This window comes from Zalophus californianus, chromosome 8 (assembly GCF_009762305.2).
Source record: "Zalophus californianus isolate mZalCal1 chromosome 8, mZalCal1.pri.v2, whole genome shotgun sequence".
Lineage (NCBI taxonomy): Eukaryota > Metazoa > Chordata > Mammalia > Carnivora > Otariidae > Zalophus > Zalophus californianus.
Window position 1 is genome coordinate 33958975 of NC_045602.1, and position 72089 is coordinate 34031063.

Below are 72089 nucleotides of genomic sequence, written 5' to 3' on the forward strand. Positions count from 1 at the left end.
AAAAAACAATTCTAAAATTTGTATGGAACCAGAAAAGACCCTGAATAGCCAAAGTAATGTTGAAAAAGAAAACCAAAGCTGGAGGCATCACAATTCCGGACTTAGAGCTGTATTGCAAAGCTGTAATCATTAAGACAGTATGGTACTGGCATAAAAACAGACACAGACCAATGGAACAGAATACAGAACCCAGAAATGGACCCTCAACTATATGGTCAACTAATCTTTTTTTTTTTTAACAGATTTTATTTATGTATTTATTAAAGAGAGAGAGAGAGGGAGGGAGAGAGAGCACAAGCAAGAGGAGTGACAGAGAGAGAGGGAGAAGCAGGCTTGCTGCTGAGTAGGGAGCAATGAGGGGCTCGATCCCAGGACCCTGGTATCATGACCTTAGCTGAAGGCAGACACTTAAGTGACTGAGCCATCCAGGCACCCCAATGGTCAACTAATCTTTGACAAAGTAGAAAACAATATCCAATGGGAAAAAGTCTCTTCAACAAATGGTGTTGGGAAAATTGGACAGCCACATGCAGAAGAATGAAACTGACCACTTTCTTACACCATACACAAAAATAGACTCAAAATGGATGAAAGACCTAAATGTGGGATAGAAATCCATCAAAATCCTAGAGAACACAGGCAGCAACCTCTTTGACCTCGGCTAGACACATCTCCAAAGGCAAGGGAAACAAAAGCAAGAACGAACTATTGAGACTTCATCAGGATAAAAAGCTTTGGCACAGCAAAGAAAACAATCAACAAACTAAAAGTCAACCTATGGAATGGGAGAAGATATTCACAAATGACATATCTGATAAAGAGCTAGTATCCAAAGTCTATAAGGAACTTATCAAACTCAACACCCAAAACCAAAACATCCAGTCAAGTAATGGGCAAACAACATGAACAAACATTTCTCCAAAGAAGACATACAAATGGCTAACAGACACATGAAAAAATGCTCAACATCACTAGGCATCAGGGAAATACAAATCAAAAGTACAATGAGATACCACCTCACACCAGTCAGAATGGCTAAAATTAACAACTCAGGAAATGACAGATGTTGGTGAGGATGTGGAGAAAGGGGAACCCTCTTACACTGTTGGAGGGAATGCAAACTGGTGCAGCCACTCTGGAAAACAGTATGGAGGTTCCACAAAAAGTCAAAAATTGAACTACCCTATGACCCAACAATTGCACTACTAGGTATTTATCCAAAAATACCAAAACGGTGTTTCGAAGGGGCAACTGCACCCCAATGTTTATAGCAGCAATGTCCACAATAGCCAAAATATGGAAAGATCCCAGATGTCTACCAACAGATGAATGGATAAAGAAGATGTGGTGTGTATATATATTGTACATATATAAATATACAATAGAATATTACTCAGCCATAAAAAGAATGAAACCTCGCCATTTGCAATGACTGGATGGAACTAGAGGGTAATTATGCGAAGCGAAATAAATCAGTCAGAAAGACAAATACCGTATGATTTCACTCATATGTGCAATTTAAGAAACAAAACAGATGAACATAGGGGAAGGGAAGGAAAAAAAAATAAGATAAAAATGGAGACAAACGATAAGAGACTCTTAACTATAGGGAACAAACTGAAGGTTGCTGGAGGGGAGGTGTGTAGAAGATGGGGTAATTAGGTGATGGGTGTTAAGGAGGGCACTTGATGTAATGAGCACTGGGTGTTACATGCAACTGATGAATCATTAAATTCTACCCCTGAAACTAATAATGCACTATATGTTAACTAAATTGAATTTAAATAAAAAATTTAAAAAATAAAAAAATAGAGGGATTGTAGAAAAGAAGTTGTTATCTGATAATATTCCATTGAGTCCTGTGTTTTCAATATTATAGACTGATGTAAAACCAGTAATAATAATCACAAGAATATAGCAAAGTTATTTGAATGGTCCATAATGCAATTCATGATTTTTTATTTTCCCTCTAACTAAAATTCCAATGTATGTTTTCAGACTCAGAACATTTCTTTTCTTTTGATATCTATTATCCACTTCCGTTCTCAAGTTTCCATTCTGTTTCTAAAAATATTCTAATGTAAAGCAAGGGTTCTCTTTTTCCTACCCAGCTGAGAACATTTTGAACCATGTTGCAGGAAAATAGGAATCTAAACAGTTTTTAAGCTACAGCATTAAATATCGGCATTTCCCTCTTTTTTATGAAAGAGCAGGTAGTGATACAACAAGTCATGGGAAACTAATAATAGAATGGTAGCTGGACTAGTTTAGACACGTTCCTCTTTAGTTGTGCTTTCAAGTTAATGATGAAAGAGCAGTAATATTATGCAGTAATGGCATTCCCCCCTATTGTTTTTCAAAACTGCACTCATTAAACCACAGTCTTCTTATTCTCCTTTAATAATCAGCTATATAGTTAGGAGCAATTTAAAAGCACTCCCATATTTTATAGTAACTAAGAATCCCTGCTATCTATAATTACAGTCAGTACTTGGACAAAGGGGGAAAGACTAATTTTCTTAATGTTTTCATGCATGGAAAAACAATCAAGTTTTCCTTTTTATTTGTAATTGCATTGACTGGCCCTAGCTGGGTTTACTTTTCCAAATTATAAGCAAGCCAGGCTATTGAAATGTTGAAGTTTTTAAACATCTAGCTGTTATTTTATTTTCTATAGTTCTAATGGCAGTGATAAGAATCTTTCCAAGTCACATTTATCTTTTGCTCTTACTCCCTCAAGGGTTAGATTGACTCTATTCACTGACCTTCAATCTTGATTAAGTTTTGGCTGGAAACTAATAAAGCTGAAAACTCGAAAATGGAATAGTCCATTATTGATGGAATCTTGCCTTAAGAAGCAGTGGGGAAAGCAATAATAAATGTTCTTTTAGTAAAGATTGTGCTAGGCTAAAATGGGTCTGATTCTATCAAGTTACTAAAATACAGGGAAGTTGAACACAATGTTCTCAGAGTGAACAAGAATGGAAAGGACGAAGGAGGCGAGGTCTCAAAAAATTTTGCTTTCAGACCTTGTAAGTTAATTTCATTGAATGATATACAGCTATTCTAAACTTGGCACTGGTATCAAATTTTTATCATGTCTAACGTGTGACAGTGCAGAATTTTGACACTTTTATACTATAACCTCAAATAGAAGAAGATACCATATTCTGGTATGTAATAAAATAATTTTTTTCATACACATTAGTTAATGCATAAGAAATTTTTGAGGGAACTCTTCACTAGTAATATTCATTTTCTTATATTTTATGCTCATATTGTATTGACTTTTCCATCTTCTATAAAATATTAAGAGTCTGGTTCAAATCTCCACTATAATTGTACAGTTTATTATTCTTCTCATAGATTTGTTATTTTTTGCTTTCTAAATTTTGTGGCTATGTTATTGGGTGTATACAAATTTTAAATGGCCATATCTTCCTGGTACATCTTTATCATTTGGAATTCCTCTTCTTACCTCTAATTCTTTTTTTCTGCATTGAAGCCTAGTTCAGCTGATGTTAACATAGCTCACAATCTTTCTTTTGAATACAGTTTGTAAAGTATTTTTCTCTCAACTTACTTCTTTTAATTTTGTATCAGTATATTTACATCTGCCTTTTGTAAACAACTCATAGTTAGATTTTTAAAAGTTTAAGTGCAGTCTGAAAATATTTATATTTTAAATGGAACATTTAGTACAGAATATTTGTGTTTACATGGATTTATATCTACCAGTTTATTTTATGCTATTTAGCTTCCCTCTCCTGTCTTTTTTACTCTAATTTTTGGTTTGTGTCAGATTGTGTAAATATTTTTATCATTGTATTTTCCCCCATAATAACTGGCTTTTATTAGTAATTTTTATATAGGAGGAAACTAAGTCATAGGAAAGATCACCCAATAGGAAAGGTGACCCAAGATTTGAAAACCAGTTGAGTTCCTTCAGGGACCATGCTTTTATCTATCATGCTACTGATCCAGAAATCAAGATGAGATTATCATTAATCCCACCATATCTGACACAGTGCTAAATCCATCAAGTTAGTATCTTTAAACTGAATTCATTTACTTAAATTCTCTCCTTTTGTTTCTATGTTGTGATTTGAAACTCCAGCCTTCCCATTCAGCATTAGGCTAGTAAGGCAGGGAAGCATAAGTCCAAGGATAGATTATATATAGTCAACTCTGTGACTTCCAGATGATCCTTGCAGATCCACATTTTCAAGAAATATGTTTGGAAAGCCACGGTAATGAATTAAACTATCTTTCAAATGGTCTACAACCTTAACAACAATATAAAGATTAAGCATCACTAATTCCCAATGAATTTATGTTTGGCTCTGTGAATAAAACGAAGCAGATGAGGGATCAGAAAATTGTTTGCATATTGCCATATGTCTTTGAATTAAGATATTTTAAAAGACAATTTCAAGGGTTCTTTCAATTTTCCAGTTTTATTAAAATTAAATTATTAAATTCCCAATTTAGTGGCTTAGTTTGGATGTATTTGTTTATAGTGATAAGAGGGGGATTAGAGGTTAGCAAAGCAGATGGTCAGGTAGACTCCTATTTGATTGCCATAAATAATTGATAATAAAAAATCATGAAATGTATATTTTATAACACTTCTGAATTAAAACAGACCACTTGATTATAATGCAGTATCAGGATAATTTGGTCAAATTACCTTTCTAATATTTATAGTTCATATTTCATGGGGCTTTTCTCTTTGGTAAAAGTAATTTTTCTTAACTTTTCAAGTTATTATTTATGAAGAGCAATACAAGTTGCTTTAGGGAGTTTAGTTTTCCAAACAGAATTGTAAACAGAGCACTAAGGAAACTATTTAGAATCAAAGAATGACATGTTCACAGTAACTTGCACATAAAATCAAATATAGTTTAGACAATCTAAAAAGTTTAGACAATCTTGTAAGTGTTTGTGTGTGTGTAGCTGTTACTGTTGTTTCCCATTTTTCCTCAATGGGGAAACTTTAAATTGAATTAGATTCAATCATATGATGGTTTTGATTGCTTTTTATTTGTTTTTGTTTGTTTTTTTCTTAAATTAGTAAATGCAGTAGACTTAACATAGACCAAATAAAAGTACTGAAAGGAAAGCCTTCCAAAGCAAATTCACTCAAACAATTCTCTCTGGGCAAAACATTTGCAATATGACAAAACTTTTCAGCTCTTTGGATTCCTTCCTGGGAGTTATGTATATTAGAAACTCAGATTGGTTTGTATTTTTTACTCAACAAGTACCAACATTATTCCATTGGTTCAATTTCATCAGAACACATTTTTCTGATAGAACTGGCTTTGTGGTTCTCATTTTAAAATCTGGGAGTAACGCCAATGCTATTAAATGAGCTCTCAAGAAGATGAAAGGGAGAAGGGACACGGCAGGGCCTACAAACACATACTAAAAAGTGATTTTCATATCAAATCTTATATATCAAAGTGAGAAATAATTTATTATTTAAGGTGTTTCTACTTTTCAAAAAATTTTGACATGCCATTTTTGGTGTTGCTAAAATTTAATTTATAAAGCATGAAAGAATATTAACCTCATCACTTTATAATCACATATAATTTTTGGCCAAATATAGTATGATGCACACTGATCACTCATTCTTTTTGTCAGACCAAGTTCTTGCTGCCATTTACTTATTTTTCAAAAGCAAGTCCTCCCTCAAATTAGAGCCGGTCCACTACAGAGAATACTTAAAATTCCAAAAGGTAAAGGTTTGTCTTTCTGTTCTTAATATCAGCATGCAGCAGTGCTGATAATACTGACTCCATCGTTGGCCCTCACCTTGTTCCTGTTTCCTCCGTGACCTCTCCTGGGACTACCTGTTCCAGGCTCTTTGGAAATTAATATACATGCCTTAGAAATGGGGGTAGGTTTGTTTTGGCCTTCCATGAATCTGTTATGACATAGTCTTTCCTCTTCCTGATGCACAGGTTGTGCCACAAGATCTATGTGAAGGGTAGATGTCTATTAGGTGCATGAAAGCCCTTTGAAGTGTGTGTGAACCCTCTGATCTCACTACAATGCCCTCCTGCACGTCCCTTCGCTCTATGAAATCTGTGGAGTAAGGTCCAGATTTTGCAGAGAATTGCTATGCAGCTGCTGTGGATCAACCATTCTCCACCCCATCCCCCCCATTAGAAAGTTATCCTGAATAAAACTCCATGTAAACTGTTATGGAGTGGCCTACTTCGTCTTCTGGTCTCGAAGTGCCTTCGCAGTTTGGGAGGTACTCTACTCTCTCTCCTCCACCTTCTAACACAACAACAGTGCCTAGAAGACTGTGTATAACCTAGTAGGTGATCTATGATTCAGAAATATTAGTTTAACTGAATTTAAAGAACCACAGATATTAAGTTAGCTTTAAAAAAAATGGGCTCAAATTGGTACTAATTTGTGACAGTATGAGTGGTTATATCTAAATTTTAACCTAGGATTCTATATTTCTAGCATAGACTGCTCAGGGTGGGTCACACAACTCTCCTCTGTGATGCCAGGGTACTCTGGATGCCTTGCTTTCACAGCCTGCTTCACACCACAATTCTATTGCTTACTCTCTATCTTACAGGTATAGGCTACAACCTCCTTGGTTGCAGAGACTGTGTCCCATTTACGTTGTGTCCTTAGTACCTTTTATAGTTATTGCAACATAGCAGAAAGTCAGTATTTGTTAAATGAATGAATTGTATGTTTTTAAGACATACTGGGAAGTTAATAAGTTTCTGTGAAGGGCATTGACACATTCAGTTGAGTCTCTGCACTTGCCACATCAATAATCTTGTGCAAAGGGACATACTGTTCCAAACAATAAACCTGAACTCCTATAAGGACAATTATATAAGATAATATGCTCAAAGTAAATATTTATTACAATATTTGGACCATAGTGGTGGTAAATGAGAGGAACACAAGCATATGTGCAATATAGGCACAATATATTATGCACTTTGTACATGAATGATATGTAAATGAATGTGTGTAAATTAATCAGAAAACCAAGTAGCTCTTTTGCCATTATCATATTCACCCACAAAGTGGTTATGATGATACTGACATAACTAAGTACAAGTAGAAGTTATCAAAATAATATTGATTTAAAACTTTACAAAAACACACCTCACGAAGTATAAAATATGTATCTTATGATTTCAAAAAGCTAGTAATTACTTAGAGATATACCACCTGACTTAAGCTTGTAGTTGATGCAAAAGAGAAAGTATGTCATGCTCTGAAAGTGTTTATAATCTTAGAAATCTTACCTAAAACCAATAAACAAGAGTTAAGCATTAAATGGCGATTATAAACATTAAAGGCATTCTGACAGAAAGGATATGAACGTAGTTTGGAGGATCAATGAAGAACACAGAGTTTGATTTAAGTAGAAAAGAAAGGCTGGAATTCAGATATTCCAAAATAAGTTAGATGGGATTCCTCACTGGGGAGAAGGGTTGAGCTCAGACTACTGGTCTGAGAATAGATACGTCACATGCTAAAGACAAAAAGTTGTGGCTATCTGAAGTTTCAAATGATATTGTATAGCTGGCAGTGGGAGGGGGTAGAAGTGGGAAATTTTATGAAGTCTGGATAGGATACAGAATCACAGGGATATTCTAAGATCTTGAAGAACCTGAGGAAACTACTGTGTCTTAGAATGGCTGGTCTGGAAATGGTCTTCAGGATATTTGTGGAGATGATGAAGCTGTTTCAGAGAGATGAGATATTGCTATGGTCACCTTGTGTTTCAGGATTGAAGCCCAGGGCCAGAATGAAGGGATGAATAAGAATCAAATTGGACTAAAGTTTTAACAGAATAAATAAAAACACTTAACATGAATATCCAAGATGAAAAAACAGGTAAGAAAGGTGACTTCAATGTTCTGAACTGGAAAATTGATGAAATGGCTGTTATTCTGGAGGCAAACAATTCTTTCAGTTTAGTCTTTTTTTTCCTCCCTTTTTTCTAAAGTAGGCTCCATAAGGAGCCCAAGATGGGGCTTGAACTTACAACCCTGAGATCAAGACCTGAGCAGAGATCAGGAATCAAATGCCCAACCAACTGAGCCACCCAGGCACCTCTCAGTTTAGTCTCTTTTTATTTCAGCTTAAATACAATGGATTATTATTTTTTATTATTTGCACACTTCATTTCCCAATCAGAAAGAAAAGCAGAGAGGAGCCCAGATCAGAAGGCTGACTTCATTTTTCAAATACTTTAATTGATCCAGATTCAAGATTTTTTTTTTTTTTTTTTTGAGAGAGAGAGATAGGGAGCAAGAGTGAGTCAGGGAGGGGGGGGTACAGAGAGAGAGAGAGAGAGAGAGAGAGAGAATTTTAAGCAGGCTTCATGCCCAGCATAGAGCCTGACGTGGGGCTCGATCTCACTGCCCTGAGATCATGACCTGAGCCGAAATCGAGAGTTGGTCGCTTAACCAACTGAGCCACCCAGGCACCTCAGATTCAAGATTTTTAATACATAATTTCCAGTTCCACAAGGAAATTTATTAAGGTAAAGAACAATAAAATTACCATATTTAATGAGTAACTCGCATGGATAATCAAATTAATTATATATATTTTCTCAGAGTTTGAGTTCTACCTCAAATGATAATGGTCAGATGAGAAGAATTTGATAAGCTTCTCAGATGACTGAAACAAAGACAGCAAATGGTTATTCATAAATATTGAGCTATTCACACCAAAACAGACAATGAAATATTCTGGATAGGACTGAAAATCAACTCCAGAGAGGGTGGGGCTTATGGGTAAAAGAGAAAGAACTGTGGGATGCAAATTTGACTCAAGCTTTTTTAAAATAGCTTTAAAATTGATTTTAACATTGATATTAAAGTAAAATACCAGCATTAGTAAGATAAAATAGATTATAAAGAATATGGATCCTGGAATCAGACTGTCTGATTTTGAGTCCTGTAACTCAGTAGGTCTGTGACGCTGGGCAACCTACATAGCTTCTCCAACCTGTTTTCCCTTGTATGAAATGAGCATAATAATTTTACTTTCAGGATATACATGTCATAAATATGAAGGAATTTCCTCCATATAATGCTCTTGATACAAAAGGACTAACACATAGTACATGCTCAATTTTGAAACATTTTTAAAAGAGGGAAGAGAATTCGCCTTTTCAAATTTCTCCATTACATAGAATGATTAACTCTTTCTTTGATAATTTAAATTTCTTGTTTTCTATTTTGTTTTACTTTATATTTTTTAACAACTTGATCAGGATATGATTGACATACAATAAACACCATATATTCAAAATGTATAACATGATCAGTGTTGAAATATGTATATACCTGTAAAATCATTTCCATAATCAAGATATTCAATATATCCATCAACTCCAAGAATTTCTTTGCCCATTTGTAATGCATTCCTCCTTCCTTAGGTCTTCCCCTACAATCCCTAGGCACTGTTGATTTTCTGTCACTACAGATTAATTTGCATTTCATAGAATTTTTAATAATCATGCAATATGTGTATTTATCACGTACTACATTTAAAAAATATATAATGCTTCATGCATAGTACAATAAACATAACATCATGCTACATTTTCTCCACTATTAACCCTTTTCTTGTTGTAGTCAAGTATTTCTAAATATATTCTAAACCCTACAATATAATTTTTGTTTTAAATTGTCAATTATATCTTAAAGGTATTTTAAAAGATAAAAAATTTCTTTTACAAGTAGCTACATTTTTAAAATTTTCATTATTGAAGTGTGGTTGACATGCAATGTTATATTAGTTTCAGGTGTAAAATATAGAGATTTGACAATTCTATATTATTACTCAATGCTCACCATGGTAAGTGTAGTCACCACCTGTCACTGTACATTATCACAATATTATTGACTATATTCTCTATTCTGTACTTTTCATTCCTGAGAGTTATTTATTTTATAACTAAGTTTGTACCTCTTAATCCCCTTCATCTATTTCACCTATTCCCCCATCCCTTTCCCTCTGGCAACCACTGGTTTGTTCTCTTTTTGGCTTTTTGTTTCTTCTGTTTTTTAGATTTCACATATGAATGAAATCATATGGTATTTGTCTTTCTCTATCTGACTTATTTCACTTAGCATTATACCTTACAGGTTCATCCATGTTGTCACAAATGGCAAGATCTCATTCTCTTTATGGCTCAGTAATATCCCATTTTATATATATCACATCTTTTTTATCCATTCATCTACTGATGGACACTGAAGCTGCTTCCATATCTTGGCTATTATAAATAATGCTGCAATAAACATAGGTGTGCATATATCTTTTCCCAAATTAGTGTTTTTGGTTTCTTTGGATAAATATCCAGTAGTGGAATTACTGGGTTGTCTGGTATTTCTTTCTTTCTTTTTTTTTTAGATGTTTTATTTATTTATTTTTTAAAGATTTTATTTTTTATTTATTTGAGAGAGAGAGAGAGTGCAAGTGGGGAGGGGAGGAGGGGGAATCTGAAGCAAACTCTGCACTAAGTGCAGAGCCCAGTGTGGAGCTCGATCCCATGACCGCAAGATCATGATCTGAGCCAAAACCAAGAGTTGGATGCCCAACTGACTGAGCCACCCAGGTGCCCCTGGATTGTCTGGTATTTTTATTTTTAGTTTTTAAGAACCTCCATACTGTTTTCCACAGTGGTTGAACCAAACTGCATTACCACAATGAAGGGGGGAGCATGAGGGTTCCTTTTTCTCCACATCCTCACCAACACTTGTTATTTCTTATCTTTTCGATACTAGCCATTCTGACAGGTGTGAAGTGATAACTCATTGTGGTTTTGATTTGCATTTCCTTGATGATTAGTGACCTTGTGTTATCTTTTTATGTGTCTGCTGGCCATCTGTATGTCTTCTTTGGAAAAATGTCTATTCAGGTCCTCTGCCCATTTCCTAATCAGATTATTTGGTGGGGGCAGGGTTTGGTGTTGAGTTGTATAAGCTCTTTATCTATTTTGGATATTAACCCTTTATCAGATATATCATCTGCAAATATCTTCTCCCATTCAGTATGTTGCCTTTTTGTGTTTTTTTATTGTTTCCTTTGCTGTGCAAAAGCCTTTATTTTGGTGTAGTTTAATAGTTCATTTTTTCTTGTTTCCCTTGTCTGAAGAGACATATCTGTAAATATGTTGCTAAGGCTGATGTCCAAAAGAATACTTCCTATGTTTTCTTTTATGAGTTTTATGTTTTGGATCTCACACTTAGGTCCTTAATCCATTTTGAGTTTATTTTTGGGTATGATGTAAGAAAGTGGACCAGTTACAAGTACCCATATACTTACCATTTCCATTATTCTTCATTTCTTTGTATAACTCCGTATTTCTACCTGGCATCATTTTCCCTCTTCCTAAAAGACTAAAATTTCCTGTGTAGCAGGCCTACTACTACATAGTGGATAAATTCTTTTAGCTTTTACATGTCTGAAAAAAATTTTACACTGTATTTTTAAAAGATACTGTATTAGGGATCCTGGGTGGCACAGTCAGTTAAGCGCCTGACTTTTCGTTTCAGCTCAGGGTTGTGATCTCAGGTCAGGAGATTGGGCCCCGTGTCCAGCAGCACTTTGAGCATAGAGTCTCTCTCCCTCTCTCTCTCTGCCCCTCCTGTTTATGCCCTCTAAATAAATCTTTTAAAAAAGATAGATATGTTTGCTTGGTGCAGATTCCAAGAGACTTTCCTCTTATATTTAAATATGTCACTTCACTGTTATCAGGCTTGTAATGTTTTCAAAATAAGTCTGTTGTCATTGTTTTCTTTATTCCTCTGTACATATTAAATCTTTCTTCTCTGGTTGTTTGTAACACTTTCTGTTTATCATTAGTTTAAGCCATTTGATTATAATGTGCTTTAGTGGTTTTTATTCATGTTTCTTATACTTCATATTTTTTAATTTTCTTGATCTGTGAATTTTCAGTTTTCATTAAGTTTGGAAAACTTTTAGCCTTATTTCTTCAAATATTTATTTTGCTCTCTCCTTCAGAAAATTCACTCACATATTTGGCCACTTGAAGTTGTCTCAACACCTTACTGGTGCTCTATTTATTATTGTTGTTATTATTATTATTATTAATCACTGTGACTATTATTTAGTTTTTGTGTTTTATTTGGCATAAATATATATTTTCTGCTATGTCGTCAAGTTTACTAGTCCCTTTTTCTGCAGTGTCTAATTGTGTATTGATCCAACCACTGTGTTTTTCATATTAAACATTAGATTTCTTAATATTTATAAATTCAATTTTGGTCTTTATCCTATGTTGCAGCTGTCCCCTTAACGGAGTCTTGCTCTTCTCTACCTTCTTGAACATGTCTAATATAGCTATAATAACTCATTTAATGTCCTTGCATACTATGTTATCTATTTCTTATCTGTTTACATTGATTTTTTTTTTCAACATGTCCTGTATTTTCTTGCTTAATCACATGCTTGGTAATTTTTGTTTGGTTGTCAGGTATTGTTAATTTTATTTTGTTTGATGCTGGATACTTCTAATCTTTTTAAATATATTTTTAGAGATGTTATTTACTTATTTGAGAGAGAGAGGGAGAGAGAGCATGGGGGGGAGGGTCAGAGGGAGAGAGACAAGCAGACTCCCCACTGAGCTGGGAGCCAGACACAGGGCTCAATCCCAGGACCCTGAAATCATGACCTGAGCTGAAGGCAGATGCTTAACTGACTGAGCCATCCAGGCACCTACCCCCCTTTTAAATATTCTTTATCTTTGTTCTGAAATGCAGTTAAATTATGTAGAAATTGTTTTATCCTTTGGAGATTTGTTTTTAAGCTTTATTAGGTAGAGCCATAGCAACTTCTCATCTATGCCTAATTTTTTGATCTGGTACAAAGGCACTACTATTCCTTTGGGTTTTCTAATATGTTTTTTAATATGGATATATTTACCAAAACTTGATTAAAAATTTTAAACATACAGAAAAACTAGAAGATGTTTATAGTGAGTAACTATATATCTACCACCTATATTCTATAATTGCCATTTATAACATATAGTTATAAACTATAACATACAGATATATGTATCCCTTTATCCACCTCTCAATCCACCTGAAGTTTACTTTATCTATATTTATCTAGCCACTCCTGCTTTCCTTTGATTAGCTTTTTTATTGTATATCCTTTTCCACCCTTTTAATATCAACCTAGATATACTGTTATATTTGAAGTGAGTTTCTTACAGACAGCACACTATTTAGTCATATTTTTTAATACATCTACTAATCTATGTCCCTTAATTTGTGAATTTACCATTTATATTAAATTTAATTTTTGATATATTAAGTCTGACATTCTATTTTTGGTTTTCTGTCTGTTCTGTTTTTTGTTTTTTTGTTTTCTTTTCCCAGCATTCCTGGAATGAGTTCATTGGAAATTTTTTAAATTTCCAATTTGCTTTTTCTGTAGTATATTTGTGTGCATCTCTTTGTATAATGTTTAGTTTTTGCTCTAGTTAGTCCATTATATATACATAATTTATCTCAATCTATTGGTGTCAACATTTTACCAGTTCAAGTAAAGTGTAAAAACTCCATGTCCTATTACCTTCCTTTGTATATAATCGTCTTAAATATTTCATTTACATATATTGAGAACCACATTAAAGAGTGTTATAAATTTTGCTTCAGTTGTACTCCATAGTTTAGAAAACTCAAGAAAACAAGGAAATTGTATTTTTCCATTGTATTTTTCTATATGTTTGCTCTTTTGATTGTTCTTTCTCACTTTCTGATATTTCAGGACTCTTTTTAACCTACGTGCTTTAGGTTTAGATAAGTTCCTTTAGCCATTCTTTTAAAATAGATAGGATGGTGACATATTCTTTTAGTTTTTCTTCATTTGAGAATATCTTGATCTCCTCTTCATTCCCGAAGGCTGTTCCCTATGGATGAAGAATTTTGATTTGACAGTTCTCTTCTTTCACTACTTGAAAAATGTGGTGCTACTTCATTCTGGCCTCCATGGTTTATTATGAAAACTCTGCTATCATTGTAAAATGTCATGTCTCACTCACTGCTTTATCCCTAGTTTTCCTAAGTTTGACTATGATGTATTTTGGCATTTTTTAAAATACTGTTTGGGATTTGCTCAGTTTCTTGAATCTGTGGTTTAAATCTTTTGACAAGTTTGGGAAATTTTCAGTTATTATTTTTTTAATACCTCTTCATCCCAACCCTCTTTCTCCTCTCCTTCTGGAATTCTGATGATGCAAATGCTAGATCTTTCGTTATGGTTCCACACGTCCCTGAGGTTTTATTTTGTTTTTCCCTCAGTCACTTTTCTGTCCATTGTTCAGATTAATATCTACTGTCCTAAATTCAACTTCACTGATTGTTTCCTTTGTTCCCTCCATTCTGATGTTGAGCATATCCATTGAGGATTGCTTCATTGTTATTGTATTTTTATGTCTAAAATTTCCATTTGGTTCTTCTTTGTGTATTCTATTTCTTTTCTGAGAATTTCTATATCTTTGCTAAAATTCTATTTTTTCTTCATTTGTTTAAAGTATATTCATAATTGCTCACTGAATCAATTTTATAATGGTTGTTTTAAAATCCTTTTCCAATAATTCTAACAGCTATAGGATTTCTTTGATTGCTTTCTCTCATTCAAGTTCAATTATTTTTGGGTTTTGGTATGAGGGGTGATTTTTAAATAAAACCTGGGCATTTCAAGTATTATTTTATGAGACTCTGGGTCTTATTTAGGTATTTGTTTTGGTGTCCTTTCTCTGATGCCACTCCAGTAAGTGAAGAGGATGCCTCCTCACTTCTGCCAGATGGAACAATGGATGGAAATACAGCTTCCCTACTCCATTGACACCCTGGAGCCTATACCCACATGGCCTATACTGACACTGTAAGGAGGAGGCCTTATTCCTGGGTGGTCATGAAAGTTCTGAATCTTCAAAAGACTTCCTCTCATACTACCCCAGCAGGAAGGAGGCATGACGCCTCATTACCACCATGGGAGGTGGAAGTCCAAGCTCCCCATATGGTCTCCACTAACACCATGGAAGAAGGGCCTTGTTCATCACCTGGTGGAAGGTAAATGCCCCAGTCCCTACTGAGTCTTCTCTAACACCACTCTAGTAGAGTGTTGGAGCACCTTGTCATAGCCTGACAATGCTAGAAATCTAGGTTCTTTGCTCAGCCTTTCCTTCTAGGAGTGTAAATGGGGCCACAGTTTTTCTATGGTGTTTATTTGGAGGGGACAGCTATTACCTATTAGTAGACTGCCCCTTTCCTGCTCTTCTAGTTAGAGAGAATAGACTTTTGTTAGGGCTTTGTTTTGTCTGTGCCCATTGGTATTTCTAGGTTGCTGACTTCGCCAACACTCAGCCCAGGACTGATGAGGCAAAAAGAAAGCCTAGGGAACCTAACACATGTCATTCCTTAGATCCTGAGATCTCTAGCTAGTCTGTCTCTTCTTCCCTCACCTGCTTGAAATATGGCTATGAAATTAATGTACAAGGAAGCCAATATGGCTTAATATAGGATGAGAGGCCAAGCTGAGAACTTACATGTCCCAAATATGTAAGTGAGGCCATCTTGGATCTTCTAAACTAACTAATCCTCCAGCTGAATGTAGCTGCATGAACCCAGGTGAATCCGGCAAGGAATCATTCAGTCAACTGAATTATTAGAAATATAACAACTAATGTTAAAAGCCACTAAGTTTTAGGAAGTTTTTTTCTGGAAAGAACTGATACACTGGTCATACTAGAATAACATTCATAAAATTGTGGTCCCTGGTATTCAGAAATTCTACAAGTTTGGGAGGTAGAAAATTGTGGTACCACCAGGTTTATTTGGATATTCTTTATGTTTTTACAGAAATGACAGGACATCGAGGAGAAGCATCATATTTTTAAATGTTATGCGTTTTAATTTTTAGCAAAACTTCATTGCAGTATCTGTTTTGCACAAATATACTGCCTTTCCCATTTGCACAGTAATTCCCATTATCCCATTTGCACAAATATACTGCCTTTCCAAGAACAAGAAGAAAATGAAAGGTCACCAGAAAGAATGTTTTTCTTAGGGTACACTCCTAAGGATAACCTGGGGTCATTTGTGAAGGAGCCAAAAAGGAAAGCCCCATGCTGGGAAATGGACTCTTAGACGCTGTGGGGTTTTCATGCAGGTGAGCATCTTGATCCAAGTATGCTTTGTGCTTGTTTTATCTTTTTTCTTACTTGGAGAAAAAGGAAGAATTTGTTCATCTCTGTGGAGAGTTGGGGGGTATTATCTGTTACAAGCCCTGGAGTTTCATTAGTTCTTACCACAGGAATTGTTACTAAATGAGCTATAGGAATTAATGGCCCTCCAAACGGTCAGAAATTTCATCCCTTTACTAACAGTTAGTAATATAACATAAAGCAATGGCAAATGCCAGTGAAGTGAAGACCATATTGTACAGACTACTAAGTTTTGCTGGCATCTAGGAATGTTATGAATTACTGTAGTAATAGAAGCCAATGTGGCATATGGCACATGGCATATTTTTAAATGTTACACATTTTAATTTTGGGCAAAAGTTCATTGCGGTGCCTGTTTCTTCATTCTCTTTTTTTCCCCCTTGAAAACAGACCCTCTCTCAGTAGTTGAAGAATGCCAATTGTAAGATGTCAATACAATGTTACATTAATTGGCACCCTTTAAAAAATATCTCAATTTAGTTAACAGAGCTAGAGTAGACATTAAAAAGTTATAAAATAGTAGAAGGCTGTGAGTATTTTGTTATATAAATATACATACCAAACACACACATACAGAAACATACATGTGGATATTTCAATGTATTGTATGTGTGTTCCTAGGGATAGAACAATGGCTATTATTTCAGTTATCTTTGGATGCATAAAAACCATGATAAAACTTAATCACTTAAGACAAAAAAAGTTATTTCCTAGGATTCTATGGGTTATCTGAGTGGTTTATCTGATTTGTGCCAGCTTGTCTGATATTTATGGTTATTAGGAGTCTCAGCTAGGGCTGGATGACTTAGGATAGCCTCACTCACACATCTGTTGTTGGCAAACTGGTTAATCTGGGGAGTCTCAGCTGTGATGGCTCATTTCTGCTCCATATGATCTCTTATCCTCCAGTAGGCTGTCATGAACTTCTTCACATTGTGGTCTCTGGATCCAAAAGAGCAGCAAGAAAGGATAAGTCCAATTCTGAAGAATATGTGAGCCTCTGCTTGCATCACTTTTGTCAATGTGCTATTATCAGAGCAAATTACATGGCCAAAGCCTGGTTCAAGAAGTGGGGCAATGGATTCCACCTCTTGAATATGGAGGAGTTGCCAAATATTCTGACAATTTTGCTGGGGACTTTGAGAGCCTATTCATTTTTTTATAGATCTATAATGCTAATCCTACTCTCCTTGCATATGAATACAGACATATCATGATAATAACATTTTGTTTGTTTGTTTCCATTCTGGAAAGGGATTATGCCTTATTCATCTTTGTTGTCTTGGCACAAGTTCCATCCAGTGTTTGGGATAACTTGATTGTTACTTTATGGGTATCTGATGAATAAATAAATATGTAAACAAATGAAGATATGTATGCACAGAAATAATATTTAACTGTAATTAAATGATGATAAGAGTATAATAAAAGATGTAACATATCTCAGATACTTGAGGTCAAATTTGTAACATTTACATTACTTTCAAAAGTACCAAACAAACTTATGATAATCTATCTTAAGAGTCAGCAAACATGTGGCCAGCTGTCTGTTTTTGTTTTTGTTTTTTTTTAAAGATTTTATTTATTTATTTGAGAGAGAGAGAGAGAATGAGAGATAGAAAGCACGAGAGGGAAGAGGGTCAGAGGGAGAAGCTGACTCCCCGCTGAGCAGGAAGCCCGATGTGGGACTCGATCCCGGGACTCCAGGATCATGACCTGAGCCGAAGGCAGTCGCTTAACCTGTTTTTGTTTTTTAATAACCAATGAGATTTTATTTATTTATTTATTTGAAGCATTTTTTAAAAAAAATTAAATTCACTTAGGCAACTTATAGGCTGCCTGTTTTTTTTTTTGTTTGTTTGTTTTAAAGATTTTATTTATTTATTTGACACACAGAGAGAGATAGCGAGAGAGAGAGAGGGAGAGAGCACAAGCAGGGGGAGCGGATATTTGGATCTTTTTATAAAGAAAGTTTTATTGGGACTTTATGAACAGCCACATCCATTCAGATAGGTAGTCCCTATGCCTGCTTTTGTACTACAATGGCAGATTTGAGTAGCTGGTGACAGAGACTCTGTGGTCAGCCATGCAAAAAAAAAGATTTAATAACTGACCTTTGAAGAAAACATTTGCTGACTATTGTAGTATTTGAATATTTGAAACAATGAATTGGTATAGCATTTTCATTGTTATATTTAGTAGAATATCATAGACTATATATATATGTATATATATATATCATTTACATTGACTGTATCATGGGTTAATAAGCATTGTGCTAAGAGCTTTATATACAAATTATAAAATCCAATATTTACAATAACTGTGATTTAGGTATTTTTAAAACACTATTTTTAGCTAGTAAATAGTATAACTAGGAATCCAAATCAGTTCTGTACGTTTCTAAATCTGTGCTCTTAATCTTTATGCTATATTGATAGCTGGTATGTAAAGAATAACAATGTGGAGAACAAAGCTCATTAAATGACTCCCCACAAAAGGAGTCAAGTTTGGATAGGTAAGTGACAATGTGCTAGCATCTTTTCATTCTACAAAAGATATTTTCTGGATACCCAGAAGTGAGATGGTTGGATCATATGGTATTTCTATTTTTAATTTCTTGAGGAATCTCCATTCTCTTTTCCACAGTGGCTATACCAGTTTACAGCCCCACTAACAAGGGTTCTCTTTTCTCCACATCCTAGCCAGCATTTAGTATCTTTTGTATTTTTCATAATGGACATCCTAACAGGTATGAGGTGGTATCTCACTGGCCTGGGTATACACATCCTAAGGAAACAAAACCATCATCTTGAAGACATAACTCCCATGCTTATTGCAGCACTATCTAGAAGAACAAAGATGGAACTAACCTAAGTGTCCACTGGATACTTATGGAAATGTCACACACACACACACACACACACACACACACACACACACACCCTGTGCTATACTATTCAGTCTTAAAAAAGAAGGAAACTGTCATGTGTGACAATGTGGATGAATGTGGAGGTCATTATGCTAAGTGAAATAAGCCAGACAAAAAAAGACAAGTACTTCAGGTTATCACTTATATGTAGAATCTTAAACAAACAAACAAAAGAAAGTTGAACTCATAGAAACAGAAAGTAGGATAGGTGGTTGTCATGAGGTGGGAGAAATAGAGAGGCTGGTAAGGGTACAAACTTTCAGTTGTAAGATGAATAGATCTGAGGATCTAATGTATACTATGTATACAGATGTGTATACTACGGTGACTATACTTGATAACACTGTACTGTATAATTAAAATTTGCTAAGACAGTATAACTTAAGAGTTCTCTCTCTCTCTCTCTCTCTCACACACACACACACACACACACACACACACACACAGAGGTAAGTTGTGAGGTGATGGATGTGTTAAACTTGGGGGAATCCTTTCCCAATGTATGTATCCATCAAATCATCACATACACTTCAAGTATCTTACAATTTCATCTGTCAACTAAACCTCAATAAAGCTGAAAAAGAAGAGAGAGACACATCCTTTTCAACTGAGCGTGGATTTCTAAAGAAATATAAATGAAGTGATGAAAATGGAAGAGGACAGTTATGAAATCAAACCAAGACCTTCTGTGGATATAGAGGTATTACATCCTTACAACAAACCAAAACACTGTGATCAACTGTATTGACCCAAGCAAATATTGAGTGCCCAATTTTCAGTGTTGGCAAAAGTTTTCCTATATGCCTTTCCTGAGTGTCCTGGCATTTTGAGTGAGGAAGGAAGGATGTCTGGGAGGAGTTCTTGCTTATCCAATGAAAGTAACAGATGCATAAGGATTGATCCTCCCCAGAGCAATTTTTATTAAGTTTTAGTAATTGAATCCCCCTTCCTCTAACTGACCATGCCACTTGAAGAAATGAAAAGTTAATTGTCCTAAAAACAGAATGAAAGAAAAAGAGAAGAGAGATCGATTGAATAGACAGAAAACCAGGAAAGTAGGGATAAGTAAATAGATAATTAGAGTGTCAAAATGGCATTAAATAGTCCATGCAACCTTATAATATTCCTGCGTTGATTTTATAGCTACTTAGAAATAAGTGTAGGATAGTTGAAAACACATAAAAGTGAAATGTTTATAAAGGCTGGATTTTCCCTTGTGGACAATCATTTCATTAAAATAAGAGGAAACCAAAAAATTAATTGATTTAATTATAGCTTTGGACAGTAAATTATCATATTACATATCCCACCTATAGCATACATAGTTGTTAACTGAAAATCATGGATTTTGGGGGCACCTGGGTGGCCAAGTCAGTTAAGCACAGACTCTTGATTTCAGCTTAAGTCATGATCTCAGGGTCATGAGACTGAGCCCCACACTGGGTTCTACGCTCAGCACTGAGTCTGCTTAAGACTCTCTCAACCTCTCCCTCTGCTCCTCCCCGAGCTTGTGCTCTCTCTCTCTTCCTAAAATAAATAAATAAAATCTTTTTTTAAAAAAAAGAAAACCATGGATTTTTTTATATGGATATATGGCAGGCAAACTTACTTGACTCTGTCTTGCTTAGTGTGACTTTTTTACAGTATGTATCCATTGGCTCAAGTAAGATAAAAGAATAAAAAGCTGCAATATTTTATAAATATAAGATGTGTATATTATCTATTTTATTCCATTTTTATATTATAATCCAACTAGTAAATAAAATAACAGTGTAATTTATTTAATGTTTATTAGGTGTCAGGCATAGTGTTAAATGTTTTAAGAGCATTAACTTAGTAAACCATAAAACAAAAATACTATTCCTGCTTTATAGTTAAGAAGTAAGAGCTTAGAGAGAAAAATGACCTATGCTGGCTCACACAGCTCTTAGAAGTAAGGAAATTAGCCCAGCTCTTTTTGAGTCCAAGTTCATTCCAGATATATATTTAACATCTTTGATTTAAAAAGAATATTATTTTATTTTGTCCTAAAATCACATCTTAGATACAAAAAGATGAGTTCTATAACACTAGGCACAAGTATCCTCTTACTTAGTTCTCAGTTGTTCTTGGTGTGTTTGTTTTGTATTCGCTAACCAGTTGACTAGCTCAGTATCTTTAATTCCTTGAGCTCCTTTGTTCCCATGAGTCCCCCAAGAACACTGCCTAACCCCAGCATGTAGCCTATAACTCTGAGCATAAAATAAGTATTCAATTAATATTTTTTAGTTAATTGAAAAGAGCAGATATTGTTATATTGAGTTCAGAGGCATTAAATTGGCTTACCTATATCCATATTCTTAATAACCAAAGTAGTATTAAAGTCCATATCCTAACCTCTATTTCTCTTTCAGCTAGGCAAAGTTGTTTCCAAGAGTTGAGATTTATTGTATTTCCTAATAGTGTATCCCTCTACAATTTTGCTTCGCAAACTATTTACTTTACATTTGGTGCCATTCCCTTCTTATTGCGTTTTTGACTCTCTATTCTCATCTTCAGTGAGAATCATATTTATTTGATAACAGATTTTGTAATCATATTGTTTCCAGGTCAATATTAATTATGACCTCATGCTGTTCTAAACTCATCTGTAATTTTCATCTCTTATCCCATTTATCTATCTTTGCTATGTTAATCTTGCCCATCACCCCTGGTGCCCTGCACCATTGACACAACCATTCCTATTCAAATTTACCTCTTTCAATCTTAATTATTCTGCCACTGCTGCAGTCAGTTTAGAGCACAAGATTTACTTAATTTCCCCTTTACTCCTAGTATCACAAAAAAAAAATCTCAAATTTAGAAAATCAATTACTTCAAAGTCTAGTTAAATTGCTGTCCTATCTGAAATTTGATTTCTCTGAGTTTTCCCATCCATTTTCTTTTCAAAACCAGCATATATTAAAGCCTGATTTTGCGATTTTTGTGGTTATTGTTTCTATATTCATTGTTAGGAATTTCTACCTGCTGAACAGTTGTTCAGTGAACAGCTCAAAGTATGTCACATTTAAAGAATATTCTGCTACACTTGTGCAACCTAATGGGATGGAGGCTTTTTATCCTACTTCCTGGGTTTGCTAGAGAATGATGTTGTTTATTATGTTCTAATAACAAAAATTCCCACATATCCTGTTGCTAACAGCTGTTCTGTGAATGGAGCAGTGAGTAGGAGGAAATGGCAATTCTTACAAAATCAAGCCCCTTTCCCAATCCAAGAACAAACTGCACTTGGTTTGATAGGCCTCGTGAGAACCAAAAGAAACACTGGAGTACTCTGTTTCTTTGCTTGAGCTATAGAACTAAATTTAAATTTAAATAGATAGTATACTCTGAAAACCTTTGGTGTATGACACAAGTCATTTGATTTATACAACAACCGTCAAGATGGAAAGTTTGTTTAAGTTTTTTTTATATACAAGTTAGCCCATGAAGCTAGGATCCACTAACAAGGTCAATAGCTGAATTTGAATCTTCTCTGATTCACTTACCTCAAAATAGTTAAACTTAAAGGGAGTGGATTGACGGCTCAGGGTCAGGATAACAGAAGGAGGCTGACAGAACAATGGTAGAGCTCTCTGCTCGGAAGCACAGTTTTTATTAGTATGGGTTATAATAAACAGTACAGATAATGATATAAAACCTGTACCAATCAAAGCTCGAGATGACATAAAATTTCAATCGTATGTGCTAGATCTAGATAGCTTGGAAGGTTTAATTATGTTGCATTCCTCGAAGTATACCTATCAGGTTGACAGACTGATCCCGTACCACTGCCAGTTTAGCAAGTGACATATTAGCACTACTTGATTCTATATTTAAGTCATACTCATTAATGTCTTTTGTCAGTGCACAATTGAAAACTTGCCTTAAAGTTATTTTAAAAAGAATGTCTGGGCAATCGGGGTCAATACGCTTTAATGCATTATATCATCAAGCATAAACTTTGGTTACCATTTCAGGTAAAGTGATAAGCTGGAAAATAAAAGTTAGAATTAACATTGTATATCTAATATTCCAGGATGATTCCAATGACAAAATAGAGAGTGACTTATTTTTGAGAGCTTATTAGGTATTGTATTTTACCTATATCTTATTTAGTATTAGGGAGCAAATAATCTTGAGTATTAGTGACACTATCGATGGCTGTGTGTTGGCTCAGCCCTAGAAATAGTCCTCAGGGTTCATGAAATTGAATTTTTCTAGTACTCCAGCACATACTAATATTTTTCTCTTGCACAAATAAAGTTAGCCAGTCATAAAGAAATTATTTTTTCTCAAACCTCTCAAGTCTAACTAAATATAAACATACTTCTAGTAGACTAACAACATTTATTGAATTGGGTATAATGAAATAATTCAGCAATGACTTTAACAATATTCACTTAAAAAGTAAAGCAACAAGCATTTCAGAGGTTTACTATGTGCCAGATAATACACCAGATGCTATGTAAAAATTTCTTCTAATTCTCACAACCCCCTTCCCTCCAGTTTAAAATTATCATCCTCATTTAGCTATGTAGGGACTGAAAAACTAAAGTGGATTGGCTTTACCACCTTGAGTAGCTGCTACAGTCAACCCAATGTTTCTGGCTCCAAATCCCACCTCCTTACCACTACAAACATTCACTGAGCACCTGCCATGTGCAAGATGTTTGTAGGTCTTACCAGGAATCAAATATGCCCTCAAGTATTTACAAGGTGGGAAAAATAACAGGAAAAGAACACAAAACTATATTCCAGGAAAGAATCTGATACTGTTCAAAAGTGTATGATCATGTGACTTTGAGATAGAAAAGAAACAGAAAGAGTCCCTGGAAGAACTCTCGGGAATGCATGCTTCCAGGACTGCACACCAATGGTGATAAATGTGGCAAAGGGTGGGTGTAGACTGATACTCTGTTGCAAAAAGTATTCAAAATGCACTACTTCAGAGGTTGCCTCCTGAGTTCCCAACATTTGTGATTACCCATCAGGCATGGTTAATTATCAACAGAATTTCACAAAGAAAAGTCATAGGGGATGTAGCTCAGTATAAAAGAAACACACTGAGTAATGATGAATACATGGATATAACTGGACCTATAATAGGTAATATACTCCAGAAAAGTTGTTCTTTTTATATTTATTTTCTATATGCTTACCCTCAAACTCTGAGAAGAACCCAAGGAGGTGATGCTACTAGCTGTGAAGCTGGGTTTTAGGATCTCCCCTTCCCATTGCAAAAACTGATGTTTCTGTTACTTTTCTAAATTGGAATTTAGTATAAGAGCTCAGGTTGATGGACTAGGAGAATAAATATTGTTATAATGTCCAAGCTATCCAAAGCAATCGACAGATTTAATGCAATCCCTACTAAAATACAAAAGCATTTTTCAAAGAACTAGAACAAATAATACTAAAATATGTATGGAACTACAAAAGACCCCGAATAGCCAAAGCAAACTTGAAAAAGAAGAACAAAACTGGAGGTATCACAATTCCAGATTTCAAGATATATTATAAAGCTCTAGTAATCAGAACAGTATGGTACTGGCATGAAAATAGACACAGATCAATGGACTAGGACAGGAAACCCAGAAATAAACCCACAATTATCATTTGTGGGTCATTTAATCTTCCACAAAGGAAGCAAGAATATGCAAAAGGAAAGACAGTCTCTTCAACAAATGGTGGATAAAACTGGACAACTCCCTGCAAAAGAATAAAACTGGACCACCTTCTTAGACCATACACAAAACTAAACTCAAAAATGGATTAAAGACCTCAGTGTGAGACCTGAAATCATATAAATCCTAGAAGAGAGCACAGGTAGTAATTTCTCTGACATCAGCCATGGCAATATTTTTCTAGATATGTCTCCTGAGGCAAGGGAAACAAATGCAAAGATAAAATAACATCAACAAAAGTAAAGATGAAATAACATCAACAAAACTAAAAGAGAACTTACAAATAGGGGAAGATATTTGTAAATGACATATCCTTTAAAAGGTTAGTATCCAAAATTTACAAAAACAGACACATAGATCAATGGAACAGAATAGAGAGCCCAGAAATGGACCCTCAACTCTATGGTCAACTAATCTTTGACAAAGCAGGAAAGAAAGTGTCCACTAGAAAAAAAGACAATAAATGTAATGGGGAAAACTGGACAGTCTCTTCAATAAATGGTGCTGGGAAAACTGGACAGCCATATGCAGAAAAAATGAGACTAGACCACTCTCTTACACCATACACAAAGATAAACTCAAAATGGATGAAAGACCTAAATGTGAGATAGGAATCCATCAAAATCCTACAGGAGAACACAGGCAGTAACCTCTTCCACCTCGGCCACAGCAACTTCTTACAAAACATGTCTCTAAAGGCAAGGGAAACAAAAGCAAAAATGAACTATTGGGACTTCATCACAATAAAAAGCTTCTGCACGGCAAGGGAAATAGTCAACAAAACTGAAAGGCGACCTTCTCCTGAAATGGGAGAAGATATTTGAAAATGACATTACAGATAAAGGGCTGGTATCCAGATCTATAAAGAACTTCTCAAACTCAACACTCCAAAAACAAATAATCCAGTCAAGAAATGGGCAGAAGACATGAGCAGACACTTCTCCCAGAAGACATACAAATGGCTAACAGACACATGAAAAAATGCTCCACATCACTAGCCCTGAGGGAAATACAAATCAAAACCACAATGAGATACCACCTTATACCAGTTATATGGCTAAAATTAACAAGACAAGGAACAACAAATGTAGGCGAGGATGTGGAGAAAGGGGAACGCTCTTACACTGTCAGTGGGAAGGCAAGCTGGTACAGCCACTCTGGAAAACAGTATGGAGGTTCCTCAGGAAGTTAAAAATAGAGCTACCCTACAACCCAGCAATTGCATTATTGGGTATTTACCCTAAAGATACGGAGGTAGTGAAAAGAAGGGGCACATGCACCCCAATGTTCATAGCAGCAATATTCACAAGAGCCAAACTATGGAAGGAGCCGAGATGTCCTTCAACAGATGAATGGATAAAGATGGGTTCATATATACAATGGAATATTATTCAGCCATCAGAAAGGATGAATACCTACTACTTGCATTGACATGGATCGAACTGGAGGGGATTATGCTAAGTGAAATAAGTCAAGCAGAGAAAGACAATTATCATATGGTTTCACTCATATGTGGAATATAAGGAATAGTGCAGAGGACCATAAGGGAAGGGAGGGAAAACTGAATGGGAAAAATCAAAGAGGGAGCCAAACTGTGAGAGACTCTGGACTCTAGGAAACAAACTGAGGGTCACAGAAGGGAGGTGGGTGTGGGGATGGGGTAAGTGGGTGATGGGTATTAAGGAGGGCACAAGATGTGATGAGCATTGGGTGTTACACACAACTAATGATTCATTGGACAGTACATCAAAAACTAATGATTTACTAGATGTTGGCTAATTGAACTTAATAAAAGTAAAAAAAAAATTTAGAAAGAGCCAGAAAATGGAAACAATGCAAATGCCCATCAACTAATGAATGAAGAAAATATTGTGTAAAAATAAATAAATAAATAAATAATTTAAAAATTACAGAAGAGAACTTATACAACTCAACACCTAAAAATCAAATAGTCCAATTAAAAAATGGGCAGAAGAAATGAACAGGCATTTCTCCAAAGATACACAGATGGCTCACAGATACATGAAAAGATGCTCAACATCACTCATCATCAAAGAAACTTAAATCAAAACCACAACGAGATATCACCTCACAGCTATCAGAATTGTTAAAAGAAAACACAAGAAACAACAAGTGTTGGCAGGGATGTGAAGAAAAGGGAACCCTCATGCTCTTAGTGGGAATGCAAACTGGTGCAGCCACTGTGGAAAACAGTACAGACGTTCCTCAAAAAATTAAAAATAGAATTATCACATGATCCAATAATTCCACTGCTGGGTATTTACCCAAAGAATACAAAAACACTAACTCAAAAAGATATAGGCACCCCTATTTTATTGCAGCATTATTTACAACAGCCAAATTATGAAAGGAGCCCAAATGTCCATCAATAAATGAATGGAGCTCCAAAAGAATGGAGCATTCTTTTCATAAAAAAGAATGAAATCTTGCCATTGGCAATGGCATGGATGGATCTAGAGGCTATAATACTGAGTGAAATAAGTCAGTCAGAGAAAGACAAATACCATATGATTTCACTCGTATGTGGCATTTAAGAAACAAAATAGATAAAAAAGAGACAAGCAAAATATAGACCCTTAACTATATAGAACAAACTAATGGTTATCAGAGGGGAGGTGGGATGGTGAGGGAATGGGTGAAATAGGTAAATGGGAGTAAGAGTACACTTAACATGATGAGCACTGAGTAATGTACAGAATTGTGGAATCACTTTATTGTACACCTGAAACTAATATAACACTGTATGTTAATTTTTTTAAAAAGATTTTATTTATTTGACAGAGAGATAGAGCACAAGCAGGCAGAGAGGCAGGCAGAGGGAGAGGGAGAAGCAGGCTTTCTGCTGAGCAGGGAGCCTGATGCAGGGCTCGATCCCAGGACCCTGGGACCATGACCCAAGCCTGAGGCAGCTGCTTCACTGACTGAGCCATGCAGGCGCCCACACTGTATGTTAATTTTTAAAAATTTTTAAAAATTAAAAAATGTTTAGGTTGAAAAAGAGAATGCGAACTACATCTAAAAAATAAATATTTAATGATGACTTTCCTAAGGCTTAAGTGTCCAGAAACTTTTCCATTAGGTTTTTCAAAGTTCTCCTCAACTAATAATCATTAGAAATGTATGACAATGATTAGTTCATGGTGATTGCTTTTCAAGGGTTTCAGTGAATCAACAGAGGAATGTCTGACAACAATTCTCTCTCTCCCTCACACTTCCATTGGCATCACTCTGAGCCACCTGTTGGGTGTGATCTGTCATCACTATACATTGCTTTTTGTTGGACCCATTTCGAGAAGTCTTTCTTATAAATCTTCTTAGGGTCAGGCACTCCTTGAGAGTGAAATATATCAGATTGGAGAATTTTTCCAAAAGTCTCAGGAAACTAACACAAATGTCATTCTGTCTTCAAGGTACATGCATTGATAATGGAGTGTCTGTTCCAATAGTCCAAACTTCTTACTGATATAAATTAGAATCACAAAAATTCAAAGACTGCCACAACTCCAAAATGATTTTTTATTCTTTAATAAATTAAGCTTTTTATAGATGCATATTCTATAGGAAAGGGAAAAAATCATTCTAATTTTCATCTATCAATATCTTAACATAATGCATTTAAAATATAATACACTATATGTATAGAAATAGAAAGGAGGGTATCTGAAAAACAGTTTATTAGTCTTTTTTTGTTTGCATATACATTAGCAAAATAATAGAGAGGAATTATATTCCCCTTCACTCTTGAGTCTGATTTTTATCACAGGATAAAAAATTTGATAACTTCTTGAAAACTTGGGTCTGTGGGGGGCACCTGGTGGCTCAATCGGTTGAGTTTTTGACTCTTGATTTTGGCTCAGGTCATGATCTCAGGGTCCCGAGGTGGAGCCCAGTGTTGGGCTCCGTGCTGAGGGTGGTGTCTGCTTGAGAGTCTCTCCCCCTCCCCCTCCCCCTGCTCATTCATGCACAGGTGCGCATGTGCGCTCCCTCTCTCCCAAATAAATAAAATCTTAAAAAAAGAAAAGGAAACTTGGGTCTGTGAAACATATATTGTCCAAAAGGCAGAAGGGAAAAATCACTGGTTCTATCAGACCAAAAAGGGAGTAGCAAGACTGAGAAAGGAAATCATCAGGCATGAGGGTTCCTTTGGCTGACTCCATGGGCAGAGAGATTAATAAATCCGTGGCGTTATCTCTGTATCGGCCCCCACCCCCAGGGCAACACTGACTAACAGGTAACAGAGGAACAGAATTTAGTCCTGGACTTGTGGAGTTTTACAGAAATCCACAGGTTGGTACCAAAAGTTTGATTTTGAATTAGACTCAACATTTCTGAAGCTATTTTATAGTGCTCTGACCTTATAAGATAGATCTTGATTTACAGTGAATGATGTTTGAAGCTAGTCAACAAAGAAGTCCAGGCATCATCAGTACTTCTGTCAGATGACACTGTATCATCTGGGTGGATTATGGTTCATCTTGGTAAAGATTATTTAATTCTAGATTTGCTGAAAGCTAATTCCTCAGGACTGAAGAGTCTCTTCTTCATCTACCTAGTGTCCCCCAACCTGCCCTCCACTAGTAAGTAATAAATGGGATCCTGTAGATCCCATAGACATGTCATTGGTGAGAACTTTTTATTTAAACACTGCATTGTCGGGGCACCTGGGTGGCTCAGTTGGTTAAGCGACTGCCTTTGGCTCAGGTCATGATCCTGGAGTCCTGGGATAAGTCCCACATTGGGATCCCGGCTCAGTGGGGAGCCTGCTTCTCCCTCTGACCCTCTCCCCTTTCATGTTGTTTCTCTCTCTCTCTCAAATAAATAAATAAATACATAAAATCTTTAATAAATAAATAAACACTGCATTGTCTGGCCAGTAAAGATGATTAAAAATAATCATATATTTTATTCTTTCAACCCCATATGCCTTTTACCATCTGTATTATCGTCACTCTTCTGTATGATTTTAAATCGAATGCACTCTTTTTTTTTAAGACTTTATTTATTTGTCAGAGAGAGAGAGAGATTGAAAGACAACAAGCAGGGGGAGCAGAGTGGCAGGCAGAGGGAGAAGCAGGCTCCCTGCTGAGCAAGGAGCCTGATGTGGGACTTGATCCCAGGACCCTAGGATCATAACCTGAGCCAAAGGCAGACACTTAACTGACTGAGCCCCCTAGGTGTCCCTCGAATGCACTCTTAAAGAGATACCAGTTGGCATTGAAGAATATAGAGGAGTATAATAATGCTGCCATTATTAGTTATGCATTTAAATAGCTATGTTTTGGGGTACCTGGCTGGCTCAGTTGGAAGAGCATGCAACTCTTGATCTCAGGGTTATGAGTTCAAGCCACAGTTTGGGTGTAGAGATTACTTAAAAATAAAATCTTTTTAAATAAAAACATAAATAGCTATGTTTATGAATATTAGAATCAAAGATGTTAATTGAATCATGCTTGACACCAACTTCAGTTGCATTAAGAGTATTTATTTTTACTAGCACAAATGAACAATAAAAGTATGGTTTTCAGAACTGGACTTTTATTTTTAAGATTTTATTTATTTATTTTAGAGAGATTGCACACACGAGCAGGGGCAGGGGCAGAGAGGGAGGGAGAGGGAGGAGAGAGAATCCTGAGCAGAATCTGCGCTGAGCATGGAACCCAATGTGGGGCTCAATCCCATGACCCCAAGATCAAATCTGAGGCGAGACCAAGAGGGTGACACTTAACTGACTAAACCACCCAGGTGCCCCAGAAGTGGACTTTTTAGTTTGATGCATGAAATGACTCAACATTTAAAATTGATCTTAATCTGATTAAGAAAAAAATGAGTGATAAGTAAGTGATATTATAATTCTTGCATTATCTATGGCTAAAGTAATTAAATGTCTGTCAAAAATGTATATGTGTTGCATATTGTATCTTAAAGTATGGAACAGTTCTGTATCTTCATTGTGATGGTGGTTATATGAATCTACGTATTACAGAATTGTATGGAAATACACACATGTGCATTAAAACTGGTAGAATCTGAATAAGCTGTGTGGATCATGTCAAAGTCATTTTCCAGGTGTTGATATTGTCCTATAGTTAGGCAAGTTGCTACCACTGGGGGAAAAAAAAAATCAGGTTAAAAAAACACAGAACCTGCCTGTGTGTGTGTGTGTGTGTATGTGTGTGTGTGTGTGCTTTTTTTTTTGCAACTTCTAATGAATCTAAAATTATTTCAAAGTATAAAGGAAACAGTCCTCCCCCGACCAAAAAAAAAAAAACAAAACAAAACAAACAGGAATAAAAAACAGTATTAAGAAAGTGAAAAAGTAAGCCACAGACTGGGAAAAAATATATGATACATATATCTGACAAAGGATTTGTTTCTAGAATACATAAAGAATTCAACAATAAAAAGGCAGGCCTCTTTTTTAAAAAGAATGGTGCTTAGAATCTTGAAAAGGACCTTCACAAAAGATATCTGAGACAACAACTACCATATGAAAAGGTGATCAAAATTATTAGTCACCAGGGTAATTAAAAATAAAACTGCAAAAGATAATACTCCATATTCAACAGTATGGTCAAAATTAAAAAACTGATAATGTCAACTGTTGAAAAGAATATGGAGCCACTTGAACTCAATATATTACTCAGGGGAATACAAACAATAAACTACCTTGGGAAATTGTTTGGCAATTTCTAATAAATTTAAACATGCAAATGCCATATACCACATCAACCCTAAATTTAAATATCTTAATAAAATTAAATGAACACTTATGTCTATAAAAAGACTTGTGAAAGAATACCCAAAGCTGCTTTAGCCATAACAATCAAAAATGGTAAATAACCAAAATGTTCATAAGCAAGAGAATAAATTATGGTATAGTACAAAAACATAACACTATGCAGTAGTAAAAATGAACAAACTACTTATATATGCAACAACATGATTGAGTCTCAAAAATACTGTTGAATGAAGAAGCCATAAGCCATAGAGTACATATTGTATGATTTTATTTATATAAGGTTTGAGAATAGAAAAACTATTATATGATGAGAGAAATTTAAAAAAAAAGTATTATATCTGGCTGGGGTGGGGGTTCAGGATTAACTAGGAAGAGTCATAAAGGAACTTTCTGGGGTTATTCAAATTATTTTTTTTAAACTTCAGCATTAAGCAATATAATTAAAAGAAAAAATTTTAACAACCTATCAATAGCAACATTAAAGGGATAATTATGAAAGACTGAAATTGTTCTGGTAGTTACATAAAAAGGCGTTTTGCTCAGGAAATTACAAATCATTGTGAAGCCAAGAAAAGAAAGAAAAAGAAAAAAAAGAAAAACCTATATAAATGGAATTATAAACCATATTCATGTTCATGAGTTGGAAAATTCACTAGGGTAATAATATCAATTCCCTCAAACTGATCTACATATGTAATTAAAGCCCAATCAGGATACTATAAGTTTTTCTTTTGTGGAAGTTAGCAATTTAATTCTAAGGCTATAGAAACATAAACTTTCAAAGATAGGCAAATGGAACAGAATAGAGACCAGAAATAGGCCTACATATAAATGATCACCTGATTAATGGCAATAGCATTATTACACAATACAGTGAAGGAGAAAGGTTGTTTTTTTTTTTTTTTTAAGTAAAAAATGCTGACTTCATTCAATATTCATACTGGGGAAAAAAATCTTGATCCTTACTACATACCATTCAAGAACTTCTCCAAAGGGTTTAAGAGTTGGGAAGACTAAGACAACTTTCCTTGCCTTTCTTCATACCTTCCCAATCGTTTTTCCATCCAGATTTCATTTTGCTCCTGAATCAGGGGTCTACATCTCAGCTACAACTCTATTCCTGTCCGTAACACTTGACATTTTCTTTCAGTTTCTCTGTCTTTTTGCTGGTTATTGGCTCCATCTAAAGGACTTTAGCTTGGATGTCTGTTACTAGTGTTCTTTACTCTGTATTTGACTTAAAACTCATATTACTGGCCTTTCACAAGCAGCCTTTATTAACAACACATACATTTAAAAAAACAGAATGACTAAATGCTATTTCCTGTGGTTATACCTAACCTATGAAGGCAGACCGAAATTTAAAACCTGAACTAAACAGTTATTATATGTAGTATGTAATAAATATAAAATTATGATCAAGATGGTATCCAGTAAATTAGTATAAGAGCCATAGAAAAAATAGTAAAGAAAGGTATGCAAGCATTTAACAATGTGGAGATAGTTAATTTCTGTTGTCACATGCTTTTAAGATATAAAGAAATGATGATACATGATAGAATAAAATAAAACACTGGAATTTGTTTTTGTTTTTTAATGTCATAAACACTACAATTTTAAAAAGCCTAAAGCTGCTTGAAAGGCTTTCTGGTAAAGGTAGGACTTAAACTAATCTTCCAAGATTGAGTGGGATTTGAAGATGTGACATTCAGGATAACAAAACTAAGAAAACAGCATGAGTAATGCCTTTGGGATTTGAGTTTATTTATGTAATTTGATGTCAACTATAAATACATCTAATATTTCTAATATTTTATAAGTATCACTTTTATATGTTACCTTGATGAACTTTTTAAAAAATTTTTTTAAATTTAAATTCAATTAGCCAACATATGGTACATCATTAGTTTTTGGTGTAGTGTACAATGATTCATTAGTGGCGTATAACACCCAGTGTTCATCATATCATGTGCACTCCTTAATGTTTTCACCCAGTTACCCCATCCACCCCCCACCTCCCTTTCCACAACCCTCAGTTTGTTTCCAGGAGTCAAGAGTCTCTCACAGTTTGGCTCCCTCTTTGATTTCTTCCCATTCAATTTTTCCTCCCTTCCCCTATGGTCCTCTGCGCTATTCCTTAGGTTCCACATATGAATGAAACCATATGATAATTGTCTTTCTCTGCTTGACTTATTTCACTTAGCATGATCCTCTCCAGTTCGATCCATGTTGATGTAAATGGTAGGTATTCATCCTTTCTGATGGCTGAATAATATTCCATTGTATATATGAACCATATCTTTATCCATTCATCTGTTGAAGGACATCTCGGCTCTTTCCACAGTTTGGCTATTGTGGACACTGCTGCTATGAACATTGGGGTGCATGTGCCCCTTCTTTTCACTACCTCCGTATCTTTAGGGTAAATACCCAATAATGCAATTGCTGGGTTGTAGGGTAGCTCTATTTTTAACTTCCTGAGGAACCTCCATACTGTTTTCCAGAGTGGCTGTACCAGCTTGCCTTCCCACTGACAGTGTAAGAGCGTTCCCCTTTCTCCACATCCTCGCCTACATTTGTTGTTCCTTGTCTTGTTAATTTTAGCCATATAACTGGTATAAGGTGGTATCTCATTGTGGTTTTGATTTGTATTTCCCTCAGGGCTAGTGATGTGGAGCATTTTTTCATGTGTCTGTTAGCCATTTGTATGTCTTCTGGGAGAAGTGTCTGCTCATGTCTTCTGCCCATTTCTTGACTGGATTATTTGTTTTTGGAGTGTTGAGTTTGAGAAGTTCTTTATAGATCTTGGATACCAGCCCTTTATCTGTAATGTCATTTTCAAATATCTTCTCCCATTTCATAGGTCGCCTTTCAGTTTTGTTGACTATTTCCCTTGCCGTGCAGAAGCTTTTTATTGTGATGAAGTCCCAATAGTTCATTTTTGCTTTTGTTTCCCTTGCCTTTAGAGACATGTTTTGTAAGAAGTTGCTGTGGCCGAGGTGGAAGAGGTTACTGCCTGTGTTCTCCTGTAGGATTTTGATGGATTCCTATCTCACATTTAGGTCTTTCATCCATTTTGAGTTTATCTTTGTGTATGGTGTAAGAGAGTGGTCTAATCTCATTTTTTCTGCATATGGCTGTCCAATTTTCCCAGCACCATTTATTGAAGAGACTGTCTTTTTTCCATTGGATATTCTTTCCTGCTTTGTCAAAGGTTAGTTAACCATAGAGTTGAGGGTAATTTAATGAACTTTTATATTAGAGAATTGTGATGACTATTAATGATCCTCTCTTCAAAGGCACATGCCAGTAGGTCAATTTTACAGTAAAACATTTTTTTTTCAGAAAGCAAATCTCATATTTCAATGTCTATTCTAGATACCCCCACTTTCTTTTTAACAGTTATTTCTACACTTGAATTCTGTACAATAGTTTATCTTCTGGCTTAAGTGTTGTTTTATCAGACAGAAAAAGAGAGTTAAAATGAAAGCAGGAAAGAGAATTCAAGTTCTTTCAAGATAGAATAACAGAAACCAGATTTACCATTCCACTTGAAACAATCAGAAAAAAAAAGAACAAAATATGTAGAAACTGGCTTGCAGGCATTGTAAGTCAGGCAACAAAGGACAATGATCCAAAGAAATGGGAAAGATAAACCCCATCATTGCCCTAGGTGAAAGCTTCAGTGCTTTAGAAATGACAGTCTGAGAGGACTAAGGTGGCTAAAGTTCTCAGGATTTTGCAGAGTAACCTGAAGATTTGCAGAGGGTCTTCAGCTTCAAATCTTCGGGTTGCTCTGTTGCAAAGCTCATTCCTCCCTGGCACTCTGCTCTGAGAACTTTAGTCATTGCCTTAATCACAAATATCATTAAAAAAAAATTGATATCTGCACAAAACATGTAACAAAGTCAAAAAAGGTAATTTTTAAAATACATCAATTAATGTTCTCTTTCTTGATTTGATGCTGGTTACACAAGTATGGTCTGTTAACATTCATTCAGCTGTATCCTTTTGATATGAATATTTTCTGTATGTGCATTATTTTTCCATAAAGAGCTTTTGGAAAAATAGACATTGTTTATAATAATAAAAGCAAGAATTTTTTTTTTGGTAAAATCAGCATGAACAACTTAATGCAATTTTTATTTTATTTTATTTTATTATGTTAGTCACCATACAACACGTCATTAGTTTTTGATGTAGTGATCCACGATTCATTGTTTTCGTGTAACACCCAGTGTTCCATGCAGTATGTGCCCTCCTTAATACCCATCACTGGGCTAACCCATCTCCCTACCCCTCTCCCCTCTAGAACCCTCAGTTTGTTTCTCAGAGTCCATAGTCTCTCATGGTTCATCTCCCCCACCGATTTCCCCCCCTTCACTTTTCCCTTCCTTCTCCTAATGTCCTCCATGCTGTTCCTTATGTTCCAAAAGCAAGAATTTTAAAAAGTGGGAGGATTCTAACAAAAGATATACAAAAGCAATATAGAAAAAATCTTACTAAAATTTAATAAAGAAGACAAATAAAAGGAAAGAGGTCCTGTGTTCATCAGTAAAATTATAGCTGTAGAAATAGCAATACTCCCTAAGTGCTATAGATTCAATGATACTACAATAAAAATTTATTACCAGATTTTTCATCAAGGACGACAGAATTTTCATTTCAAACATATGAGGGTAAATTACCATAAAATTTCAAGATACATCTGAAAGGAAGAATAAAGAAGGGGAAGGAGATTGCCATACTAGATATTAGCACTTATTATAAAGCCCTGGAAGTGAAGGCCATTTGGGTACAGTTATTTGGTGAATAGACTGATCATCAAAATAGATAACTGAGAAACATGTCTATAAATTTATGGAAATTTGATAAATGACAAATGTATGACTACAGATCTTAAAGAGAGGTAGGTTATTCTATAGAAGGAAAAGGAAGCTGGATCCCAACTTTTTAGCATACACAAAATTAACCTCAGATGGGTTAAGAACTTGCATACATAAAGCAAAAGTTTTAAAAGGAAATATAAATAAACATGCTTCATATCCTTGATGAATGTAGCTACAAAAATCCTCAACAAAATATTAACAAACTGAATTCAACAATACATTAAAAGGAACATATACCATGATCAGGTGGGATTTATTCCAGGGAAGCAAAAATGATTCAATGTCCACAAATCATTCAGTGTGGTACACCACATTTGCAAAATGAATGATAAAAATCATATGATAATCTCAATAGATGCAGAAAAAGCATGTGACAAAATTCAACATCCATTTATAATAAAACCTCTCGGCAAAGTGGGTATAGAGGGAATATACCTCAGCATAATAAAGACCATATATGACAGATCCAAATACTCAATGGTGAAAAGTTTAAAGCTTTTCCTCTAAGATCAAAAAGAAGGCAAGGATGCTCACTCCTACCACTTTTATTCAACACAGTCCTGTAAGTCCTAGTCACAGCAACCAGATAATAAAAAGAAATGAAAGGCATCCAAATTGGTGAAGAAGTAAAACTCTCACTATTTGCAGATGACATAATACCACACATAAAAAACCCCAAAGACACCACACACACACGCACACACACATAACTATTAGAACTAATAAATGAATTCAGCAAAGTTGCAGGATACAAACTTAATATACAGAAATTTATTGCATTCCTATACACTAACAAACCATCAGAAACAGAAATTAAGAAAACAATCCCATTTACGATTGCATAAAAAAGAATAAGTTACCTGGGAATAAATTTAACCAGGAGGTCAAAGACTTACACTGTGAAAACAATGACATTGATAAAAGAAACCTAAGATGACACAAATAAATGGAAAGATACACCATGCTCATTTGAAAAAAATATTGTTAAAATGCCCATACTACCCAAAGCAATATACAGACTCAATGCAACCCCTATCAAAATATCAAAGGAATTTTTCATATTACTAGAACAAGCAATCCAAAATTTTTATGGAATCACAAAAGACCCCAAATAGCCAAAGCTATCTTGAGAAAGAAGAACGAAGCTGGATGTATCACAATCCCAGATTTCAAACTCCACTACAAAGCTACAGTAATTAATACAGTATAATACAAAAGAGACACATAGAACAGAATAAAGAACCCAGAAATAAACCCATGCTTATATGGTCAATTAATCTATGACAAAGGAGGTAACAATATACAACGGGGAAAACACAGTCTCTTCAAAAAATGGTTTTGGGAAAATTGACAGCCGAAGATTGAAACTGGACCACTTTCTTACACCATATACAAAAATAAACTCAAAACAGAGTCAAGACCTAAATATAAGACCAGAAACCATAAAACTTCTAAAAAAAGTAGGCAGTAATCTCTTGAACATTGATCTTAGCATTATTTCTTTGGATTTGTCTCCTCAGGCATGGAAAACAAAAGCAAAAACAAAAGAAAAAAAATTGGGACTACATCAAACAAAAAGGAAGCATCAACAAAACACAGGAAAACAATCTACTGAATGGGAGAAGACATTTGCAGATGATATATCTGATAAGGAGTTAACATCTAAAAATACAAAGAATTCATACAATTGAAAACCAAAACCTCCAAACAATCTGCTTAAAAAATGGACAGAGGACCCCTGGGTAGACATTTTTCCAAAGACAAGTAAATGGGCAACAGACACATGAAAAGATGCTCAACATCACTAACCATCGGGAAAATGCAAATGAAAACCACAATAAGGGTGGTGTCACACCTAGTAGAATGGCTTTTATCAAAAAGACAAGAAATGACAAGGGTTAGAGAAAATGTGGAGAAAAGGCAACCCTCATACACTGTTGGTGGGAATGTAATTGTTGCAGCCACTGTGGAAAACAGTATGGAGGTTCCTCAAAAAATTAAAAATAGAAATACCATACAATCTAGTAATTCCACTTCTGGGTATTTATCTGAAGAAAACAAAAGCACTAATTCAAAAAGATATATACACCCCTATGTTTATTGCAGCATTATTTACAAGAGCCAAGATATGGAAGCAACCTGATAGATGAATGAATAAAGACAATCTGGTATGTACGTACAATGGGATATTACTCAGCCATAAAAAAGAATGAGATCTTACCATTTATGACAACAGGGATGAAACTATACAGTAATATGCTAAGTGAAATAAGTCAGACAAAGACGAATGCCATAAAACCTCAAAAACAAACAAATGTAAAATCTCAAAACAAATAAAAACAGACTCACATACAGAGAACAAACTGGTGATTGCCAGAGGGGAGGGGCATGAGGGAATGGGTGAAATAGGTGGAAAGGATTAAGAGGTACAAACTTCCAGTTATAAAATAAATCAATCATGGGGATGTTAAGTGCAGCTTGGGGGAGGTTGTAATATTGTAATAACTTTGTATGGTGACAGATGGCAACTAGACTTACTGCGGTGATCACTTTGTAATGCACATATACATGTTGAATCACTATGTTATACACCTAAAACTAATATACAATATTGTATGTCAACTATACTTCAATAAAATGACAACATAAATCCTTCTTACCATGTGGGCAAGGATTTATTAAACAAGAAGCAAATCATTAAACGTCAGCAATTATAAAGTTAACTACCTCAAAATTAAAAAATCCTATTCATCAAATTTCATCTTAAAGAAAGTAAAAGGACAAGCTATAAACTAGGAAAAGACATCTCAAATACATAAAATTGACAGGACATTGATACCCAAAATGTATAAAGAACTTCTAAAAATGAGTGAAAAAGGAAAAGCAATATATTTGAATAAACGGGCAAAAGACACAGGCCAGCATTTCTTGAAAGGCAAATGCATGTGTCGAATAAATACATGAAAATAAATATCAGTATCTTTACTACATGGGAAACATCAATCAGAATTGATACGTTATTGCTCCCATTTAATTGGCCAATTTTAATGTCTAACCAAAACAAATTTGGACAGCATGTGGTTTGCTATCAAATAATAGCATATTTGATGAGCATGTAAATTGCTATAATCATTTTGAAAACAATATGCTTATATATTTTAAAGTTAAATATTTATATAGAAATATAACAATTCCATTCTTGCATATGCCCAAAAAAGCCCTTGCTTTGTGTCTCCTTTTTTTTTTCAGAAGAGTATCTAAAATGATTCTTGTTTACTAAATTCAAAGTAACTATATGGTATTTGTCTTTCTCTGACTGACTTATTTCACTTAGCATAATATTCTCTATCTCCATCCATATCATTTCAAATGGCAAGATCTCATTCTTTTTTATGGCTGCATAATATTCCATCATATATATCTGTGTATATATAGATAGATAGATATAGATGATAGATATACACACACACACAGACACACACACACCCCATATTTTCGTTATCCATTCATCAGTCAATGGACACTTGGGCTGTTTCCATAATTTGGCTATTACAGATAATGCTGCTATAAACATCAGGGTGCACATATTTCTTTGAATTAGTATTTTTGTATTCCTTGGGTAAATACCTAGTAGAGCAATTGCTAGATTGTAGGGTAGTTCTATTTTTAACTTTTAGAGGAACCCCCATACTGCTTCCACAGTGGATGCACCAGTTTGCATTCCCAACAGTGCAGGAGGGTTCCCTATTCTCTACATCCTTGTCAACACCTGTTGTTTCTTGTATTGTTGATTTTAGCCATTCTGACAGGTGTGAAGTGATATCTCATTGTAGTTTTAATTTGCATCTCCCTGATCTGCACTTCCCTGATGATGAGTGATATTGAGTATCTTTTCATATGTCTTTGGACCATCTGTATGTCTTCTTTGAAAAATGTCTCTTCATGTCTCCTGCCCATTTTTTTATTGGATTATTCATTTTTTGAATGTTGAGTTTTATAAGTTCTCATATGTGGAATTTAAGAAACAAAACAAACATGCAAAGGGAGGAAAAAGAGCAAAAGGGAAACAAGGAAACAGACTCTTAAATATAGAGACAAAACTAATGGCTACCAAAGGGAAGGTGGATGGGGGAATGGGTGAAATAGGTGATGGGACTAAGGAGTGCACCTGTTGTGATGAGCACCAGGCGTGGTACGGAAGTGCTGAATCACTATATTGTACAACTGAAACTAATATTACGCTGTACGTTAACTAACTGGAATTCAAATAAAAACTAAAAAAAAAGTAACCAACATATAGTTTGATAATAAAGATATATGATAAAACTATTAAAAAAGAGCAAGAGTGTTACAGTGCAATTCAGGGGAAGAGAGGGCTTTAGCATCAGAGAGAAGCACATAGTTGTTAATCTTCTAGTTCCGGGGTTCAGTAATGTGGTCACAGGGTTCACTGTATCATTAGAATAAGTAAAGCAAAAGACCCGTGCATTCCGTAATTATGGCAATGTATCCTAAATTAGACATTATAATCGGAGCCATTATTTGCATCCAAGAGTCAACAGAAGGAAGAGGAGGAAAAGGAGGGTAAATAAAGAAGACTTGCAGAGGCTGTCAAGATGGAAATGAAGAGAGAGAAATAAACATAAGTAACATTTTATAAGTAAAATCTATATGAATTAATGAAGGACTAAATATGTGGTGTGAAGTAGAGGTCAAAATTAAAGATATTTCCTAGTGTAATTAGGAGTATGAGATGGGTAAAAAACAGATGTGAAAAGCATAAGGACATTCAGATATAATTTTGCTCATCTTGATTTAGAAGGGTTTACTCTCAGTACAGCTAGTGGTAATAAAAGACAATTTAGAATTCAAGCCTAGAATTGCTAAGGAGAACAAGGTTGGTGATTTAGATACAGGAATTTTCTACATATTAATTAATAGGTAAGATGACCTAAAGAGAGAATGAATTAATTTTACTCAGTATAAGAATTACATTTCTAATAATCAGAGCTGTCAGATACTGACATGTATTGCCTTGAAAGGTACTGAGCTTTCAATTAATTGATGTAGTAATAGTCATCTGACATGTGTATTTTAGGAAACCCCTAGATTGAGTCAGATATTCATCACTAGGTGAATCTTAGGGTTAATGCTAAGATTTTATGGCTCATGGTTTTTGCTGTCTGCATTTATTGCTCCATGTCCTGCCACATTCTGTTTATAAACACATATACATATTTAATTATTTTACATAAATAAACTTATGCAAATAAGCTTTTTATTTTAGAATAGTTTTAATTTACCGAAAAGTTACAAAGATAGTAGAGAGTTCTCATACAGTCTACATTGAGCTTCCTCTATTTTTTTTTAATAAAGATTTTATTTCTTTATTTGACAGAGAGAGACACAGCGAGAGAGGGAACACAAGCAGGAGGAGTGGGAGAGGGAGAAGCTGGCTTCCCGCGGAGCAGGGAGCCGGATGCGGGGCTCGATCCCAGGACCCTGGGATCATGACCTGAGCTGAAGGCAGATGCTTAATGACTGAGCCACCCAGGCGCCCCTATTATCCTTTTTTTTAAAGATTTTATTTATTTATTTGACAGAGAGGGAACACAAGCAGGGGGAGTGGGAGAGGGAGAAGCAGGCTTCCCGCCGAGCAGGGAGCCCAATGTGGGGCTTGGTCCCAGCACCCTGGGATCATGATCTGAGCCGAAGGCAGACGCTTAACAACTGAGCCACCCAGGCGCCCCAGGAGCTTCCTCTATTATTAACATCTTATGTCTGTATGCTACATCCGTCACAGCTATTAACTGATGTTAATATACAATACACATAATTATTGATTATATATTGATAATTATATTATTATTTACATACCTTACTTAGATTTCTTAGTTTTTGTTTCTTTTAAGATTTATTTATTTTAGAGAGAGGGAGAGAGCATGTGAGTGAGCAGGAGGGAGGGGCAGAGGAAGAGGGAGAGAGAAACTCAGACTCTGCACTGAGTGTGTAGTCCCAACACAGAGTTGGCTCCCACAACCCTGAGATCATGAGCTGAGCTGAAAGCAAGAGTCAGACGCTTAATCAACTGTGCCACCCAGGTGCTTCTAAATCCCTTAGTTTTTACTTACTGTCCTTTTTCTGTTCTAGGATAGCATTCAGGATACCACAGTACATTTAATCATCATATTTCCTTAGCCTCTTCTTGGTTGTCACCATTTCTCAGACCTTCCTTGTTTTTGATGACTTTGACATTTTTGAGGACTACTGTTCAAACATTTTATAAAATATTCTACAATATGGATTTGTTTGATGTTTTTCTAATGGTTAGACAGGGGTTATGGATTTGGGGGAGGAAGTCCTAAAGTAAAGTACAATTCTCATCACATAGTATTAAGGGTACATTGAATCAACATTACTTATCACTGTTGATGTTAACCTTGATCATCTGGCTAAGGCAGTGTTTATCTGGTTTCTCCACTGTAACATTATAGAAGTTTATTCTTAATGCACAAAAAACTACATAGCCAGTCTAGATTCACAGACAACTGCTTTGTCAATGAGAATTGAGGTGCTCTCATCTACACTGGGATGAGTTATTATTTGTAGCTGAATTATACTGAATCCATTTTAACTGATTTTCTTAATCATATGACAAATTCTCAGGGGAAATGCAGGCAACAGGTTGATCATTAAGTCTGAAAATTATAGCTGTTCTTTAAAACAATCTTATATTTAATCTTGAACTTTTGACAGCCGGCGTTCTTATTTTAAGGGGCATAAACATATACATCAGTGAGAGGTAAAAGGTAGCAATTTGAGTTTTAGGAAAACCTCCTAGTTAGAAAATTATCTCAGCCAAAGAAAAAGTCAGTTATAGTAAATACAGTTAACTCATGAAAACATCAAAAATATTTTTAAGTAATCAGATGAAATAGGAAAGCTGAACACTACTTCTCTCAAAGCACTCTCCTTAGACAATCTTTAATTACTATTTTGTGTTAGATTATCATTTTCTAGAGGGAAAGAGAACTTAGCAAACCTCATACCATGTAAATTTTCAAAATCTTGTCTGTTTTATATTCAAATTTGTTAGTTAAGTACTTAATACTTAAAAAGGGCAAAGGAGGTAATACTGGGATTGAGCAAAGAGAATCCATAAAAGAGAAAATAGGTACACTACTACCTTAGAGAGGATCTTAGAAAACCACCACATTATATTTTGGTGTCTGGTAAAAACACCTAAGAAATACTTTTTATCTTTTCCATATTGAATCCTGGATTTAAGAAGCTCCAAAAACCCTTCTTCTCCTTGTTAATGAAGGACAATACAGAAATTATGGTTTATGTGTATACTTAGAGTTTAGGGGATAAAAGAGATAGACCTAGAATAAAAATTAAGGAAAAAAAAATCCATTCACCAACTGTCTCCTAATATTATTATCTCAGCATATATGAGAGTTTCCAGATTTACTCTGTTCCCCTCATTTTTCATATTATAGGCTGGTATTAGTATGTGGCAAATGTAACCTATATATATATATATATATATGTATATATATATATATACATGTACATATATATATATTACAGTATATAATCTTTGAATTTACACCAATGTGAGTATATACTGTTTCCTAGGTTCTGATGTAGATGTTAGAATAGTGATCCACATGGCGGGTTGACCACTGGGTCCTTGGTTTCTCCCTCTGGTTTCGTAACTGAGTGCCATAAAGCAGGTTCACTGTATCATCTTCAGTGCAGAGAAGACACCCTCACATCAGTTTGCTTGAGCAAAACAGTTCAGCATTAGAGAATCATTGGTAATAATGCAAAGCATTGTTACATTAGTGCTATGTGAAGGGCCACCAATGGGCAATAGACTGGCTTAAAAAATCAGTAAGGTCAGTGAACTGTCTATAATTAAACTGAAGCAACCTTCAAGTATTCTATTCTGGGCATGACTTTTTAAAATACCCATATTTTCTGCTTAAGCCATCAAAAATTTGGCTGAATTTAGTTAGTGACCATTTTGCCAGAATTTCCTCCCACATACCATGCTTCTTCTCAGAAATAGTATTTTTGTGGTATTTATATAAGGTTCTTCTCTAGCATAAATCATCCTCTTCTGAATATGGTAAAACTATTTGAAGTGAAAGTAAGTATAGTCAATTCTCTCTTATCAGGAAAGGACTTAGCTCTCTTCCCAATTACCTTTTCCCTGCAAAATTACCCACTGTGTTAAAGGCATACTGTTTCACGAATTACTGCATAAAAATCAAAGCGACCTGGGACCCAAAAGCTGTTCTATGACAACAAATTTCTTTAAAGTTAGCTATAATTTTCCCATTCTTTCCAGGGGTGTTATAAAAGATCACCAAATTTAAATTTATCAAACGTTTAAGTGACTACTTTTTGCCAGGCACTGTGGAACTACAAAGTAGAAACAAAACAAATAAACAAATGAGAGAGACAAAGAGTAAGAGAGATCATACTCTTAAAAACTCGATGTTTAGTATGTACTAAAGCTACCCATTGGAATTCTGGAATTAGATTAGGTGTCATTTAGATTAGGTGTCATACTCTTTTAAACAAATATTTATTGAGTTCCTAGAAAAGTTCTACCTGCTGGGGGTGCACTCGATATCCTCTGTCTTATGAATTCTGGTGGGGCAAGATAACCAAGAAAGATAAGAAATAGTATTATGAAGAAAAATCATAAATCAGGGAAAGGATATAGAATTTAAGTTGGGAGTTTGCAATTTTATGAAGGGTGCCCAGGGAGTGCTGTGTGAGAAGGTTGCCTCTAAGTAATATCCTGAAGAAGGTGAAGGAGTCACTCAGTTGGATACCTTGGAACAAAGCATTCTAGGAAAACAGAAGTAGAAAGGCTCTGAGATGGGAGCATGGCTGTCATGTTTAAAAGACAGCAAGGAAGCAACCTGGTCGGAGTGGAATGGGCAAGGCACAATAGTAAAAGATGAAGTCAGAGAGGAAATAGGAGCTTTGCATTAGAGTGTGATTTGTCAGGGCACCTGAGTGGTGCAGTGGGTTAAGCATCTGACTCTTGGTTTCAGCTCAGGTTGTGATCAGGGTCATGAGCTGGAGCCCTGCATCGGCTCCGTGCTCAGCACAGATTCTACTTCAGATTCTCTCCCTCTTTCTCTGTCCCCCACCCCACACATTTTCTCTCTCTCTCAAATACATATGTAAATCTTAAAAAAAAAGAATATGATTTGTCAAGTTGTTAGTGTGAAGTCCTCTTTCAGAGGGATATATCATATTATAGCTGTATAGTATGATGTATCTCTTTCCCTGTGTTTTCAGGTAAGTGGACTAAGATGTGATACCTTGGCTTAGGATGAGAAAAGGAACTATTTTCATAAAGTAGTTTCTGATTGGAATACCACAGTCATTATCATTAACTTGGCAAATGTTCTTATTGACTTAGTGGAATCATTGTTTACAAATTATTTCTTATTCTCATGCTCAAAGGAACTGTCAAACCAGTGGGGAAAACTGGCTAGCGCTCTTGTTTTCTCTGACTATGGAAAAAAAAAAAAAAACATAATAAAATTCGGTGGAGGGAGCACACTAAATGAGTCATTAGAACTCCTAGTAATTAAAGTGAAGATGCACTGATTTCCCTCCTTCTGCCCCTTGTATCCAACTTCACAAAACGTCTTGCCCATTGTGATTGTGATTGCCCACTTGCCCTCGGTGATTCCAGGGCGCCTGGGTGGCTCAGTCAGTTGAGTGTCTGACTTGATTTTGGCTCAGGTCATGATGTCAGGGTTGTGGGATCAAGACCCGCGTCGCGCTCTGCACTCAGTGTGGAGTCTGCTTTAGATTCTTTCTCCCTCTCTGCTCCTCCCCACTTGCACTCTCTCTCTCTCTAAAATGAATAAATAAAATCTTAAAAAAAAAAAGGTCTTAGATATTGCTGCCTAGGTTCTGAAGTAGATATTAGAATACGAATCTACGTGGCAGGTTGGTTTCTTCCTCTTGTTTCATAAGTGAAAGTGCCATAAAGATGATTCTTGTGTCATCTTCAATGCAGAGAAGACACCCTCATAGAGAAAACAAATATACCATGATTTATGACTTTCCACAATTACCTGCAACATATCTCCTGAACATCGGTGTCTATCCTAACACTATGTTTAAATCTCTAGCTGGGTAGAGGCAAACTCAGAAGTAACAGAATTTGGCAGCAAGAAATTCCTTATCTCTTTGCAAAAAAAAAAAAATACATGAGAAGAAACCTATTAATTTTGAAATAGATGGGAACATGGGCAAAATGATTCTTGAGAACTCTGTCTCAAACTAAATCATAATAAAAGATCCTTAGGGCACCTGGGTGGCTCAGTTGGCTAAAGCACTGCCTTCGGCTCAGGTCATGATCCTGGAGTCTCAGGATTGAGTCCCACATCGGGCTCCCTGCTCGGCAGGGAGTCTGCTTCTCCCTCTGACCCTCCCCCCTCTCATGTGCTCTCTCTCTCTCAAATAAATAAATAAAATCTTTAAAAAAAAGATCCTTAATGATACAAACTTTCAGTTATAAGATTAACAAGTTCTGGGGATCTAATGTACAGTATGGTGATTACAGGTAATGATATTGTATTATATACTTGAAAGTTGCTAAGAGAGTAGATCCTACACGTTCTCACCACAAAAAAGAAATGGCAATTATGGGACATGATAGGAGGGATTGTCTAAGGATGATAATCATTTTGCAATATGTAAGTGTATCAAATCAATAGACTGTACACTTTAAACTTACACAATGTTATATGTCAATCATATCTTCATAAAGCTGGGGAAAAGAAGGATCCTTACTTGCTTCCATGGTTCATAAATATTTTCTATCATTTAACTTTTCTTATCAGTCAAGGAAAGAGGTTTACAGCACAGTATTTGAACATCTGAAAAAGCATTTTAGGATCATTACTTCCTTTTAACTAAATATTGATTTCTTTTCAAAGAGAAACTTGTATTTCCAATTTTGTGTTTTCTTTCTCAGGAGGCTTATGGTAATTACTGTTTCTGCATTTCATACAGCATCTCACATTGTATGAGGTTCATCTAACATGCACAGTATATACTATTTTCCTCTTCTTTCCTAATTCTTTTTTTTTTTTTTTCTTTTTTAAACTCCAGCTCTAGTATTTGGTCATTCTGTTAAGGCTGGTCCTTGGCTTTTCATCTATCATTTACATATACCCTTTGTGATTTTATCAGTATCATTTACAAATACCTTTTGTGATTTATCAATAGTGGTATTGATGAATATTAAATTTACAAAGATGATTTAACCATAGTATTTTAATATGCTATTTCTCATATAATAAAAAAGCATATTTCCAGTATCTCATATGTGCCAAATACTGATAATAAGATTAAAAGTGTCTAAATAAAAAGTCACCTCAAATCATTAGATTATCTTATCTTCTCAACTAGGTTTTCCTTTTGGTTCCAGAAAATTTCTATCAAAGGCAGGATCATTTTCCTAGAAATGTCTCAGAAGAAATATGGTATTATCTCGAAATCATCTTTTACAAACTTCATTTTAAATCAATCACTATGTTTTCTTTACTGTTATTTAATAATAACTTCTTAATCCATGTTGTCCTCCTAGTTCCTATTTGGTTTCTCAGCTCTTCGATCACCCATGTAATCAATCTCCAGTATTAAATTCCCTCTGTTGGAAACAATCAACAAAACTAAGAGGCAACTCATGGAATGCCATTTGCAAATGACGTTACAGATAAAGGGCTGGTATCCAAGATCTATAAAGAACTTCTCAAACTCAACACCCAAAAAACAATAAGCCAGTCAAGAAATGGGCAGAAGACATGAACAGACACTTCTCCAAAAAAGACATACAAATGACCAACAGACACATCACTACATCACTAGTCATCAGGGAAATACAAATCAAAACCACAATGAGATACCACCTTACACCAGTTAGAATGGCAAAAATTAACAAGACAGGGAACAACAAATGTTGGCAAGGATGTGGAGAAGGGGAACCCTCTTACACTGTTGGTGGGAATGCAAGCTGGTACAGCCACTCTGGAAAACAGTATGGAGGTTCCTGAAGATGTTAAAAATAGAGCTACCCTACGACACAACACTTGCACTACTAGGTATTTACCGCAAAGATACAGATGTAGTGAAAAGAAGGGGCACATGCACCCCAGTGTTCACAGCAGCAATGTCCACAATAGCCAAACTGTGGAAGGAGCCGAGATGTCCTTCAACAGATGAATGGATAAAGAAGATGTGGTTCATATATACAATGGAATATTATTCAACCATCAGAAAGGATGAATACCTACCATTTATATCAACATGGATGGAATGGGAGGGGATTATGCTAAGTGAAATAAGTCAAGCAGAGAAACACGATTATCATATGGTTTCACTCATATGTGGAACCTAAGGAAGAGTGCAGAGGACCATAAGGGAAGGGAGGGAAAACTGAATGGGAAGAAATCAGAGAAAAAGCCAAATCATGAGAGACTCTTTTTTTTTTTAAGTTTTTTTTATTGTTATGGTTTTTTTTTTAAAGATTTTATTTATTTATTTGAGAGAGAGAGAATGAGAGATAGCGCGAGAGGGAAGAGGGTCAGAGGGAGAAGCAGACTCCCTGCTGAGCAGGGAGCCCGATGCGGGACTCGATCCCGGGACTCCAGGATCATGACCTGAGCCGAAGGCAGTCGCTTAACCAACTGAGCCACCCAGGCGCCCCTTTATTGTTATGTTAATCACCATATATTACATCATTAGTTTTTGATGTAGTGTTCCATGATTCATTGTTTGTTCATAACACCCAGTGCTCCATGCAGAATGTGCCCTCTTTAATACCCATCACCAGGCTAACCCATCCCCCTCCCCTCCTCCCCTCTAGAACCCTCAGTTTGTTTTTCAGAGTCCATCATCTCACCATGAGAGACTCTTGACTCTGGGAGGCAAACTGAGGGCTGCAGAGGGAAGGGGGGTAGAGGAATGGGGTAACCAGGTGATGGGTATTAAGGTGGGCATGTGATGTGATGAGCACTGAGTGTTATATGCAACTAATGAATCACTGAACACTAAATCAAAAACTAATGATGTATTATATGTTGGCTAATTGAACATAAAAAAAGAAAAAAAAAATATCTTGAGGCACCTAGGTGGCCGGTCATGAGCTCTCAGTACTGGGATCGAGCCCCTTATAGGGCTCCATGCTCAGCAGGGAGTCTGCTTCTCCTTCTCCCTCTGCCCCTCCCCCTGTTTGTGCTCTCTCTCTCTCTCTTTCTCTCAAATATATAAATAAAATCTTTAAAAAAAGAGAAATATCTTAAGTGTTTTTTGTCACTGTTGGGGGACAAATGGATTGTGGTGGAGCAGAATAATGAAGTAAGTTCTGTCTTCCCCATTACTTTTCCAATGGATCTTTTTCTGTAATTCAGTCTTTAAAAAAAGTTCACCCACAAACATCTCATCTTCACATTATAAAACTAATGTACACTTACAAAATTTCCAAACAGTACATAAAGTAAAAAGCAAAAATAAAGAGAACTTTGAATTAAAATTCAAATACCCTGTGGGAGAGAGAATAACTCAACAATAATGGCCAGATCCCTAAGGCTCAGTCTGACAGAGACACGCTGAAATAATGATTGGAGAGCTGCTGGAAAGGATGGAGGACGATAAGGCATAAAAGTGAACACTGGCAACGGATGAGGGAAGAACTCAACGGAGCCTTCTTATTTCACAATTGTCTTCAGAGTGCTTGTCCTCTTTGGGCTACTGAAGAAAATGTTCCCTGGTCATATGGCAGACCACTTCTCTCTGCTCTTTGTCCTTTATTCAGAAAAATAAGTGCCATCACAGAGCACACATCAAAGTTCTGTGATGGACCTGCACCATATGACCGAGTCTTTGTGATTGCCACAAAGGAAATAGATTGAAAACATCAATATCTCTAAATATCTCTTACTGTGAGAAAACTTATTCCTACTCAGCATGTGGAAAATGCGAACCTTTTAAACATTTTCTCAAATAATGTCCTTAATTTCCTACAGAGAATGAGCAATAACAAAGGTTTTATCACTAGCAGGAAAAATAAAAGCTATTTCATCTATTAGAAAAATGGAAATGCTTGCCAGGCTACTGTAACATGCAGAATTTAATTGAACTGTAATTCCACCTATGTACCTTTTTAATGAATTACATGATAGTTCAGTTGTAATAATGTAGACACTTAGTCATCATTTCCATTGAACACACAACAAACATCATTAATTTTCTGTTTGAAGAAATCCTTAATTTGAGATTACCCTACTTACTGATCTTTATTTCTTAGTGCAATCTGTATACTGAAATGTCTGAAAACTTGAAAATTTAAGAACTAAACCTTCAAAAATCATGTTACTCTTTTTTTTTTTCTCTTTCTATGGTAAGAAGGAACCTTATTTCCACCAGACATACTCTTCTAACAAGACAGACATACATACTATGCCTCAGGTTATAAAAGCTAAAGATTTTAACCAAAGTTTTAAGTATTTAATCTAGCCCTCTAGGTTGTAGAGACCTGAAGCCATGGGAGGGACTGGGGCGGACATGTGTTGGGTACAGTGCTTTAGAATGAGATTTGGACATGGAATCTAGAGAACTGGATGGTGTCCAAAATCCAACCTATTTTTGGTCTGTTAATTTACAAAAATCACTTAAAAGTGTTTAGCTTCATTCCCCCTCCCCTTAAATAATTGTGATAAAAGAGCCTATCTGGGTGACGTAGTAGGAAGTGTCATTTGAATCAACAAGGACTAGCCTCTAGCAGCTAAGAGCAAAAGTGTAGGTTAGGCCCAGTAAAAGGAAGAAAGAGTTTTGTCAGTGTCAAAGGGCTATGCCAATGTGAGGAGGCAGCAGTGCTTTGGCCACAGGTAGCAGAGGAAAGGGATATAACTCCTCAGACCTTCAAAATGCTACTGCCCATTCCTTTTCCAAGTTGTGTCTGCTACAATCAGAGCCTGATGCGAGAGTTCTTGTGCGAGTAATTCAATGAAGGAGTGCACTCAGGTAGAACCCGTGGGGGATAAGGGATACAAGGAACATGGGCAAAGATGAGGATTCAGCTGAAGTCCACAGTTATCCTGTCCCCAGGTGAGCTCTGGAGCATGAAGAGAAATGCAATGTCCTTTTATCCTCCAGTATCAATCATGAGCTACCGACTCCCCTTTGTGGCCACAGTGTCATTTTCCCAGCCAAGTGGCAATTCTCAGGAGGAGACAGGTGACTCCGAGTTATTAGCAACCAGTACTCAACAGTGGCTGGGACATGAGTGTACCAGCCAGGGAAGGAGAACTGAGCAAGGCACCAAGCGTATCTACACTTTTCAACCCCCAAAACAGAAGTGTTTCAGGGCTATACCAACTATTCCAGAAAATGATGGAAACCTTCTCATATCAACATAATATCTGAATAGGGTCTACTCCTTTGTGCCATTTCTTACATTTGAAACTTCTGAAAATAGAGTCAAACTAATTTAATGTTGCTTGAAAAAAATGTGCACTTTTTGCTATCTCTAGATTCCCTCTAAAATTAAGTTATAGAAATGTCAGCTCTGTAGAATTTTTCTTGAATGCCTTCAAGAAGAATATAAGGGAAACGGTTCAAGCCAAAGCAAATAAGATTGAGTTTAGACATTCGGAAGACAAAGGGTATTATTAAACTCCAGGGCCTACTCACTCTGATAAGAGCTGTGAAGTACTTTTATTGGAGTTTTTGGAAAATAAGAAATATTTAGACTTTAAAGATTACAAGCTTAATTACCTTTTAATTCCATTCTCCATTTATGTCTCTGTGGATGAGACTGTTAATGGAGTTAAATTTAAGCCTCACAGAAGGCTCCTTGTGTGTTTAACTCTCTTCTAAAGAAAATGTAACATAGTAGAAGAAGCACTGAATTGGATGCCAGGTCATGGCTCTCTACTAAATCAATTGGCCTTTTGACAGAAACTTAACCTCTCTAAAATCACTTTTCTTCTAATGTAAGGTGATGAGGATGAACAATACAATCTTTCTGGTTTCTTTCACTAGTCTATGATTTTATTTATTTAATAAAGATAAGACATTTGAAAAATGCATGCATTGCAGTTGGCTGCTTCTAATACAACAGAGACTTAATTTTTTCCAGGTTATTAATGTCTTATTCTATCATTATTTAGTTAATAACTCATCTTTTCCTCACTCATTTGAAATGCCATGATAACTGTATCATAAATATTTATAATTTTATCAATCTCTGGCTCTATTACTTATCAGTAATTTGTTCATTTACCAAAGAACTTTTTCAAGCACCTACTATGCATCAGTCACTGCATTGAGTACTGATTTATCTGTCAGTTATTTTAGCAGTATTAAAGTGTTTTAACTATTGTATAGCACATTTATATGGAAGAACATTCCCATTAATTATATTTCATTTTCAATATTTTACTAGCTCGTGTCATCTATTTATTACTCCAAATCAAGAATAATTTTGTCAATTTTCAAAATTCCCTTTGAAATTTTATTTGGATTTCAAGTAGTGTTCTTAATTTCCTAAGAGATTCAAACAAATTACTCATTCTCATCCCTTCAAAGTAGAGACTGTTCATGGGCATCTTAGGATATATTTTCACTTTTTGCTTACATTACGAAGGTGTATATTACGTCTGGAGTCCTTTTGTCAATATTTTCAAAATTGTATGGTGCTTAGCTATACAACATTAGTATAAGGTTGTAACAATTCCTGAGTTAGGATTTAAAATAAGCCTCATTCTTTGTGACTGGCTCATTTGTTTTCATTTCAAGATGACTGAGTAAGGTTTAGGTAAATATGTATTTACCTGACATCTTTCCTGGGAATTCATTTACATTCTGAGAAAGGTACTTAAAATGGAGGTTCTGGCAGTTTATAAAAAATGTATTTTCCCTTCTTCCTGGGCCCCATCTAGACTACCTTTCCCAGCCTCCTCTGCAAGTAACTAATGGAGTCAGGCCAGTAGAATGTGAACACAAGTGATGGATGCAATTTTTAGGCTACAGCATTCAAGGAGTATTACCCATATTCTACTCTCTTTCCCATTCTGCTGCCCCCAGGATTTAAGTCATGCGAACGCCCTAGGTAAAATGGTAAGCTGTGCTATGAAAGAAACACTGAATCACCACAATAAGACCCACTTAACTATTCTTTCATGGGAAAAATATAAACTTCTATAGGGTGTGAGTTTTTATGCATCAGGCTACTTTTCTTTTTAAATCATAGACCAGCCTGCCTAATACCACCACTTTCTAATTCTCTTACCTTGTTTAACTAATGGCACTGTGGTTTTATTACAAATAAAATTTATTTAAAAATCTATAGATAAATTAGCATTCAAAACTCCATGAATAGTGTTCTTTCCACACTCAGAATCAGAATATAATGTACTCTTAGATTGGGTTACCTGGAATCAGATTCTGAGATGGGGAGTTGTGTACAGAAGGTTTATCGGGAGGTAACACTCCCGATAAAGGCAGGGTTGAGCATAGAGAAAAGCAGACCCACAATGTGGCAGCAATGGGAGCCTTAGTCTAGGTCCCATAAAGACTGCTGGAGCTGGGGTAGCCCTTTGGTGTTATCCCAAACTGAGGCGTGGGAGCCTGATCTTTGTATTATTTCTACATGAGATACTTGCCATGTTCCCTGGAAAGGGTTATAACCTTGGGGAAAATAGTTTTGTGTGGCCTAGATTATGTCCTAGCAAGGGAAAAAGCTATGACCTGTCAGTATCTGCTATTCCTAGCAGTTACTACATTGACATTTGAAAACAGGATGGGGGAAGGTGGGGGAGAAATCCAGGATGTACTAGATCCCATAGTATTCCATACATGTAGGCATGTAAATAATAATTTATTGCATTATTCTTTTTAAGAATCCAAATCTGGCAGTTTAATAAAAAGTCATGAAGGGGTGCCTGGCTGGCTCAGTTGGTAGAGCATATGGCTCTTGATCTTGGAGTCATGACTTTAAGCCCCGATTCGGGCACAGAGATTATTCAGAGAAAAAAAAAGTAATGAATTAGTACATGAGTAAATAAAACTTTCCTGCTAGAGGGAATTTGATTACATAAATGTTCTTCAGTGTATGGTGTGTACACAGCAGGATATGAGGAATATCCATGGGTCATTCAGAAAGAAAACATGAATGTGTGTGCATACAATACTTTTATATAGATATTACATGAATAATTGATAAAGACTATTAAAAGAGTTTATATAAAAGTCAAGTAGTACATGCATATCATTTATAAATATTTGACTTACTATAATACCTCACATCTCATAAAGAGTCTAAGGTGAAACCACTCATAACATTACCATTTTATGTAACATTAAAAAATGTGAAGAAAAACATGCTGTTGGAAAAAAATCCTAAGACACATGCTTTTTAAAGAGTCAAGAATAACACATACATTGGTCACAACAGACGCTTGCCACTTTGGAATTTTTTAAACCTACTCTAATGTATTCATATCTTTTGGGCTGTCATCAGTTGCATTACTTGGTTTTTGATAAGAATATTAAGAGATAATAATAACACAACTTTATTTGCTTGGGGTATCTTGCTACCTTAGGATGTGTAATAGATTTTGTTGCTTTGCAAGCAAATATGGAATGGAAGTCATTCTTCCAAAGACAACTGCTGGCTCCACTTTTAGTGGATTTGTGCTGGTCACCCTGCTCTCATGCCTTGCTGATTGCACAATGTCTTTTTCTCTCAATGTCCAATTATAGGATAATCATTCTGAAGACTCTTAGATGACAGTTCAACTCAACGTGCACAGAACCATCAAGGCACGTAACTTGAAATCATTAAACTATGAGTAGCTGTCTTTTTATAGTTGTGGAATGCATTCTGTTTCAGAAATACTAAAAAGTAAAAAAAAAAAAAGGTGTGTTATAGAATTGATGAAATATACAGTGTATTACAGTTGTGTGTTCATTTTTTATTAACTAATAAATATTCACAATAAAATTCTTTATAGTGCTGTGGCTTATACTGACAGGGGATTCTTTTATGAAAATGTGTAACAAATGGTTTCGTTAAATAACAAATTTCTCCAGATCACTTAAAGTATTTTTAAAATAAGAACCTGAATATGATATAAAATAAGGCAGACTTAACTAATGTGGATCCCTGAAGTTATTAAATGTCATTTTCCAGAGAATTCCATATATCTTTTTGAGTCTGAATAATTGTGACAGATCATCTCATTATTGCTTGCCTTCCTAAGCTTCTTTATCCATTTTTTAAATAAACCTTACAGGGCAAAACATAACCATTGCCTCTGCTGCTCCTTGTTTCACTTTTTTATTTGTTCTGTCCCTCATAGATTCTTGGTATCCAATCATATAAATAAAAAATTACATTGCTAATTAAAAATATCACTATTATATAAGACTTAGAACCTAGTAGTCAAACCTTATTTGTGTCAATTGGTTGACATAGTTCCTTCTACTTATTTTTTTTTCTTTTGTCTCTGGCTTAATTTTAAAAGAAAACACACAAAAAAATTAAAGAAGCATGTATAAATGAGAAGAAATTCTTAGGTTTCAATATCTGTAAACTATGACATAAAAAATTAACTTTCTTGGTTAAAAAAAGGGGGGGCCTGAAAAACAAACTTTCCTATTGTGCTTATTGTTAAATATGTTAAATGAAAGTATAAATAACTGTAACAGAAATTTCTTAGAGAAGATCTAAATTATTCTTGAACCCAAAATTCACTCAAAGAAAATATTTTACCTAAGTATCAAGTGGGGCAGGTTTTTTCCTCAGAATGTTTAAATTGGTTCTAAAGCATGTTGGGAACCCTTTTTTCCATCATTCTCTCACCCTGACAATGAAATAAACAACATTGCTTTTCAGCTCGCCTGGCACCTTCAAAGCACTAGGCTCAGAAATTGTAATTAAAAACAATTTAAAAGACTGATCTCACAGTTTACTCATGGGAAAAAGCACATCTTGTTCCAATTCTAATTCCTTAAAAAAGCCTCCCACACTATCACTGAGAAATTTTCAAAGGTCATGATTAAAGTTAAGCTCCTACCTTGTTTTATATGCAGTCCTATACTACCGAGTCACCAAGCATATGACTAAATTATATCACCAGCCTCATTTCACAGGGACAGGCTCATGTCAACCTCTGAACTCCAGAGCAGATTCTGGACTCTCTTTGAAAAAGTTCTGCCAATATTATACAGTAATAAATACAGACTCTTAACTTGAGTACATGGTTTGGCAATCTAATCTTCCAGCTGCATGGCTATTAATCTCATCCAAACATATGTCACTTGTTGTTTTGATGCTATCAGGAATAATATAACAATTTCAAACATGGTGTGGAGTAAAACCATACCAAGAGTTAGTCAGCAACCTCTAAAGAAAAAGACTAAGTGGAGGTAGACTGATTGTTTTTAAAAACAAAAACAAAAACAAAATCATACTGAACAGAAAAGGCCAAAGCAGCAGGATTAAACACGTATTACCACAATTCTAAGAATCAGTAAACAGAGGCAAATACTGAATATATAAAAGTGTATGGACTTGAGAAAGCCTAGCAGGCGTGAGGAAGCCAGTGCCGCTCCCTCCATCCGCAGCATGGGTCATGTGGTCGCCTATGACCTCACTTACTCCACTATCCTTTACAAATACTATGATAGTTCACAAGGGTTGTGGGTGAAGTGAAGATGCTTTTCCTTCCGTCCAGAACCAGATCCTTATTGTCAAGCTAAATACACATTCTGTCCAACTGGCTCACCTATCCCAGTTATGAAAGGTGATGATGTCATTGAAGTCTTTCGGTTACAAGCCCCAGTATGGGAATTTAAATATGGGAACCTCCTGGGACACTTGAAAATTATGCATGATGCCATTGGATTCAAGAGTACTTTAACTGGCAAGATCTACACAATGGAATGGTATGAACTTTTCCATCTTGGAAACTGTACATTTCCCCATCTCCGACCTGAAATGAACGCCCCTTTCTGGTGTAATCAAGGAGCTGCCTGCTTTTTTGAAGGAACTGATGATATTCACTGGAGGGAAAACGGGACGTTAGTTCTAGTAGCAACCATATCAGGAAACACATGTAACGAAATGGCCAAGTGGGTAAAGTGGGACAATGAAACAGGGATTTATTACGAGACATGGACTGTCCAAGCTAGCCCAGCAAGAGGGGCGGAGACATGGTTTGAATCCTACGACTGTTCTAAATTCGTGTTAAGGACATATAAGAAGTTGGCTGAACTTGGAGCAGAATTCAAAAAGATAGAAACCAACTATACGAGAATATTTCTTTACAGTGGAGAACCTACCTATTTGGGAAATGAAACATCTGTTTTTGGGCCAACAGGAAATAAGACTCTTGCTTGAGCCATAAAAAAATTTTATTACCCCTTCAAACCACATTGGTCAACTAAGGAATTTCTCTTCAGTATCTTGCAAATTTTTGATGCAGTGATTATACACAGAGAGTTCTATTTGTTTTATAATTTTGAATATTGGTTTTTACCTATGAAATTCCCTTTTATTAAAGTAACTTATGAAGAAATCCCTTTACCTAACAGAAACAAAACACTCTCTGGTTTGTAATATTTTAATTCTGCTCTTTCCTTTTATCACCAGCATATATGTTTTTCATGGGGTGATTTTACATTTGTGGATTTCTTAGGCCTTTCTACCTTGGACCAGAAATGCACCTGGGCAGAATTGCCACATACCATCTCAGGACTATTTCTAGAGAGAAGCTGAAACTTACTGCATTGGTCAAAGTGGGCACATTAGGTGATCTTGGTTTCAAACTCCAAGCCTTTCTTAATATGAATTACAGTTCCTATCAGATATATAGGATCTTTGGGGACCCCCTTTTTTTTTAATTGTGGATATGGTGTACCAAGATTTTTTTAATACCCTCAGTGACATTTTCATGATGGGAAGTACTTTTTTCTGGTATAGTAGTTATGCATTTTCATTTAAGTACTTTTTGGTGGTTTAGACGGACTTTACAGCTTTTGTAACTTTTAGGACCATGTCTAGTAGTTTGATTTTGTTCTGTTCACTTAAAGACCAATCTGGACACCATAGCTGCAGCACTCTTGCTTCTGGATGAGGTAAAAACAGTGTTAAAGAGCTCAAGTTTCTAGCTAGCATTTTAGAATTAGCCAGTAACTGGCATTTTGTGAATTAGGCAGCTTAGCATTTCTGAACTTTACTGTCCTTATGTCTAAGATGATTCATCTGTCAGGATTGTTGTAAAGACTGAAGCCATGTATGTTTGTCATAGGAAAGTTACAGTAAATGGTCGCTATAATGATGAGTCAAAGAACAAAGTGCCATCCTCGATCTGGCCTAATGTAGTTTAAATGCCAACCTTTCCTGGGGTTTATAGTAATTCCCTAGACTTTGAGCTGACAGTTGAATGCTTCTGCAATTCTTCAAACACAGCGGACACAAGTATCTGACTGCAGGTGCATCTGGGTGAACAGGCACCCTCTGACTCCTCTACTCTTCTTGAATTCCTTCCACCCAGTTGAGGGGCCAACTCAGAAGAGGGTACACTTCTCAGACAGGGGACAGGTTTTTGTCAAGGATCTCCAAGTAGCTGTGCTCCCATTTAGGGCCATCAGACAAGGTTTCAAGGTCCTTTAAATGTTTGATGATGTCTATTCATGGAAAAAACACCAGTCAGTAAGATGATGAAGCAGAGACAATCAGTTAAATATGTAAACTATGTTATTTAGTTTCTACTAACATTTGAGTGCCTCTTGAGAGGTTAGTTATCACTGAGTTCTCCTACAAAGCCCAAACAGAGGTATTATTTACCTGACCCAAATGAGTAAACTGGGGCTTAGGTTAAATGACCTTTCCCTGGCTACCCAGCTAATGGTAACTGAGCCACATTTTGAACCAGTTCTGTTGACTGCACGGCAAACACTATCAAGCGAGGTTTCACCGTTACTCAAAATGTAGTCCTCAGACCAGTGCCCACACCACAGGTTACCAACACCATAGGTTACTGGTCACGGATGGGAAACATTCAGAAACTTCTTTTAAAGCAACTTATTGGAGTAATTTTGTTTCTGTTGAATCTAATAAAAAAAATTGCTTGTAAAAAAAAAGTGTATGGACTTAACTGCTCAAAATGTTGATATCTTAATCTTTTCTGTGTTTTTTTTCAGCTTTACTGAGATAGAACTGACAAAAGAAATTGTAATAAAATATGTACCACGATGATTTGATATACATATACACTGTGAAAAGATACCAACCATTGAGTTAGTGAACACAACTATCACCTCATTTTGTGTGTGTGTGAGAACATTTCAGTTCTACTCTTTTAGCAAGTTTCAGTTTTACATTATCAACCATACTCACCATGCTATGTATCAGATTCTCAGGCCCTATTCATTTTATAATGGAAAGTTCATACCTTTTTACCAGCTTCTCTCTATTTCCCTTAACCCCAATTCCTAGCAACCACCACTGTACTTTCTGTTTCTATTAATTCAGCTATTTTTTTTTTTTTTTTTTAAGATTCCAGCTAGAAGTGATACCACGCAGTATTCGTCTTTCTCTAGCTGGCTTATTTCACTTAGCATGATGCCCTCCAGGTTCATTTATGTTGTCACAAATGATAGGACTTCCTTCATTTTTAAGGTTGAATAATATTCAATTGTATACAGATATACCAGATTATACTTGTCCATTCATCTATTGACAGACATTTAGGTTGGCTCCAGACCTTGGCTACTGAGAATAATGCTGTTGTAAACATGGGAGTACAAATACCTCCTTGAAATAGTAATTTGGTTTCCTTTGAACATATACCTAGAAGTGGAATTGCTGGATCATATGGTAGTTCTATTTTGATTTCTTGAGGAACCTCCCTACTATTATATTTTATAGTGACTACGCCAGTTTACATTCCCACCATCCGTGTACAAGGGTTCCCTTTTCTCCATATCCTCAAAGCACTTATCTCTTGTCTTTTTGGTAACAGACATCCTAAAGGTATGAGGTGATAACACATTATTGCTTTAATTTGCATTTCCCTAATATTAGTGATGCTGAGCACCTTTTCATGTACCTGTTGGCCATTTGTATGTCTTCTTTAGAAGGTGAGTTCCTTGCATATTTTGGATATTAACCCCTTGTCATATATGTGGTTTGCAAATATTTTCTCCCATTCCATAAAATGCCTGCTCATTTTGTTGATGGTTTCCTTTGCTGTGAAGAAGCTTTTTAGTATGATGTAGTTCCACTGGTTGATTTTTGTTTTTGTTGCCTTTGCTTTTGGTGTCATATCCAAATAATCATGGCCAAGACATCAAGGAGTTACCCTCAAGGTTTTCCTCTATGAGTTTTATGGCTTCAGAGCTAACATTCAAGTCTTTAATCCATTTTAGTTGATATTTGTATGTAGGGTATAATAGAAGTCCAGTTTCATTCTTTTACATGTGGATATCCAGTTTCCTAACATCATTTATTAAAGAGGCGATCCTTTCTCCATTTTATATGCTTGGATCCTTTGTCAAAAATCAATTGACCATATATGCACGGGTTTACATATGGACTCTTGATTCTGTTCTTTTTGTGAATCTATATAGGTTTTTGCTTTGGAATTACTGTAATGTTTAGAGAAAACATCTTAAAATTACAGCAGTCTATTGCAGGGTATAAATGTGGGTCTCTTTAGAGTCATCTTTTTTATACTCTTTGGGTTTCCTGGCTCTGGACGTCTGTTTCTTTACCCAGTTTAAGGAAGTTTCCAGCCATTATTTCTTTTTATTAAACTTTTTCTCCCCCATTATCTCTCCTCCTCTTGGGAACTTTATGATGCATATATTGATCTGCTTATAGTGTCCCCTAAATCCCTTATGCTATCTTCACTCTTTTTCATTCTTTTTCTTTAGGCTCCTCTGATTGGATGAATTCCACTCTCCTGTCCTTGAGTTTGCTGATTTTTTCTTCTTGGTCTACTCAGCTTTTGAATACTTGAATTTTTCAGTCCAGTTTGTACTCTTCAGCTCTATGATTTCTTTTGGTGCTTTTAAAACATTTTCTATCTCTTTGTTGAAATTGCTACTTTGTTTATGCATTGCTTTCCTGACCTTAGTGAGCATCTTTATGACCATTAGTTTGAACTCTCTATCAGATAAGATCTGTTTCATTAAGATCAGTTTCTGGAGAGTTATCTCGTTCTTTTGTTGGGAATATGTTTCCCTGTCCATTCATTTTTTTCATTTATAAAAGGAGCAGCTTGTGCATGGTCCTGATAAAAGATTAGCTTCCAGTAGTCCAGTCACCTTCTATACTGAAGGCTGATGACTCATGTGCATATTAACCAACAAAACTCAGTAGATTGATTGGAACTGAATTTCCCTTATAATCATTTCTAAAAAGTTGAACAATCAAAATCTTACAAATGGGGAGGATTACAGAAGGCTCTCTATGGGTTTTTTTGTGGGTAAATACTACAAGTGAAAAAGGCGGTAGTAGATACATACTATATAATCAATTAAACTGATCCCAAAGATACATTAAAAGAACCATTTCTTCCTTCAACCCATGATGTTAGTAGTACATTGCAATATTCTCAGTACATTATTGAACAAGTTCATATGTCCAGTTACTCTCCCAAGTATTTTTGTGTACAAGAAATAAAACCCTTATCTGGGAGGCTGCAACATAACTATTCAACTTCAGCCTAATCAAATGCTACCATTTATTTTTTGGACATTTGATTTGCCAACTGCTTCATTAACTACTTTATTATCACTACTCACTTAATTAACATATATATTCCATTTATTCTATTACTGTTTTCATTTTCCAGATGAGGAGATAAAGCCTCCGGTGGACAAAGTAACTTGCCTAGTGTCATACAGCCAATAAATAGGAGGTAATTTTAAACTCTTATTTGTATGGTTCCAAAACTTGTGGTCTTTACCATTATATTATGCTTTTCTATCTCAAATAATTCATAAATTAAGCATTGTGTGATAGGCCTACAGAAATAATAAGACCAGAAATTGCTAAGACTAGGTTTAAAATTTATAAGCAGCTAGATTCAATGCGACACTTTGTGTGTGCCAGAATATGTCCACCTTTGTAGAAATAAAGAAGAAATTGCAGCACAGTTTACTAACATTATATCCAATTACTTCTGAGGACTTTCCAAATGTATTCAAACAGCTCCTAGTCTTTCAACTCTCAAACAAATACAAATGGAATTGTTACCAACTCTCTATAGCAATGTAAGTGTCTTTGTGTGTCTTTATTACTTTATATGTGCTCCCACAATGCAATCTGGTTCAATCTGGTGGCTGTTACTCTGAACCTTTTCTCATGGAGTATTTCTCCAGCCCTGGAAGGCAGGTAAAGGAGGGTGAGCCATAAACAATGTAATTGGTTTTTCTTTTTCCTACTCAATATCTCTATATTAAAGAATCTCTAAACAGATCAATGTCTGTCCTGGACAGAAGATGTATCTGTGCAGTTTTGTGTAGTTGTGAAAGCAGAATAGAAAGTAATTTGACTACAGAGTTAGCTCTGTTTCAGAAAGGCCTCAAATCCATGGAGTATGTTCTAATGTTGAAGCACACGGGATTTTGAAAGCCCAATAGTGTTTCTTCTGATCTTTTTATTCTGTTTCAAGACATATCAGGAAAGAGTATTGAAATACCACTTCTCATGTTGAATTCAGGAAGTCTATAGGGCCTTATGATTTAATCAAGTATTAGGATTAAAATACAAGTAATTAGATGTTTAAATTTTAAAAAAATTAAGGAAAACTGCATTCTTCTATGTAAGATTTTTTTGAGGGTGTGAGTGTTTCCGCACAAGTTGATCATCACTAGTGATGTGTACCATGGCATAAATGGTAAAAAGAAGATAGATAACAAGAAATGCAATGCAATGGGATATGCAATAGTCTCAAAACTAAGGAACTATCATATATTTAATCCCATTTTCTTTGTTAAATCACCATGTAAATATGAGGAAATCATTCCACTTTAGTTTTTCCCCTACAGGAGAATACAAGTGCATGAGAAAAATGAGGGGAGGTATGACTCATGGAAACAATCACAAAACCTTTGGACAGCTAAATAGTTCTAATGTGAAAAAAAAAATGATAAACCTACATTTGGGCAGATTAAAAACCTTTTAAATAATTTGCTTCTGATTAGAACAAAGAGTAGGTTCAAATCAATTCAAAGAAAAAATTGTCTTGGTGAGGATGTTGTCATCTGAAAATCCTCTATTTCCTGGTGGCCAAAGTGGTAAGAACTGTAAAATGAAAATGCATATATGCATGAAACCACAGTCATATCAAACAACTTGCATTTTTCCAACTAAAAATGCTCCTTCTCCCTTAAGGATCTACTTATTCATTAGACTATAACTCTGGTGTCATCTTCTCAGCCAAATTATCACGGGATACCCTAAGGAGAGTTGGGATGTTCTCTTTAGGGCTTCTAGAACTCTCTCTGTGCCTGTCTCTTGTAACTTAACCTTCATTGAACTGTTAATTTTGCTTCTTTGTTCTCTTCGGAGACTGAGAGTTCTTTGGGGTTCGAAATTTTGTTTTGATTATTTTCATTCCTAGCACCTAGCACAATTCTTAATACATGACAGGTAGTGATGAAAAAGAGACGGAAGGAAGGAGAGAGGGAGAGAAGGGAAGAGCAGGGACTGAAATGGAAGAAATAAACATCTTGAAAGGTCTCTAAAGAGTGAGAAAGAGGAACTTTACTCAGATTTTTTTTAAATAGGTATAGTCCTTTTTCTAAAATAAAAGGAAAGGAAAGGTTCCAATGGAAACCTCCTTCTCTAGATTTTGCTTCAGGCAGAAATTGCAAAGCATACACAAAGGGAATATAGTGATTTTATTATAAAATTATCTAGTCCTATATGTAAAAATGCCTAGTCTTTCAGCAAGCATGTGGTAGACTAATTTATCCCTTAAGTATCATAGAGAAGATGTATGAAACTCATGCATTACATATTATGTAATAATTTTTGTAGTACTTTTCATTTAAAGCATCTAGAGTAAACATCCAAGGTGAAGAAATAAAAACATGATGGAAAAATAATATATGTGTATATAGACATTTGATATACCTACACTCATATGGATGTACATATGGATTAGTATAGTATATATTTGAATGACAGGCTTTGGTATTAGTATGACTCAACTTGCACATTCCTATATGATAGTATATATGGGGGAACACATATTTTTGTTGAAGTAGAAACTGTAAAATAATAATCATCCTAGTTTTACATTTAGGAACTTGAGACAATCCTTGTTTATCATAACAGGGATACTAGCAATCTCAAATAACTTTTCCCTATTTTTATAACTCAAAAACAGAGAAAATAATTAGAATCTATTATTGTTTAATAGGAAATATAACCTATCTCAAGCTAACTGTTGGAAAGAAGAAACAAAAATTATAAATGTTCTGCTTAATTATATATTTTGACACTTTTCAGCTGAACTTTCAGCTTTCTGAGGACATCATGGAGATATCTGTGTCAAAAATTTTATGCTCTATTTTGAGGAATCAAAATGGTGAACTGGATTTGTTTTTTGTTTTTTGTTTTGTAAGAGAAGATTGTTCTCCAAAAGAGCTCTATCACCTTATGATTCTATCACAAAGTAGAAAATTTTGAAATATATATGTGTATATTTATAGTTGTAGCTTTTAAATTTACATTTTGACCCATTTTGAGTTAGTATTTTATATGGTGTGAACTTCATACTTTTACATCTGGATATCCATTTATCCCAGGACTAAAGAGACTATTCCTTCCCAGTGAATGGTCTTGGTACCCTTACTGAAAATCAGTTGATCTTAGAAAAGTGGATTTACTTTTGTCTAAGTTAGATTATCTATTGCTAACTATTTGTGTTATTAAAGAATAGGTTCAAGGGAAAATTTCAAAGGAACATTCTAAGTATCAACTGGTGAATGACTATTACCAATAGAAAAGTCAGTCAACTTTAAAAGTGTTAAAAAAAAAAAACAGCTCTACCCATTTTACTTTGGTGACTTATTCTAGAAGAAGTTAATTCTGTAAGAGCAGTAGACAATTAGGTATGGATGGAATGCAAATTTGTGCCCCTAACCAAAAAAAAAAAAAAAAAATACATTTTTTTACAACTAAAAAGTGAATATTTCTGTAAACTAACAGTAAAGTGATCCTAATCAAAATTATGACCCTCAAGCAAGGAATGTCTTTCCTCAGAAAATATAAGCAACTCATGTGTAATTTCTACGGACAATATTAAGTTACAACACAGCACAGATCTCTGTCAGCAATGTCATGACTACTTAAATGTGAAGGTCATAATACACAATACAAGGTGACAAATTAACTGAAACCGTTTTGATAAACATGTTCCACCGTACTTCACCAAGATCTGAATATTCATCAAACTGTTGCTATATTTAAATTAGAACCATAAGCAAAATTTGAATCTGTTTCCTAAAAAGAATTCGTGGAACCATTCTTTATGAATAAATAAATTTAATTTGTGTGAATTTGTCTTTTTTTTTTAGTATATTAAATTCTTCAACTGTAGTTAATATCAAAGTGAAATGAAAGTTCTATTTTCCCTAATCAGAGAACCAGGGAAGTAAACTTAACTACTCTCTGGAATAATGATGGGCATGTGAGTGTTTGTGCATTGCATGTGTGTATGTGTGTGTTGTGTTGTGTTTTAATTGTTATCATTATTGGTGAGTAATCAAGACTGGTTTAAAAAGGGAAACAGAGAACTGTATTTTTTTGTATGTGTTGATATGCATGTGGTCATATGCCAAGAAAAACTCAATAACAAGTGATTAGGTTGGAAACTACAACTCCTAATGGAGATTCAAATATTTATTAAGAAAACTCAGTGGATTTTAAAATTAGTATGTATTATTTAGGTATAACATGGACACACTTATTAGCTTAAGTACTTCTAAACAACATAAATGAATTTATTCAGTGAACACCTACAGAAATAATACTGCTGCCTGATTTTCTTAGATGAAGTAACTACTTCATTAATCAAATACCAATGCCCTCTCATTGGTATGTAGAATTGGTAGTTAATAACATAAGAAAAGCGACACTGCCACCAAAATGTCTTCCCATATTAACATGGCAACACAAATTGCTATCTAGATCCTAAGATAATTTGAAAATAAAATCACAGGTGTTTCTTTTTCTGAAGTTACTTTTTCTATTTTTTCTGAGAGAGCATCTAGTGGCACAATTCTTAGCAAGAACTGAGTAAGCTGAAGTCAAAATGACTACTCTTATTATTTAAAAGTCTAAAGTTTTAAATATTCTTTCAGCACTTTTAAGAGGAAAATATCGTTTCCTCTATTCCATGTCTGAAGTGACCCTTCACTTATCCAACCCTGTCATAAGCCTCTGGTTTCTGATGTGAATATCAACAATCTTAACACTGACTTTAAGCTTTGTCGCTTGAACTGGTCTTCTTAATTTCATGCCAGATATTAGCATTTAGGAACAAAGGAAGTTGGGGTGAGGTGAATAAGAGAAATTGGGTGATGGACTGGGCTGACCAATTTCATCCATACTGGTCTTCCTTGCAGGTACTGGCAGACATATGATCAAAATGGACAGTGAAATGTTAAAGAAAATTTCTGGGTGGGCTTCTGGGAAATATTTATAAAAGGGATGAACCCAGCTGGCACGGAACTTTGGATTTTTCTCCTTGTTCTGTGCCTATTATCCCAGGGGAGTAGACATAATGCTGTAGGCACAGCAGTCATCTTCTGATCATGAGAGCAAAGGCCATATGCTTAAAAAATGGCTAAACAGGAAATAAGAAACTAAGTCCTTGCGCATTTGCAGTCACCTTGGAGTCCAACTCCAAACATCTTGTTACTTAAGAAATTAAGCTGCTCTCCGTTTAAGCAACTAGAGTAAAGCTTTATATTTCTAGATCTAGATATAATTCTAAATTATACAAGAGATGGAGTGCCTGTCCCTAGTATATTTAAAGAATTTATTACAAAGCTTTTGAGAGTAACTTCCACTATCACCTTTGTTCTGGTCTGAAAGTGAAAAATTGTTTTTCATGCCCAGTTGAGACATACAAAAATCGTACTATACTTACTGGCCAGTTAAGGCCCCAACTCAGGGAACAAAACAACTGTGAGGAGGCAGCAGAAAGAAGCAAAGTGCAATATAGCAAGTAGGAGTTCCCATAATGTCTGGCTTTGAAAATCATCAGGGCTTAACTCCAGGAGAGCTGACTGGGTGACAGGAAGCTGAGTCTCTACCCTTAAGGAGCCAGCACACTAAATAACTCGGCCTTAGACACAGCACAGAAACAACAGTTTAAAACCAACTAGGGCATACAGGAAGGAGATTTATTGACTAATATTAAAGTGTGTGCCAAAGGGGTAGGGATGTGCAGATTTCTCAAAGAACAAAAGTGCTGGCAAGGACCATTTTTCTTGCTCCTTCCCCGCCTAGATAGCTGGATACTCTTGGGAGCCAATTTTAACACTTTCCATCTACCTTGCTACCACCACATGACCTGCCCCACCCAACATGCCCACCTCTGCAGACGTCCCTCCAAAGTGGCTCCTGCACTCCCACACCTGGCAGGCAGCCCCAGCTGGTGCCACTCCAAAGTGACTACTGCCCTGGGAAGGGGGGAAGATAACCCCACACATCAGCACACGTGCAGTTGCTGTAGCCAGGCCTCTCAGCTGGCTCTGCAGATTGTAAGCCCTGCCCTTTGGTGTGCCTGCATCTGTGGCAGAAGCTAATTGCAGCCAGTTAGACTGAGTGCCAGTGCCACCCAGCAGCAAGCCTATGATAGTTGCAGCCAAGCCTCTCAACAGTGTGGGGAGCAAACTCTGCCCGTGTGCCCATAGTAGGCAAAGCAGATCATGGTGGCTGGCTGGGCTGAAGGCCAGCTCCACTCACCAGTATGCCCATAGCAATTACAGCTCAGCCACAACAGTAGGGCACACACAATGCACACAGGGAACACCCTTGGAGCACCAGTTTTGGTGATGGTGGCAGAGAGGGGCAAGGATGCACTATAGGGCAAACAAAGCCACTACCTTTAAGATCAGGAGACGTAGCTGACCTACCAAATACATAGAAACAAGCACAGAATGAGAAAAAAAATGAGGAGATGAATGTGTCTCAAATGAAAGCACAAGACAAAATCACAGAAAAAGAGCTAAAGGAAATGGAGATAAGTAATATGCCTGATAAAGAGTTCAAAGTAATGGTCATAAAGATATTCACTAGACTTGAATAAAGAGTGGATTAACTCAGTGAGAACTTCAATAAAGAGATTTAAAAAACATAAAAAAGAACCAGTCAGAGCTGAAGAAAACAATAACTAAAATGAAAAATAGAGGGAATCAAAAACAGGTTAGAGGATGCAGAAGAACAGATCAGTGATCTGGAAGACAGGGTTATGGGAAGCAACCAAGTTGAACGGCAAAAGAAAAAGAATAATAAAAAATGAGAATAGGGTTAAGGGAACTCTATGACATCATCAAGTGTGGAAACATCTGCATTCTAGGGATCCCAGAAGGAGAAGACAAATACCATTTGATTTCACTTATGTGTAGTAGCTAAAAAACAAACAAACAAACAAAGCAAACAGACTTTTTTTTTTAAAGATTTTTTATTTGATTGACAGAGAGAGACACAGCAAGAGAGGGAACACAAGCAGGGGGGAGGGAGAAGCAGGCTTCCCGCCGAGCAGGGAGCCCGACGTGGGGCTCGATCCCAGGACCCTGGGACCACAACCTGAGCCGAAGGCAGACGCTTAACGACTGAGCCACCCAGGCGCCCCACAGACTTCTTAAATGTAAAGAACAAACTTAGGTTTTCATGGAAAGATCTATCACTTCAACATTAGATTATTTCTCCAGATTTGGGGAGAAAACATTTTTGATTCACTCCTCTGAGATCCATGTTAATGTGATGGCAAAATGAAGACGAAAAGGGATTCGTAACTTCAAATTGTTTTCATATCTGTATCTCTCCATCCTACTCTCCACCTTCACTTTCAGTTCTACTCTCTCTAGGGTCCTTATATTTTCTGTATTCTCCTCCAATCCCAACTCCAGAAGCAGTTCAAAGATCAATGTAAAATCTGGACCTGACTTGCTTGGCAGTGCTAGAGGGTCTTTAGCAAGAGCTCCTAAGTTAATGAGGAGAATGGAACATGTGTCTCAAACCAGCACATGGGTGAGCTATACCCTAACCTGAGTCCTTACAGCACCACAATAATACAATAGCTTCCAGTATCAGCCATCCATTTGTAGCCTCCTATCTGAATTTCTGATACCTACTTCTTCCAAGTTGTAGAAGGAGAAAAAGAAACATAGCCATGATTTCAAACACAGTTGAACATTACAATTGCCTTGGGGTGCTTCTTTGAAAAAATGATGCCTGAGCCCTCATCTACACCATTTTTTTTTTCCTGGTTAAAAGCACTTTATAGATTACAATATCAATTCAAAGCAACATTTCACAGAGCAATCCTGTGCAAATAAAGGAATGAGTCACTGCAAGAAAGATCCAAGAATACTGTTAAATCATGGTACAAGCACACAATTTGGTTTAGAGTTTTTATAAGAGTTTTAATCTACTATGTTCATCTTTCCCACAGTCATACTATTACTGACATTCAGAGTTAACTGGCCACAAGTTTGTAGAAACTACTATAGGTGAAGAAAAACATTTTAATCGGCTTTAAAAAGCCACTTATAGGGGCGCCTGGGTGGCTCAGTTGTTAAGCGTCTGCCTCCGGCTCAGGTCGTGATTCCAGGTCCTGGGATCGAGCCCCGCATCGGGCTCCCTGCTCAGCAGGGAGCCTGCTTCTCCCTCTCCCACTCCCACTGCTTGTGTTCCCTCTCTCGCTGTGTCTCTCTCTGTCAAATAAATAAATAAAACCTTAAAAAAAAAAAAGCCACTTATATGTGGATGCCTTTGGATAAGAATATGCAAATTCAAGTGTTCAGATGCTTCTTCAAAAACAATAGAATAGAGCACCATTGTGTAAAAGACAGAAAAGGCTTGAAATATGGTATTTATTTTTTAATTATACTAATTTTTATATGCTTTTTCAGATGGTTTTCATTAAGCAGATAAAGTTGAGAACCTCTGGGATAGAAAGAAGCTAGAAAGGCAGTTACTGGAATTTTTGGCAGTGGTTACAGTTTTGAGTACAGATAACTATGGCTTTGGAGTGTTAGACCACTTACATTTTAATAAGTGTTTCCTTTCATAGTCTGCTTAAAAATCATCCATTACTTCTACGATAATAAAATTTCTAAGAATCATTTTCCAGTCTCTGTAATCTTCCATAGGGAATTTATGATCCAGCCATTCCACATTGTTTCTTGTTTTATCCACCTTCCCCACTATATGTTAGCTCCTGGTGAGCATGGTCAGTTGCTTCTCATCTCTGTAGACCTGGCTATAGACCAAGGCCAGACACAAATAAAGAACTCAAAAATAAGTCCAGAACTGTGTGGGTTTGGATGATCATCTCAATTGGTTAAGTAAGGCAAACTGAAATGAGGCTTATATAATATGTTTTCATGGACAACTGTCAACCTGAAGACATGGAAAGATAGATGAGTATATTTAATTATTCAACATTTATTGTTAAATTCCCATAAAGCAGACACTGTGCTAAGACCTGAGGACACACTACGAAGAGGATGTTAGTTGCCTTTGGGGAACTCATATTTCAGTGTGTGTCACTTATACATACTGGAAAAAGATGCAAAGGAGTGCAAAAAGCATGCTTTGGTTCAGCATAAGAAATATTAAATATAGACACAAAATTAACTTTCTTATTTATGCTTCATTATCATGCAATACAGTAATATACTGTTAAACATATGTCAGATTAACTTTGTTGCAAGTCCTATGTAATTAGAACACACACACACCTCTGCTAACATGTTTTTAGTATTTTATTTCCTATATAGGATGGCTGTCTGCCAACAAATTGATTCAACTATTTATTCCTGGGGACTCTTCCATAATTCATATGGGAATTTTACCCATTACTTAAGAAACGCTATTTCAGAGGGGTTAAATAAATAAGAAAGATGAATTAAATAAAGTACCCCAGGAAGAAAAATAGAGAATTTGATGACAGTTAAATAATGGATTAGAAATGGGGAGTAAAATAGATTTGAAAAAATTGAGAATAGAAGACAGTTTTGTTCATGTATATAGTAAACATCAACTACTTAAAGGCACCCCATGTGCTATTTTTAAAAAGGAATATTAAAGGAAAAATCTTTTCCTCCCATCACGAATTATTCCTTTTTCCCTCTTTCTAGCCAATACGTTATAATCAGAGCTTATGTAGACAGAATCATCTAAGAGGAAAAAAAAGTAAAAAAAAAAAAAAATTCCTCT

General features: G+C 35.6%; 1 protein-coding gene across 1 annotated transcript; it reads left to right on the plus strand.

Moving 5' to 3' along the window:
• The first annotated feature begins 14913 nt into the window (after nt 1-14913).
• On the plus strand, nt 14914-58232 carry LOC113938726 (ceroid-lipofuscinosis neuronal protein 5-like). Its single transcript, XM_035729013.1, is given in 2 exon segments — nt 14914-15119; nt 57329-58232. Coding segments are annotated over 2 exon segments (1110 nt in total).
• Nucleotides 58233-72089: the final 13857 nt, after the last annotated feature.